This window comes from Gymnoscopelus microlampas (genome assembly GCF_963454915.1).
Source record: "Gymnoscopelus microlampas genome assembly, chromosome: 17".
Classification (NCBI taxonomy): domain Eukaryota; kingdom Metazoa; phylum Chordata; class Actinopteri; order Myctophiformes; family Myctophidae; genus Gymnoscopelus; species Gymnoscopelus microlampas.
Genome location: NC_139954.1, coordinates 5919327 through 5991415, shown reverse-complemented (window position 1 = coordinate 5991415; position 72089 = coordinate 5919327). Strand labels below are relative to the sequence as shown.

Below are 72089 nucleotides of genomic sequence, written 5' to 3'. Positions count from 1 at the left end.
ATGCTACTGGAGCAGACCTATAATGCCGATGCCAAGGAAGCAAGCAGTCTGGATGGCATTACACTCAGCCCTGCTGCCAGGACAAAATGGGTCTACACAAAACCACTCACTGCAGCTGTCTCTGCAGAGCTCAAGTCTATGCTCCACCTCCACTCCTCCAACCCACACCATGAGTCTGGTCAGAGTCGTGTAATCCGGGATGCAGAGATGGTAGTCAAGGTCATGGCAGCAGTGGAGACTAACCCATTTACAGTGAGCACATCATCCACGATCAACATATCTACAGGACAGTGTGCTGATTCCACAGTCAAGGACCACTTGATGAGTGTGAAAGAACTGGGTCTGAAGGCACTGTGTGAGTCATTGTCCAGTGAACAGAAGAAGACAAGCATAATGAAGCTTAACACTTCCCACACTCAAAACACAAAATCTAAAAAGTCTAAGGGGAAAACCTCAGCACCTGGCAAGAGCAATGAAATTACTGCCCTCCTGCGCATGACCCAAATCATAGCCAGTGGTGGAGAACTCAACCTTGTTGACTTTATAGGCAACCACGAGTGCAGTGGCTTCCCCCCTTCCCTCTTCCAGGAAGATGGCAGGATGAGAACAGGTACCAAGGCAAGCCTTGTGAAGGTCCTGAAAGAGGAGACCAAAGTTGCATTTATCCCTGACCTGCCTACAGAAGACAGAAAAACAGCAGTAGTTATTGATGCCATGTATGCCATACGCCATTGGTCGTTCCTGAAAGGTGAAGCATTTGGAACAATCGCTGAACGATACCAACGTCTGCTGTTGAATGATGTGCCTGCTGGCACAGAGATCATTCACTTCTGTTGTGACCGGTACAGTGGACCTAGTCTTAAGACAGCTGAGCAAGAAGTTTAAGTGGCAGAGATACCACCAGCTATCCCTTTTTCACTGGGAAGAAGGCATGGTTCAAGGCCAGCATGCGTCTGGATCTCCCTGCACTTGAGGAGTTTGGTGAAAACTCTTCTGATTCCCTCTCATATGACGTCATCAATCAGGCACGAGACCTCACAATTGCTGTATATACATCCAAAGCGGACCACCCGGAGGATTTTGACCTGAGTAAGCTTAGAGTGTACAAGTTCCTCAATAATAGATCAACCCTCTTAAAGCTGCTGCCCCCGACAGAGAATGCCTTTGACCTGCACCTGAGAAGAGCTGCTCTAGCAACCATAATAGATAAATGTGCACATATCGCCAAGCCGGATATTCCTTCTTTCACAGAGTATGGATGGTCTCTCAGTGCTAGCAATGCAGTCCCTCTTGCATCTACCGAGCCAGCCTTGCCTTTGTCAATGAACAAGGCAATATCATGCCTCTGTTCCTGTGCAAAGAAGGCAATTCCATGCTACTTAGGATGCCGTTGCCAGGTACTGGAGACACGATGCAGCAGGATCAGTGCAACACATGACAACAGTGACAGTGAATAGCATTGTACCATAGTATCATTGGCTTTAGAAGCAGGCAAGACAGCACCATAGAGGTCAAAATGAACCTTTTGTAGGCAACCTCAACTCCGCCTTTATTCTATTTGTCACTAAGTAGTCTATATTTTGTTATGTTACTTGAATGCATACCACTATGTTAATTTGTATAGCCCTAAAGTTGAAGTTTTTGGCAAGTCTTGGAGTGTGCATGTGTATGTTTATATTGTATTTAGTTTATTAAAATGATACATAAGATACATTGTGGGCTTTTTCTCCGATTTTTCTCTGCAATCATCCCCACAACTATAGATCTATAAATCAATAAATCTGGGGGAAAATGTAATACCATACATTATTTATGACTGCAGCCATATTGACAAAATAGAAATGAAAGCTCAAACTGACCAAATGTGTTCATATTGCTTAAAAAGCAGACTTTTTGCCATAACAGTAAGCTGTCACTGTAAAAGTCATAGTAAAACTCATTTTCGCGTGGCATCCATCTTGGAAATATGCAAATTAAAGGGCCAGACACACCCAATCATAAAGATAAGTATTCCATTGAGTTTCTCATGCTCTGAAACCATGAAATAGACACCAAGTTTTTATTTCAAGCCCATCTGGTTCAAAAGTTATTGCCAAAGCTATTTTTTGATAGGGGCCAATATTGAGGCGGCCATATTGGATTTCCAGCAGCAAGTTGACCGGGTTGTCCATATAGGTTGTGATCCTACTGGGTCATAGATATTATTTCTGGTGGCCAACCTTTTATGGCAGGGCAAATGCAGCATACCCCCCTTTGCCCCTGGGTACTGATAGGGGCCAATATTGAGGCGGCCATATTGGATTTCCAGCAAAAAATTGACCGGGTTGTCCATATAGGTTGTGATCCTACGGGGTCATAGATATTATTTCTGGTGGCCAACCTTTTATAGCAGAGCAAATGCAGCATACCCCCCTTTGCCCCCTGGGTAACAGTAAATGGAACAGAGCCTTAATTAGTATTATTGGTGACACCTGTGAAGGAAGGAAGGAAGGGGCCCAATTCATTCGCAATATACTGTAGCTGCTTTGCATAGAGCCTATAGCTCAGGGAGTAAAGCTGCCCGGTCCGCTGCGTGTTAGAACCAATCAGCGGCTGCTAGGGGCGGGATCATCCAATCACCTGCCAAGTAGCTTGAAAAAATGAAAACGAGGTCTGTCATCGATTCTGCTACCGGAGTCTCAGATGGAAATAGGCTGTGAAACAAAATGTGTGTCGCAAGCTTCTTCCATTTGACGGAGTCAGGTTACATAATCGTCTCCATGTTGAAAAATGTTCACACATTTTCAAATATAAAAAAAAAACAGAAATAGCAGATCTACAAGCTTATAACGTGTCACTTCGTGTTTTTTTTACATGTATAAGATTATTAAATGTCAAGACAATAATTTCTTTGTATATTTAATTTATTTGTCATGTCTGCCCTGTGCAATTTTTGATTACGAAGCCTGAAAGGCAAACAGATATTGTATTTGTATTCACATGTCCCAATGTTCAATGGCCAAACACACAATTAAATCGCATTAATTGCAATTATTTGAGTGACAATTAATCGTCAACTTAAAATAGGCTCTATTCACAGCAGCCATATCACTTCCTTCACAGGTGTTACCAATGATACTAATGAAGGCTCTGTTCCATTTAGTCTAGCACAGTGGTTTCCACGACCCCCATAACTCTGAGAGTGTACAAATGGAACCAAATGGACCCTTACAAGTCCATTTGGTTCCATTTGTAGACTCTCAGAGTTACACACCTGTAAGGGGCCATTTGGAAGCCCATGAGGGTCCCTGGACCCCAACTGTAGACCCACTGGTGTAGCAGAGTGTTTCCAGTGAGCCAACATGCACAATACCAGCACCCTGACTCTGTTTGACCAGAATGGAACAGAGCCTTCATTAGTATCATTGGTAATACCTGTGAATGTCTTCATAATATGGCTGCTGTGAATAGAGCCTATTGTAATGGTGAGAGCCCTAGCTGCTGACTTATTTAGGCGTCCTCTTTAGGAGCCTGTCTGGGGCGTAGCCCCAGTATAAAAAATATATTTAATCAGGTAAGCTGATGCGTTTACGCTAAACTTGAAATACAATACAAGCGAAAGAAACCACCTGTACCGATTAGAGAAGTGAAGACCTAGGGCTACACCTAGGGCTACACCCAAGCATGTGCGACTGGATACAGGACTTCTTGTCCAACCGACATCAGGTGGTGAGAATGGGCAGCATCACATCTGACCCCCTGACCCTCAACATCGGAGCACCCCAGGGATGCGTGCTGAGCCCTCTCCTCTACTCCCGGTACACGTATGACTGCATAGCCACACGTCTCCAACACCATCATAAAGTACGCGGATGACACAACAGTGAAAGGCCGAATCGTCAACAACGACGAGTCTGACTATAGAGAGGAGATCAACTCACTGGCACTCTGGTGCCGGGAGAACAACCTCGCTCTTAACGTCGACAAGACCAAAGAACTGATCGTGGACTTCAGGAGGCCGCGGAGAGACCATGCGCCCATCCTCATCGACGGTGCTGCAGTGGAAAGGGTCAGCGAGTTCAAGTTCCTCGGAGTACACATCGAGGAGGACCTCAAATGGGAGACGCACACCACACGCGTGAAGAAAAAGGCTCAGCAGCGACTGTACTGGCTCCGCCGCCTGAAGAAGCTCGGAGTAGGACAGCGCATCCTCAGGCTGTATTACAACAGCTCGGTTGAAGGCGTCCTAAGAGGCTGTATCACGGCCTGGTATGGAAACTGCACTGCCCGAGAAAAGATCAGCCTACAGCGAGTAGTGCGATCGGCAGAGCGAATAATGGGAGACGAGCTACCAGAGCTCCAGGATCTGTACAAAAAGCGGTGCGTGGTCAAAGCCAAGCGCATCATCAAGGACAAGTACCACCCAAGTCACAGACTGTTCAAAACCCTACAACGACCGCGGCCGGGCAAGGGGTCCTACCGCAGTATCAATAGTTCCACTACCAGGTTCTGGTGCAGTTTTAATCCGGCTGCTGTCAGAATGCTGAATGAGGCATGAGCCTTGTTCAGCAGCCTGACAACAGGCGGTACTGTCCAGCTGGTTGCAGACTTTTTCTGGCTCTTCCTGAACACACCTGTGGATTATAACAGGGACAAATGACTTGGACTTAGCCCCCCCTCGGACATACCTGTGGACTACACCAGGTACAAATGACTTTTTTTTGTTGCTCTCCCTCATGGAGCTACTTGCGGATTATACCAGGGTCAGTCCACCCTAGGTGGACACGCACTGACCTTTTGCACTTAATCCCATGTACTGTATAAAGCACTGACTTTTTTGTCTTTTTTTTTATTGTGCTCTTTTTTTCTCTAAGCACCTTAACGTCCATAAGTATATCATGCACAGTATACATACATTGCTGCTACGCTCAGGCACCTTAGTTTTTATTATCTCAGGTACTTTGTAAATCTGTAGATAACCTTGGCCTTCTGTTGTTCTCTTGTTTGATCTCCTTCCCACTTGCCCCCCACCCCCTCTTCTTTCTATGGAAATTAACGTTGCAATGGGAACGATGTACAAAAACAAATTTCACCCACTTTTTTACCTTGTAAACCTGTGATGTGACAATAAACCTGATTCTGAATGACCCCGAGTTTCTTAACTTAAAGGAGTAGTTCACCCAAAAAATTACTTATTTTCTATCAATTGCACACCACATGAAGCCTTGAATTGATGGATTTGTTTTTGTTTTTGTTGCATTCCTAAGCTAATAATTTGATTCCCGTCTCCTATCGACTAATGCATCCGGTAGGAGACACAAAGTAGATTATTTGTGTCTCCTACCGGAAATACACACGGTCATCAAATTGTTAGCTTAGGAATGCGACAAAAACAAAAATAAATCCATGAATTCAAGGCTTCAATTGATATAAAATAAGTCCTTTTTTTGGGTGGACTCCTCCTTTAATTAGAAAATTAGAAAAAAATGATAAAGTTGACACGCCAGATGAATGTAAAGTTCACTGTCCTCAAATGGAAACAAATATGTTCTAAAAAGAAGAATGGACATTTGAGACTAAATCAACTGTAGATTGAGTCTACTAAAATCGCATGATATTTAGTCAGAAGTATACAAAACAGTAGTAAAACATTTCAGAAGACTAAAATGTGACTAACACAAAGTCAAAATGAACACTAGAACAACTGCAAAAACTGTTACCAGTGGCAGACAGAGAGCACAACAGATAATGTAACAGTCAGTAATGCTTATCATTTATTCAGTATTGGGGTATTGAGGAAACATTTCATTTTGACTGTGCTGAGTACTCATTAATCTCCGTCCTGATGGGTACACCATGAATAATTGATGTCACCAACATCACAACATTCTACCACCACTTACTGGAAGTAATTAAAGAAATGCAATTTACATCCTTTTGTTAACCGAAGGACGTTTTCGCTGCGAATGTGCATTCAGCACTTTCACATTGAGTGTGTGTCTTCATAGTTAAGTTAACACACGGTGTGTGTGTGTGTGTGTGTGTGTGTGTGTGTGTGTGTGTGTGTGTGTGTGTGTGTGTGTGTGTGCGCGCGCGCGCGCGCGTGCGTGTGTGTCTCTCATATATATAGTATTGCTTCTGTGCACCTTTCAAAATAGGCAATCAATTAAGAGGTAGGGTAAGTCATTTCTTCGTTCAAATAAGTGTTAAATAACTACATTTTCGGGTAGTAATCATTGCCACAAAGTGTTTGTTCAGTAACAGTCTCTCCAGCTCTTTATTAAGGTCAGGATACCAATATTATCCAATCAGGAGAGATGACTCATACAGGATACAGCAGGGTTCCCCAATAGGCGCCCCGCGGGCCATTTGCGGCCCGCGAGGGGCAACTGTCCGGCCCGCACCAACCCCTGTCCATAATCACAGTCATCCTTAATCATATTCCATCATATTCAAGGGCTTTTGGAGAGAAATGACACAGACTCCAGTCACTTTTAGAGCACTGCAGAGGTGTGTGTGTGTGTGTGTGTGTGTGTGTGTGTGTGTGTGTGTGTGTGTGTGTGTGTGTGTGTGTGTGTGTGTGTGTGTGTCAAGCTGATGCTCGTTGACGCTCGTTAATTTCATACTGGAAGACAATTGAGGTTTGACCGGGCTGAAACTTTGTCTCAGTAAATGACATGGAACTCCATATTTGGGCATGGCTGACATCATAGTGACAGCATGAGCTTTGAATCAGCTCAGCTTAAAACCAGACTGCACAGTGTGAAGGACGCACATGGAGAGAGACATCGAGAGATACCTACAAGAGGAAATATTAGCGTATATCCATACGCTAATAGTCGCACTTGACATTGAGCTGGTAATTGCCCTGTAATCAATCCTGGATCATAAGGTCACACATCATTAATTACATTCTTGGACCATTGCAGCCCATGCATAGCAGCAGCTTTGACGATGAACCCACTGTTCCCGACAACGAGCCAGCAGCAAGGAAACTCAGAAGAAGAAAGACCTTACAGTAGTCAACAATCTACCAAGACTTTAACGCAATTGGAAGTAAAGAGACATCGTCTCACTGACACAGGAAAGAAAACTCACATCTGTAAACAGTGTGACAAGAGTTTCAGTTTGTTAGGTGACCTGAAGAGACACCAGCGTATTCACACTGGAGAAAAACCTTTCTACTGTAAACAGTGTGACAAGAGTTTCAGTTTGTTAGGTAACCTGAAGAGACACCAGCGTATTCACACTGGAGAAAAACCTTTCTACTGTAAACAGTGTGACAAGAGTTTCAGTTTGTTAGATGACCTGAAGAGACACCAGCGTATTCACACTGGAGAAAAACCTTTCTACTGTAAACAGTGTAACAAGAGTTTCAGTCGCAATTCTCACTTGAAGATACACCAGAGTGTCCACACGGGAGAAAAACCTTTCTATTGTAAACAGTGTGACAAGAGTTTCAGTTTGTTAGGTGACCTGAAGAGACACCAGCGTATTCACACTGGAGAAAAACCTTTCTACTGTAAACAGTGTGACAAGAGTTTCCGTTTGTTAGATGACCTGAAGAGACACCAGCGTATTCACACTGGAGAAAAACCTTTCTACTGTAAACAGTGTGACAAGAGTTTCAGTCGGTTAGATCAACTGAAAATACACAAGTGTGTCCACACAGTGGACTTGGGTGTTGGAAGTGCATCATTGCTCCATAAGTTTTACGGTTAACCATTAACCGTTAGTATTAACCGGTTACCAATTTCTTAACGATTACCGGTTAACGGTTGGCCATCACTAGCTGCTGAAGATGCATACTTTTCAAGCACACTGTAACAACCAAATAAATGGTTGGTTGTCAACTTATTTAGTTTCAACTTTCAGGAGTGCATTATTTCCTTGTGTGACCCTCAACACAGGATTTAAAGGTTTCATGACATGCTGGTTTTACGAAACGTTAAGTCTTTATCATGGTCCTTCAAACGTGTATTAAAAGGTTTTAACTGAAAAATCCCCTCCAGTGAGCCCATGGTAGTTTTTTTCTCTCAGTGTTCTGAAGCCTTTTCAGCTGCAATGAAAATAAAACCTATTTGCCTACGGTTGTCGGTTGTCGGTTGAGGGATTTTGCCTGTCAATCATCGCCTCTACTCTGCGGGAGGGGGCGGGATTAATGGACTTTGACATCAAAGTCCACGGGCCAATCACGGCACTTTTCTGAGCCTAATTATTCCGAAAACCCCAGAAAACAGAAAATCCACTAAATGTTCAAAGTTCAGTTTTTTGGGGTGTAACTGAGTCAACGAGAACAAACGAATCCCAGGGCTAAATTATGAGTACCACGACCAATAATACTTGTAATAATAATGGCGGTAAGAGCAGCAACAACACTAGTAACTGGAGTAGCGGGAACACCGCCCCCCCCCCCCCCCCCCCCCCCCCCCCTCAATTACCCTTCCTTTAAGTCACTTTGTCTATAACAGGGGTCTTCAACATGGGGTCCGGGACCCCTAGGGGGTCCTCATAGTTACTACAGGGGGTCCGCCAAATCTTTGTGTGATTTTTTATTTTTTAAAGAGGCATAGGTGTAGAGAGAAAAAAGAGCAGACCACGTGAACAAAAAATGTTGAATCTGAAACACAATTTTATACGATATAGAGGGGGCCCCTGCTTCATCTCTGTCTCAGCTAGGGGGTCCTTGGCCTGAAAACGTTGAAGACCCCGGCTCTATAACACAGTCGTGTAATTCAAAGTGCTTCACATGTCAAATTAAAATGTTATTATTTTAAACTAGAACATACAGTATGAGCAGATGTCACCCGGCACTAAAACCAGGTAAAATAAAATGCATAAAAAGAGGCAATTTGCCTGCTTTTAGTGACAGAAAAAGACACATAAATGCTGTTAATTATACTAATGACAATTCTATGATTCATAAGGTTTAATGTGGAAGTATCTATATGGGAAAGAATTCAGGCAGGAGGAGGACACAATGTCATAACTCATAAGTACATGAAGCTCTGTCTATGCTGTATTACACAGCACTGAGGGCGAGAGGACACACACACATACACACACACACACACACACACACACACACACACACACACACACACACACACACACACACACACACACACACACACACACACACACACACACACACACACACACACACACACACACACACACACACACACTTTTGTTTTACTATACTTGTGAGGACAAAATAGCAGAGAAATACCCGAGCTTTTAGATCTGCTAGTTTTTCGGTGTATGTCACCCCACTTTTAGAACCAAGGCAGTAAAAGACCTGTGTTCAAAAATGCAGTAATTTTGAGAAAAAGTACAAAGGTATTGGTATTTTATTGGTAAATACAACCCTAACCCATAAACCTAACCTCTAAATGACAAATCCTAACCGGGTCTTTTTTTCCTAAATCTAAACCGGCTGTGTCTAAAATGTGTTGTAACCATAAAAATCACACCGAGTGTGAAGTGGGTGGTGTTTTGCTAGCTAATCACAATACTGGGCTAATACTGGGCTCACAGTGATGGAAGTGATTCACTTAAAAAAAATCACACCCTGTGTGAAGAGAGTGGTGCCTTTGATGAGCCCCGTATTGTCATCACCCGTGTTGTCATCAATGTTTGTTTATTGGACATACATACATACATACGGACGGACACACGGACAAAGTCAGATATAGGAGTGGTTGGCACCACTCAAGAATCACACCATGTGTGAAGGAAGCGGTGCCTTTGATGAGCCCCGTATTGATGTTGTCATCAATATTTGTTTATAGCCCAGCCAATAAGAATGTCCGGGTGTCCGGGTGACACACACGGACAAAGTCAGATATAGAGCGGTTGGCACCGCTAAAAAACATAGATGTGTTTTTTTTAAGTGTGCGCACGTATTTATAGGGCTATGCACATGTGTCATGTGTTTCTAGCCAATCACAGTCCTGAATAGAGTCATGGTGGCCAATCACGGTGCAGGGTTAGGGGGGTACAGTGGTGGCCAATCACAGCGCGGGGTTGGGGGGGTGCAAATTCCAAACCTCACTTATAGGGGCGGTTGCACCGCCCAAAAAAATAATTTTCTTGTGAGGACCAGGAAAATTGTCCTCACAATGTCAAATTCTCAACCATAAGCCTAAAGCCAAAAAATAACAGATCTACAAGCCCACAACGTGTCACAGGAGCTTGTAAGGTCAGCTATTTTTGGGTGCACGACACCATGTACGCAAAAGTGTAAAGCGGGCATAACTATCTCTAATCCCTAAACCTAACCTTTTTTTTTAAATGTCTTATCCTAATCTTAAACCTATAACCTAAACTGTTTTTTTTTCCTAATAGTAAACGTGTCTCTAAAAATCTTTCTTTCAACCATAAACCAGGAAAAAGGTGCTCTCTCACTATGTCTATTGCTCATATTCTACAATACTTGTGGTCCTCAGAAATATAGTAGTACACACACACACAGTCACACACACTCAGTGTCTCTCTCTCTCTCTCCAGTGTTGTCAGTGTATGGCGTGCGAGTGGCTGTTTGTTTGCGGTTGTTTTGATGGCCGGTGCTTGTGTGTTTGGGCTGGGAGCGGGGCTGGTGTGAGCGTGCCCCCACAGTGCAGGGGCCGATCGCGTGCCAAGTGCTCCCCGAAGGGCCAGCTGTGCCTCCACTCTGCTCAGCCACCGTGAACGCAGAGCCGACAGAACACTCTCCGCTACTACCCACACACAGGCGCGCGGGCGCACACACACACACACACACACACACACACACACACACACACACACACACACACACACACACACACACACACACACACACACACACACACACACACACACACACACACACACACACACACTCCCTCTCTCTCACCCTCTCTCTTCCTACCCACAGTGGTGGAAGAAGTAGCTATATCAAATATTCTACTTGAGTAAAAGTAGCAATACAACCATAAAAAAATATACTCTGTTACCTGTAAAACAGTGGCTCTCAAACAAAGATTTGTAGTACACTTAATTGTAGGACTACAACTCCCTTGAGGTTTGTCACCGACATGTTTGGCACAGGTGTGATACATTGATCAATCAAGTGATGAGACTCTGAACCTCATAAATGCTGTCACATTCACTGATTGCTTTATGCCTGAAAGGTGACCTAAAGCTTGCTATAACACATTAATACAAATAAGATTTTTGCACAGTTCTGAGTGTACAGAGGCTGCCTGTTGGCGTACGTTTTTTTTTCTCCCTGAGTTTAGAATTTATAAAACCCAAACAAGCTTTTAAAGTTTTACATGTTGTGCTTTTACTTTGGTACTGTAGGTATGTATGGTATATTGCTACTTTTACTAAAGTAAAACATTCTGAGTACTTCTTCCATCTCACTCTCTGTCCCCCCCCCCCCCCCTCTCTCTCTCTCTCTCTCTTTTGGCAATGTGAACATACATTCACATTGCCAAAACAAATAATAGAAGATATAAGATAATAACTCAAATATATACCGTTAAATGGGATACAGAAATGTGCACTTGTAAGAGCTGTGCCACTTAAAAAAGCTAGCTTCAAAAAGCATTTGCTGCTAGAAATAATTATACAGTACATGTGGGCAAGGGTACCTTGGTATACATCTCTCTCTCTCTCTCTCTCTCTCTCTCTCTCTCTGTATACGTAACCTTCACTCTGCCTTTTATTCCTCTCCTCCCTTGTTTCCTCTTCACTTCCCCGTCCTTTTCTTTCCCTTCCCCCCACCCTTTCCCAGCCCCCACATACCCCCCCCCTCCCCCCAGTCTTTTTTATTCATGTCCTGTTTCATGGTGACTCATATCTAGATAAGAATTAGCATTACAAGGTGTGAGGTCAGGTCTTTCTTTGGTTAATTTAATATTTCTTCCTTAATAATGATAATAATACAGTTGTTGTTCAGAGTATTGGCCAAGTAGTCCTCTGCATTTAATCACTTGAGGGCTTTTTTTCTTTTTCTTTTTTTTAAAGAAGGTGAAATTAACATATCTACAAGCTCACAACGTGTTCCACTTTTATTTAAAAGCTTTTTGACGCTTGTACTGAACAAGTACAAGTACAGTACTGTACTTAAGTACAATGTTGAGGTATTTGTACTTTACTTGAGTATTTCCAATTTCCAAAACTTTTACTTCTACTCCACTACATCTCAGAGGCAAATATTGTACTTTTACTCCACTACAATTATTTGAAAACTTGAGTTACTAGTAGTAGAGTCAAAAATGGAGGTTCCGTGACCATCCTTTGGCAAGTAAGGTTTGACGATTGATTTGACCTCTATGGACCCTTTAGAAAAGATCTAGCCCCCAGGTCCCTCCCAAAAATCCTGGCATTTTTTGCTAGACAGCCAAATTCAAAATGGCGCCCGGCGCCATCTCTAAAAATTAACTTTTGATCTGAATGACCTAGAATCATGTATGAAGGCACTTTTCCATACAAGTCAACCATGAGGATTCCAAATCTGACACAATTTTAATTGTAAGACCTTGTTTTGACTCCGAAATTCAAGATGGCCGACATCCAGTAGAGTAAAAACTTATACCCAGGGGGCAAAGGGGGGTATGCTGCATTTGCCCTGCCATAAAAGGTTGGCCACCAGAAATAATATCTATGACCCAGTAGGATCACAACCTATATGGACAACCCGGTCACCTTGCTGCTGGAAATCCAATATGGCCGCCTCAATATTATCAGAAAGTAGCTTTGGCAATAACTTTTGAACCAGATGGGCTAGAAATAAAAACTTGGTGTCTATTTCATGGTTTCAGAGCATGAGAAACTCAATGGAATACTTATCTTTATGATTGGGTGTGTCTGGACCTTTCATTTGCATATTTCCAAGATGGACGCCACGCGAAAATGAGTTTTACTATGACTTTTACAGTGACAGCTGACTGTTATGGCAACAAGTCTGCTTTTTAAGCAATATGAACACATTTGGTCAGTTTGAGCTTTAATTTATATGTTGTCAATATGGCAGACCCACACCATGAGTCTGGTCAGAGTCGTGTAATCCGGGACACAGAGATGGTAGTCAAGGTCATGGCAGCAGTGGAGACTAACCCATGATCAACATATCTACAGGACAGTGTGCTGATTCCACAGTCAAGGACGACTTGATGAGTGTGAAAGAACTGGGAGGCACTGAAGGCACTGTGTGAGTCACTGTCCAGTGAACAGAAGAAGACAAGCATAATGAAGCTTAACACTTTCTACACTCAAAACACATCATCTAAAATATCTAAGGGGAAAACCTCAGCACCTGGCAAGAGCAATGAAATTACTGCCCTCCTGCGCATGACCCAAATCATAGCCAGTGGTGGAGAACTCAACCTTGTCTTTATAGGCAACCACGAGTGCAGTGACTTCCCCCCTTCCCTCTTCCAGGAAGATGGCAGGATGAGAACAGGTACCAAGGCAAGCCTTGTTAAGGTCCTGAAAGAGGAGACCAAAGTTGCATGCATCCCTGACCTGCCTACAGAAGACATAAAAACAGCAGTAGTTATTGATGCCATGTATGCCATGCGCCATTGGTCGTTCCTGAAAGGTGAAGCATTTGGAACAATCGCTGAACGATACCAACGTCTGCTGTTGAATGATGTGCCTGCTGGCACAGGGATCATTCACTTCTGTTTTGACCGGTACAGTGGACCTAGTCTTAAGACAGCTGAGCAAGAACACAGATATGCTTGACCAAAACCTGCCAAAGAATATGAAGTCAGTATGCATTACACAGCTCCAGATCCTCAGGAGTTTTTTGCTGTGTCAGCTAACAAGGCAAACCTATTGAGTTTCCTCTGTGACGAATGGTGTGAAAATGAGAAACTTAAGGCGGCCCTTGGTCCAACACATCTTTACCTGGGTGGGGGGGTTAAAGAAGAGACAAGGAGTGTGGTGATCAATGAGGGGTCTATTGAAGATGTCCCTGCACTAGAATCCACACAACAGGAGGCTGATACAAGAATAATACTCCACACCCTGTACAGCGTCCAGAATGACAAAGTTGACAGAGTTCTCATCCATGCCAATGACACAGACAACATCATCATGTGCCTTTACTATGCAGCAACCCATCTCAGATGCCTTCCAGAGCTGTGGGTGAGAACAGAGCAAAATTCATACCTTCCTCTCCATCAAATGGTATCAGCACTGGGGCTCGCACAGTGTCGTGCCCTGCCCTTTATCCATAGTTTAAGTGGCAGAGATACTGTACCACCAGCTATCCCTTCTTCACTGGGAAGAAGGCATGGTTCAAGGCCATCATGCGTCTGGATCTCTGCACTTGAGGAGTTTGGTGAAAACTCTTATGATTCCCTCTCAGATGACGTCCATAAATCCGGCACGAGACCTCACAATTGCTGTATATACATCCAAAGAGGACCACCAGGAGGATTTTGACCTGAGTAAGCTTAGAGTGTACAAGTTCCTCAATAATAGATCAACCCTCTTAAAGCTGCTGCCCCCGACAGAGAATGCCTTTGACCTGCACCTGAGAAGAGCTGTCTCTCAGTGCTAGCAATGCAGTCCCCCTTGCATCTACCGAGCCAGCCTGGCCTGTGTCAATGAACAAGGCAATATCATGCAGCTGTATCAAAGGCTGCCAAAAAAAACTGTTCCCGTGCAAAGAAGGCAATTCCATGCTACTTAGGATGCCGTTGCCAGGGACTGGAGACACGATGCAGCAGGATCAGTGCAACACATGACAACAGTGACAGTGAATAGCATTGTACCATAGTATCATTGGCTTTAGAAGCAGGCAAGACAGCACCATAGAGGTCAAAATGAACCTTTTGTAGGCAACCTCAATTCCGCCTTTACTCTATTTGTCACTAAGTAGTCTATCTTTTGTTATGTTACTTGAATGCATACCACTATGTTAATTTGTATAGCCCTAAAGTTGAAGTTTATGGCAAGTCTTGGAGTGTGCATGTGTCGGTTTATATTGTATTTAGTTTATTAAAATGATACATAAGATACGTTGTGGGCTTTTTCTCCGATTTTCTCTGCAATCATCCCCACAACTATAGATCTATAAATCAATAAATCTGAGGGGAAATGTAATACCATACATTATTTATGACTGCAGCCATATTGACAACATATAAATTAAAGCTCAAACTGACCAAATGTGTTCATATTGCTTAAAAAGCAGACTTTTTGCTGTAAAAGTCATAGTAAAACTAATTTTCGAGTGGCGTCCATCTTGGAAATATGCAAATGAAAGGTCCAGACACACCCAATCATAAAGATAAGTATTCCATTGAGTTTCTCATGCTCTGAAACCATGAAATAGACACCAAGTTTTTATTTCTAGCCCATCTGGTTCAAAAGTTATTGCCAAAGCTATTTTCTGATAATATTGAGGCGGCCATATTGGATTTCCAGCAGCAAGGTGACCGGGTTGTCCATATAGGTTGTGATCCTACTGGGTCATAGATATTATTTCTGGTGGCCAACCTTTTATGGCAGGACAAATGCAGCATACCCCCCTTTGCCCCCTGGGTATAAGTTTTTACTCTACTGGATGTCGGCCATCTTGAATTTCGGAGTCAAAACAAGGTCTTACAATTAAAATTGTGTCAGATTTGGAATCCTCATGGTTGACTTGTATGGAAAAGTGCCTTCATACATGATTCTAGGTCATTCAGATCAAAAGTTAATTTTTAGAGATGGCGCCGGGCGCCATTTTGAATTTGGCTGTCTAGCAAAAAATGCCAGGATTTTTGGGAGGGACCTGGGGGCTAAATCTTTTCTAAAGGGTCCATAGAGGTCAAATCAATCGTCAAACCTTACTTGCCAAAGGATGGTCACGGAACCTCCATTTTTGACTCTACTATAGTTACTTTGCATAAATTATGATATTATATGTCATACATAAACCACTTTAGCCCTATCTTATACCTAGGCCAGGGGTCTTCAACGTTTTCAGGCCAAGGACCCCCTAGCTGAGAGAGAGATGAAGCAGGGACCCCTCTATATATATTATATAAAATTGTGTTTCAGATACACTTTTGCTGCTCTTTTTTCCCTCTACACACCTATAACTCTTTGCCAAACTCTTCTACAAGCTCACAACGCCTCGCGCTGTAGATCTGCTATTTTTGGCCAAAGTTCTCCTCAGAAAAGGGATACTACTAGGGTTCAAGTGGTTAATGTAAAACAAAATAATCATATCACACAAAGATTTGGGGGACCCCCTGTGGTCACTCTGAGGACCCCCTAGGGGTCCCGGACCCCCTGTTGAAGACCCCTGACCTAGGCTATTTGAAAATAGCCGATCTACAAGCTCACAACGCGTCGCATCGCGACGCGTTGTGAGCTTGTAGATCTGCTATTTTCAAACATTTTAGTACTTTTACTTTGGTACTTTAAGTACATTTTTATACCAATACTTTTATACTTTTACTCAAGACAATTTTTAATTCCGGACGTTTACTTGTAACAGAGTACTACATTGCAGTATTGATACTTTTACTAAGTAAAACATTTGAGTACTTTTTCCACCACTGCTTGCTTGTTGAACATCAGACATAACGTCCACTAAATCACTGAAGACATGCTGTTATTCAGCATGACTGATTTTAACATCCATGTTGAGAAATGGGTCTCTGGTATCAAATCAAAGAAAGAGGTCCTGCACACTCTCTGGAACTTACAAGAAGGATGCTCTTTATTACATTGACGTTTCGGTCCTTAGACCTTCACCAGGACAAATATCCTTGTTGAGAATTACAACTAGCAATTTAGGTATTTAGTAGATGCTCTTATAAAGTCTATAAGATCAGGGTAAATCGCATGAAAAGCAGTGGTGAAAAAAGTAGGCCTACTCACATTTTTTACTTAGTAAAAGTATCAATACTGCAATATAGAAATACTCTGTTACAAGTAAAAGTCTGCCATTCAAAATGTACTTGAATACAAGTAGAAAAGTATTGGCATCAAAATGGACTTAAAGTACCAACAGTTAAAGTACTCATTATGCAGAATGTCCCATTTCAAGTTTTCAAATGTATACAAATCTTTTAAAAATAGACGATCTACAAGCTCACAATGCGTTGCGATGCGACACATTGTGAGCTTGTAGATCGACTATTTTCAAAATATACAAAGTAACTAGTAACTAAAGGTTTTCAAATAATTGTAGTGGAGTAAAAGTACAATATTTGGATCCGAGATGTAGTGGAGTAGAAGTAAAAGTATTCAAAATGTAAAATACTCCACTAAAGTAAAAAAAATAAACAACTCATAATTGCACAGTAGTTAAGTAAATGTACTTAGTTACTTTACACCACAGGCATTTAGTAGATAAAGTCTATAAGATCAGAGTGAATCACATGAAAAGTATAGGGTTAGCTTGGGAGCCAGGAGGGAAAAGAGTCTAGGATGCTGTGTAGGAGCGTTGGCCAGGGCGTCTTAGGGAAGAGAGGAGTCTCCGGAGACAGAAATAGGCTCATACAATTGCTTTGGCCAAAAGCCCCAGTCATTCTTGTGTCGTGCGCCCGAGAATAGCTTGTAGAACTTGTGGGTATACTCTTCTCGGCCACTCTCGGCGCACGGCACCGTTGGAAAGAAGACGCGTACATTACGGCTTGAATCAAATTAGTCTGAGCATATCTAGGTCACTGCTTAGCAGAGATGGACATTCTAGATTAAATTTGAAAGATATTTTAAAATCAATTTTGGCGTAGTTTGTGAACTACTGTATATGCAACAATGTTAACTTGCTGCTCTCAGGGCACTTTCTCAATGCTGGTCTCAGGGCAGTTTCTCAATGCTGGTCTCAGGGCAGCTTATAGCCTTCTACTGGTATATAAATGCAACAATGTTCATTTGCTGCTCTCAGGGCACTTTCTCAATGCTGCTCTCAGGGCAGAATAAATGATATACATACAACAACACAAATATTCTGCCCTCAGGGCACTTTCTCAATGTTGCTCTCAGTGTACAGTATGTGGTTGAACCTGACACTCTTTTTGCGTGCTCTTTATCTTATGTACAACGCGTTTAATACGCTTTCACAACTTCACGTCTAATCTCATGTGCATAGCTGCTGCTTTGAAGACCAACGGATTGTCTAACCTTATGCACCTTATGTCTAACCTCATGTCATGTACATTTTGTTCAGCTGGATTAGCGATGTGTGTATACAGTATATATGTATCACTTTACTTTTTGATGTATTTTCTCCTTGCTCTCCCTGCTCCCCCTCCCACTTTTTATCTTCCTGAAAACAACAAAAACGATGGAGCATGCCCACTTCTTTACACCTGTAAATCTGTGATGTGACAATGAAGTTGATTCTTATCTCATGAGTGCGCACTGAATCAACTTTTAAACTGTCTATGATTGAAAATGTTCACCTAGGATGAAATACCCCAAATAGTGATGCCAGGTTGAAGCCTGTCAGCGGGGAGTGTTGAGCGGGAGGAGTAGGACAAAGGCTCTCTACGTCCTCCCGGTGGGGGCTCCTCACTGGCAGGTGAGTCAGTAGCATACAATAGCAGTGACAGCACATGGAAATGTGTGTGGGTAGGAATACATTGGCATTACAAATACATTGAGGGGGAAAAGGGATAAAAAGCTAATTTTTCACAGTTCACAGTTGGGGGGAAATATGCATAAAATAAGTGAATTTGAGGTTAAATGTGAACACTAGGGGGCGGCCATTGTCATCGCCTGGGACCCCAAATGGCGCTCCCCCTGGCTGGGAAAGTAGCCCTGGCCTCCAGACCACTTGCTTGAATGCTGAGTCGCCATGTCTACTCCTCATTAACGTTAAGCCCTAATTACTGGGCTCATTAAAGGCTGGAATTAGCAGCAAACACTTTGAGGCCTCCTCTCCTCTCTGCACGCTTAATCGTTAGGCAAATGAAGCGTGGCGGGGCGGAGGCCATTACGATTGAGACGTAAGCACCGTGGAACCTCCAACTGTCTCCCGCTGTACCTTAAAGAAAGTGCTAGAGAGAGAAAGAATGTTGATGTTGTTGTTTTGTGTGTGTGTGTGTGTGTGTGTGTGTGTGTGTGTGTGTGTGTGTGTACATTAAAATCCTGTCTTAATGTAACTCATGACAATGTACTATGTACTACTAATGTAACCAAAGAGACCCAATTAACACTCAGGATTTTAGTGTACTGTATGTGTTTGCATGGAGGCAGTGGTGGAAACAGTACTACAATGTTCTACTTAAGTAAAAGTATCAATACTGCAATGTAGAAATACTCTGTTAAAAGTAAGTACAAGTATTGGCATAACATTTTACTTAAAGTAAGTATAAAGTAGTCATTATGCAGAATGTCCCATTTCACAAGTTTTCTAATGTATACAATGTATAAAAATCCTTTGAAAGTAGCAGATCTACAAGCTCACAATGCATTGCATCGCAATTGTGATCTTGTAGATCGGCTATTTTCATATGGCCCAAATGTATATAGGGCTGAAGTGGTTAATGTATGTCTTTTAATGATAAGCAGAATCTACAAAGTACTGTAGCTCAAGTTTTCAAATAATTGTAGTGGAGTAAAAGTAAAACATTTAGCTCTGAGATGTAGTGGTAGTGGAGTAAAAGTAAAAGTATTGAAAATTGGAAATACTCCAGTAAAGTAAAAGCAACTCAAAATTGTACATAAGTACAGTACTTAAGTAAATGTACTTAGTTACTTTCCACCACTGCATGGAGGTCAATGCCAGATGTTCTTTCGTGGCCTGAGTGTGTGTGTGTGTGTGTGTGTGTGTGTGTGTGTGTGTGTGTGTGTGTGTGTGTGTGTGTGTGTGTGTGTGTGTGTGTGTGTGTGTGTGTAGCAGTAACAGACGCTTGTCCATAAGGTCAGTTATATTCACAGCCTTCATGGACGGCTGATGAGTGAAGACAACACTTCAAATGCGCCAAAGAATGTCACCTCACATCATCTGTATTTGTACATCCCTTAAAGTGATGATTAGTGTTTAATAACTCTATATTCTGAGAGTAATCATTGCTATAGAGTGTTTGTTCAGTACCAGTGTTAAATATCTCTATATTGTGATAGTAATCATTGCAATAGAGTGTTTGTTCAGCAACAGCGTTCTCCCCGTCATTCCAGCTCTTTAGTAAACAGACGTTTTCATTTTCAGGTTGGGATACACATTTCATCCAATCAGGAGAGAGAACTCATACAGGTTACACGGTTACACTGGAATACTATACAATTTGAACTGCTAAATGGGGATATCTCAAAGCACAGGCTCATGCACAGCCGAGCACATCAGCAGATTTGAGCTTTCCTCCATCAAAGACATACAATGGACGTACCGCATATGGACGTACAATATATGTCACGTTTGCATCACAAATGTTTGCTTATTTCCGCCAAATGTTCGCCTATTGTGACATGCCTTGAAAGGCCATTGAAGTCTTAAACGGATTCAGGGATTCAGACTCACACCCTCTATCAGGAAAATGGTAAAACGGTAAATGGTGCCTTTCTATAGCACCTTTCTCCTAAAGCACTTTACAGTGTATTTCACAATTCACCCATTCACACACCGACGGCCGAGGAAACCATGCACGGCACTAACCTGCTCATCGGCAGTAGTCAGGGGTTCAGTGTCTTGCTCAAGGGCACTTCGACACGCACGCCAGGTAGATCGAAACGGAAACCTTCCGATTCCAAGGCAGCTGCTCCTCTCTCCTGAAAAGAAATGGAAGGAGCTGTGAAAAGGAGCACAAAACACACACACACACGCACGCGCGCACACACGCACGCACGCACGCACGCACGCACGCACGCACGCACGCACGCACACACTCAGGAGGTCAAAATCAAACAGCTCTTTCATTGGTAGATGTTCCAATGTCACAACCTTCAATACGTAATGTGGGATTGATTGGTTGGATGACTCTTCTAAAGGAATAAACAGGGGAATTAACCTGGAATAGAGTGTGCTAGCTGACACACAATTCACTCGCTCTCTCTCTCTCTCTCTCTCTCTCTCACACTCACACTCACACTCACACTCACACTTGGGGCTTGCATTGACATACAGAAGCCTACTTTCATTCCATATCCCCTAAAACGTGCGTTGTGAGCTTGTATATTGCCAATTTGTGTTGCTTAACTAAGTATAAATCAGGCCTAACTCCAACCTCTAATACTAAACCCAAGTCTAAGAATATTTTTAAACCATAAAATAACCTCTTGTGAGGAAGAGGAACAGGACATTTTCCTCACAATGTCCTTTTCTCAAATGTTGTATAATACACAGGCACACACACACACACACACACACACACACACACACACACACACACACACACACACACACACACAGAGTTTGTTTACCTAACTACAAAATGAAGACGTGTGTTGTGTCATAGTGTTATGAATAATATGGCAGTCCGTTATGTGAGATGCAGATAGATGCAGCGTTGCTCTGAGAACATATTAAACAATGCCAAGGCTCGTTAGCTCCGCTAATAGCTCTTAGTTTTGCCATAATTGCTACAACAAGGTCTGTTTAGGGAGGAATATTTGTCAATAGTGGCTTATGGCGTATTACAACACACTGTCTGGATGTGTTTGTCCACAGCACTGACTGTCCATATTCATCATCAAATGTAATAGATAAACAAACATTTTTGAGTAGAATAAGACTTGCTCATTTCTACCATGAGTACCATTTAGGAGCTCAGAAGCGGATCATGCCAGACATTGAGATAAGACTCCACACAAACTCACACATGCTACTGCCATTTGCATTCACCCATGCCACTACCATTTTGTTTAGTTATTTTCTTTTCCAGCCATTTAAAGATGCATAAAACACAACCAGTTTGTTTGGTTTGCATTGTCTATTAAGAATGTGCACACGTTGTTTGTGTAAGTTGTATACAGTAAGTTGTACTAATGCATTCTCTGTGTTTGAGTTACCTGGCTGCTTCCTGGAATGGCAAATGCTGAGTCTGAGGGCGGAGCCAGCATTTATACAGAGGGCCTAGGCCAAGGACCATACCAAGAGAGAAGGGGGGATTTATTTGGTTGATTTTTTGTTAGTTATGTGTGCTGTCCCAGTCCTCCCCTGTGTGTGTGTGTGTGTGTGTGTGTGTGTGTGTGTGTGTGTGTGTGTGTGTGTGTGTGTGTGTGTGTGTGTGTGTGTGTGTGTGTGTGTGTGTGTGTGTGTGTGTGTGTGTGTGTGTGTGTGTGTGTGTGTGTGTGTGTGTGTGTGTGTGTGTGTGTGTGTGTGTGTGTGTGTGTGTGTGTGTGTGTGTGTGTATTTATTGGTTTGGTCCACCAGTAAATAAGTCTCCCACTGTGTCAGGTGTGTTAGTTGAGTTCACTTCCTGTTTTGTTAAACATTATTTTCAGTAGAATTATTTATAGTTAGTGTTATTAAGGTCCCTGTAATTTGTTTCGTTGGACATTTTGTTAATCATTTGTCACTTTTTGGGGGAAATTAACCTTTGAGTCTGAAAACCTGTTTGGCCCTTATGCTTTGACTGCTTGGTCCCTCATCACCATATTACACACTAAAACCATCACTATTTATTGAACCACTTCAGCACCTAACCTAGCTTCTATACTATGTGTTTATTTCATGATAGGCAAAGATAAGAAATAAACAATACAAAATAAATGAATAAATCCAACGGGTCCATTTGGTTCCATTTGTACAGCACAATCTTACAGTACAGATCTATATGTCGTCTATACCAGGGGTCTTCAACAGGGGGTCCGGGACCCCTAGGGGGTCCTCAGAGCTACTATAGGGGGTCCGCCAAATCTTTGAGTGATAGAATTTCGTTTTTTTTACATTAACCGCTTGAACCCTAGAATTCCTATTCTGAGGGTAACATTAGCCAAAAATAGCAGATCTACAAGCTCTCAACGCCTCGCGCTGCGAGGCGTTGAGAGCTTGTAGATCGTCTATTTTCGGCAAAGAGGCTAGAGGTGTAGAAGGAAAAAAGAGCAAGTAAAAAAAATACTTTTTTATACAATATAGAGTAGGGGGTCCCTGCTTCATCTCTCTCTCAGCTAGGGGGTCCTTGGCCTGAAAACGTTGAAGACCCCTGGTCTATACACTATCTCTCGTCGGCAGTTTTCATCATCAAACATTCTACCGTAGATTCAAACAGAACAAAACAGCGACTAGAAATATAATACATTGTATCATCGAGTATGATTTCACACAACCCTTATATTTGATTTCAAGAATGTGTATGTACATTATATTATCCCTCCAGGTTGCACCTGTGTGCATGCGTGTGCACGACTTTATATGCTCATGTCTTTGCCTCTGTGGAGCTGTAACTCAGTGTGACTGCGTGCATGCATGTGTTTCATACAGAGACACACGTGCATGTGTTTATGCACAGACACACACATGAATGTGTTTATGCACAGACACGTGCCAAGCATGCAGGTGTGTTTGTTGGCCAGGTTCTCACTCACTATTAAATTCCTCAACACCGTAGGGTCTCTCTCTCTCTCTGTATGTAAGTACTCAGTAAAAGTACTCAGTAAAAGTACTTCAAATACAGTACTTAGTAGTAAATGTAATGAGTTACTCCAAAACACCCAGCTGGTTCTACCGCCTGCGAGAACCCTGTGCACCAGGGGAGGAACACCATGCAGAGAGATACCTCCCATCACGCACTTCCATCGCTGACGTGCGCTAATGACGTGCGGTCGGAGGAACAGCTCGCCATGCGCCTTACGGGAGGTACGAGCTGCGGCGGCGTGAACAGATGCCGTCTGGACTCCAATCCCGGCTAACACGCTCTCACACTCCCCCGTCTGGAGACCTGTCTCGTCCACCATTAAAAACAGCCCGTCTGAACCAAGTCAGGTCGAAAAACAAACCGAGCCGAACACGGCAGAGGGCGAGGCACCATGCCACAGGTTCCACTTCAAAGTGCTGTGGCTTTGCCATGTTCAATTATGTTTGCTTGTGACTGCGGTCCATCTCCTGTTTCCTTAGCGTGAGGCAGCTTGATGTACACGCGTACTCCCCCTGGACATGACGATAGTATGTCACAGAGACTTACCCCCAATACAACCTTTGATGCTGAGTGCCGTGCAGGGAGGCATTGGGTCCCATTATTAAAGTCTTTATTATGACCACGTCCAGGGATCGAACCCCCGGACCTCCCATAGTCTCGGGGTGGACACTCTTAACCACAAGGCCACTGAGCTGATGAAGGCCACTGAGCTGCTTGTGAGCTACTATTATTATCATTATATCAGCTATTTCTGGCGAAGAGATTCGGCGTGGAGAAACCGACATACAGTGGTAACTGAGGTCCATCTCACTAAGAACAGAGGGTTTAAGTGGTTATGAGTTTAATACCGCAGGCTGGCTGTGTGTTTCCAGAGCCTCGAGGTGTGAGTTCTAGACACACAGAATATATCATCGCCACAGCTTTCCTCACAGCTGAACGACGATGAGATTCAAGTTGGAAGAAATTGGCCTTTTAAAGCAAAGTCAATGGGAACAGAGGATTCATGATTTTGTAGTTTTTTTTCCATTGGAATGTATTGGTGAGCCTGGCCCTCCCTATACTATCTCAGTAAAGTGACACCATTCTTTCCCGTCTTTCTCTCTGCGTGTCTCTCCTATTACTCTCACATCTAATTCACTCCTCTTCCTCCTCCCTCTCTCTTTTTCACACCCTATTTTCTTCCTCTCTCTCTTCCGAAGTCACCTTCACTCCCCTCCTCTCCTCTCTTCTCCTCTCTTTTCCTCCCCCGGTTGCTCCTCTCCTCTCCTCTGCTGGTGTTTTATGGCTGAAAGCTGTTATTCCGCATGGCTGCGATCCGAGAGTCCTCTCTCTCCCCCCCGTAATATTTCATTCATCAGCGCAATTAAAGCGGAACATTGGGTTTCCTGGGTGATAATTAGAGTTTGATGAGTGAACCCGAACGCCACCAGGACAAGACAGCTTGATTACTCTCATTTGCCTCACCCCCCCCTCCCCCCCACACCCCCCCAACTCCCCCCACCCACCCGACCCCCAATGCTATTCCAGGAAGGCTTATTATCCATTGTCTTGTCAAGCAAATAGAGGGAGAAAACAGCCGTGAAATGGAGAGAGTTGAACTGCGGAGGAAAAAAGAGGGAGAGAGAGAGAGAGAGAGAGAGAGAGGAAAAACAGACAGTGAGAGAGTAATGTGGAAGTATGGGAGCGTGCTGGCTGGTGGTGGTTGATAGAGTTTGCTGGAGATGAGTGCTTGGTAATGGGAGAAGGCCTTTTGGATTGCGATACAGCACATTAACTCGCTATCCCGCTGCGTTTCAGAGAAGAGGGAACCAGAAAGAAAAAAAAAACGCCCGCGGCCCAGTGGTGGAAGAAGTACTCCCATGTATTTTCTTTTTTTTACTTAAGTAAAAGTAGAAATACCACAAAGCATAGACATGTTCTGCTTAAAGTGTCCTGGCTGTGTTCAAAATCGTACAAAAAGTACTGGCACCAAAATATACAAGTACAAAATCATTTTCAAAATGTGTCAGTTTTGTGTGAAACGAGCTGATCTACAAAGCTGTAGATCAGCTCCGACGCGTCCAAGCTTGTAGATCGGCTATTTTCAAATAATATAATTCAAATGTTTTATATAAATAATCTAAATCTGCAAAGTAACTAAAGCTGTCAGATAATTGTAGTGGAGTAAAAAAAACACAATATTTAGATGTAAGTGAAGTAGAGGTCAAAAGTATTGGTGGAAAAAGTAAATACTCAAGTAAAATAAATGTACCTAAAAATACTTACTTGAGTAAATGTACTTAGTTACCAAAAGACAAATGCCAGTGTCCTGTGTTGGGGAATAGCCTCTCTGACTTTCAGCTCAGTGTCCCCCCCCCCCCCCCATTATGGTAATTCTGTGCGAGAAGTGGTTTATTTTTAGGTCAGCTAGGAATATCCTGCGAAGGTCTAAGATGATTTATGGAACAGGTGCCTTCTGACTTCACCTTCTAATTCTTCTAAAGCGCTCTGGATTGCCTTGTTGTGGAGATGTGCTATGCAAATAAACTCGCCTCGCCTAATTGGTAATAAGACGGTATTTCATGATGACCCACAGCTGTCATGTATACACGATGCAGCTCTCCATACTATCAGCATCTAGGCCTACTGAGTACAATAATAGTCAATGTTATTTAGACAGATGCTAGAGGTTCATTTGGACACCTGGCATCCTATAGTTTCAATGTATAGATTATAATTCAACAGGGGGTCCGGGACCCCTAGAGGTCATCGGAGTTACTACAGGGGTTCCGCCAAATCTTGTGTGTAAGTGAGCGGGAACATTAACCGAAAATAGCCGATCTACAAGCTCACAACGCCTCGCAGCGCGAGGCGTTGTGAGCTTGTAGATCGGCTATTTTTGAAAAGTTGGTGTAGAAGGAAAAAGAGTAGACTAAATATTGAGTGTTTAAGGTCTGAAAATACACGTTAGCATGAATCTAACATTATGAATAGAAAAAAAGAATAGAAAACGGCTTCATCAATCTCTCAGCTAAGGGGTCCTTGGCCTGAAAAAACGTTGAAGACCCCTGGGTTACTGGTTTACCTGAGATCCTAGTTTACTGAGAAACTCCACTGTCTCTCTGCATTGATGCGTTTACCTTCGCGTCACAATGGGACATATATGGGCAAGGTTTCAGTCTGATCACTGCCCCATCCACTTCCATTTTAAAATTAAAGTATAGAATAATTATGTGGGAAAATAATGAGTGTACAGTGTAGGTATAAATGAGTCTACTTTGTGGAGAGGAGAAATGTGGCACTCATCGGTCCAGTGGTTTGTGAGATTACTGGCCTTTGCAGACAGGGTGAGATTAGTCAATCAGTTTTTACCGCATGCAGAAAGACGCACGAAACGAACTGGGTTCGATTGGGGAAAAAACGAATAGCCGCATCGCATCGCCGCACGGTAAATTCGGAGCCGGTGTGCATGAGGTCATTGAGAACCATGTGTTCATTTAAAAAATTATATTGTCCGTTTTTTTCCGTGCGAAAAATCGCACCCTGTCTGCAAAGGCCTTACCTCTGGAGACACAGGCCGACAAACTTACAGTATGCTGCGTGCGTGCGTGCGTGCGTGCGTGCGTGCGTGCGTGCGTGCGTGCGTGCGTGCGTGCGTGCGTGCGTGCGTGCGTGCGTGCGTGCGTGCACTAGGGTTGGCATCCGCCAACCTATAGAATGCATCCTTTAGGATGCCAACCTTTACGATGCATCCTTTAGGATGCCAACCTTTACGATGCATCCTTTAGGATGCCAACCTTTACGATGCATCCTTTAGGATGCCAACCTTTAGGATGCATCCTTTAGGTGCCAACCTTTAGGATGCATCCTTTAGGTGCCAACCTTTAGGATGCGTCCTTTAGGATGCCAACCTTTAGGATGCATCCTTTAGGTGCCAACCTTTAGGATGCATCCTCCCCCACGCATGCACGCACGCACAATAGTTAATGTATGATGGGTCACATACAGTATACAGTACAGAGGACACATTACAGGGATGTGTAAATCACATGGTTCTCTCAAACATTGTAATTACAAAGACCCCCCCCCCCAAATAACTCTCACACACACACACACACACACACACACACACACACACACACACACACACACACACACACACACACACACACACACACACCAGGAAAACCTCGCTGAGATTTAAAATCTCTTTTGTCAGAGTGACCTGGCCGAGATAGACAGCAGAGCCAGTCGATCCATAAAAGTGTCCGATGGACAAACAGCAAAGTGTTTACCCATCATTTAACAGGGGAGACAGGGGATAATGCTAATCAGGACAGACACTTTACCTCTAAAATCTTCATCAAATATTTAAAAGCATGGAAGTGAGACGAGTTCAGCAAGTTTTAACTCATTTTGTAACGCACAGGTTTTCAACAGGGGGTCCGGGTGACCTATAGGGGTCTTCAAGATTTACTAGAGGGGGGCCGCTAAATCTTTGCATGATAGGATGTTTCTTTTTTTTTTTTTTTTCACCATGCACTTGAACATTAGCAACTTAAAAACGTACAATGCGATCAGCTATTCTCGGCAAAGAGGTTTTGTGTAGAGCGGGGAAAAAAACAGATCAAGTACAGAGCCGCTTGTAGATCGGGTTTGGCAAGCGACTTGTCATATGACAAGTAATAATGAGGAATAATAATAATAACTAGAAAAAGTGCTCCTCGGAGCACAGGTCTCCGCCAGGTCAGGTAGGTTATTGTGGGCCAGCAATGTTCCGTCTTGATCACTTTTTTTCACTATTTAACTTTAACTTTAGATTCTAGTTACTTTGCAGATATAAATGATTACATTATAAAACATACATTAACCACTGTGGCCCTATTTTATACCTAGGCTATTTGATAATAGCCGATCTACAAGCTCACAACGTGTCGCAGCGCGACACATTGTGAGCTTGTAGATCTGCTATTTTCAAACAATTTAGTACTTTTACTTTAGTTACTTAAGTACATTTTGATACCAATGCTTTTGTACTTTTACTCAAGTATATTTTTAATTCCAGACTTTCACTTGTAACAGAGTAGGGTACTTCTACATTGCAGTATTGATACTTTTACTTAAGTAACATATTTGAGTACTTTTTCCACCACTGGTTAAGGCATATTTTCTGTGAGGTTATAGGGCTAGGTTTAGGACACCAAAGAAAGAGTGAGTCCCGTCTGAGCAAAGCCATGATGTTACGGGAGCTATAATAACTTTTGTCCAATGAATGGTCGATGTTCAAAACCGAACTCACGGATCGCTCATGGCGTGACTGCCCTCCCCAAACACCGCCCTCCACCCACCGTGAATTATGGAGGAGATGTAACTAGTCCTGTAAAATTAGTCTATACGGTGCATTATTCATCGCTCTTGAATACATAATGGATGCAGTCATACACAAAATATACAGTGCATGCACAGACAGTACAAGTGCTTACGTTCTGTACAAACACTGTAGACATCTCGTTGCTGTCGGGCAGAAACCTCTTATCTCCATATTTTAAATGTTAGTGTTTGAGTCGCTATATTGATCATACTACAGCGTCACACAAAAGTATACAAAATAGCAGATCTGCAAGCTCGAAACGCGTCGCTTCGCGCCGCGTTTTGAGCTTGCAGATCTGCTATTTTTGATACTTTGGAATTTGAACCCTGAAAAGTCACAGTTTTGGACATGCTGTATGAGGTTTCCACTTGACAGAGACGATGTGTGCGTCCACACACCCAAAACACATTTTTGTAGACCATTGTTATGTTTGAATTTAAGTATTTTATACCGTAGTAACCGACAAAGTATTCATTGATAAACCTGGGAGAAGGGATACATTGGGAGATAAGATGCTGAAGACAGAGCTGCCATTTAATTTAATTTCAAACCTTTATTTATACTCGAAGGACATTGAGGTTGCCCTCATTTTCAGTGTCGTCGAGATACACCACAGTACAGTTTCATTTTCACATCAATATTCATATCAATGATAAACCAAAACAAAACAAAAACAGATATTTTCCCCTATCGTGTGATATAACTCTAATTTAAAAGCAGTTGCAGACACTTGTGGGTAGGTCTGCAATCAATGATTTAAATTGACCATATGTTATGGGAGAACAGCTGTAGGTCATTCCAAGTGGTTGGGGCACTAAAACAAAAAGGTTGTTTCCCTCAGTTCAGTCTTTACTTTGGGGACCTTTAGTGTGAGGCGGTCACTGGCTATGGGCGAGAGGAGACGAGGAAGGCCAAAGAGGAGGTTTATGGATACCGTGAAAGAGGACATACAGGTGGCTGGAGTGATAGAGGAAGACTCGAAGAACAGGATACAGATGATCCACTCTGGCGACCGCCGATGGGAATCAGCCGAAAGAAGATAAACGTGACGTCAGGGGCCACTCATACGATGGCAGGTCACAGAAATTAAGTGAACAATTAAAGGGATAGTTCACCCCCAAAATGACTTTTTTTTAATATGGATTAGTCACCCCATGGAGACTTGAATTCATGGATATGTTTTTAGTTTTTGTCTCATTCCTAAGCCAATAATTTGATGACCGGCAGCGGTTCCGGTAGGAGACACAAAGAGTCTCCTTTGTGTCTCCTACCGGAACCGCTGCCTACCGGTCTGCTGGTCATCCAATTATTGGCTTAGGAATGCAACAAAATCGAAAAAAATGTCCATGAATTCAAGTCTCCATGGGGCGACTAATTGATAGATTTTTTTTTTCTTTTCGGTGAATTATCCCTTTAAGACTCATAATGCAAAGTAGTAACCTGTTTACATTTCCATAATGATGCACACTTATGGTGTAAAGACATCGCCGATTGCATTGTATTTGTTTTGTCAAAGAACAGCAGAAATACAACGTGAGGTGTATTGTTTATCAATGCTAGGAAACCGTTTTCAAGGCTCAAGATTCCAGATGGTTGTATTTGTCACTCACTCACACAGGTACACGCATGCAGTGACATGCCGGTGTGACATGTGTCACAATTCTCAGTTGAATTGACATGTAATGCACCCGCCTCTTGCAATTTGCTGCGCACTGGCAGGGAGTAATATTACTTGTTACTCTTTCAAAAAGTAATAAATGAGCGTTGCGCCTGTCACAGACATGCGCAGAGCAAGTTCTGTCAGGGAACTCAATGCAGTTGTTGGCAGCTACCCCTACGGTTAGCTGTGTTTATCATTCTACAAATGCACAATCCTTACCAGTTGAAACTCGTTGTAAAGGTGACCAATTGGGATTTCCAACAATATAAAAAACTATACCAAATGGTATTATTGAAGGGGAGAAATAATCGACCGAAATAACATTTACAAACTTTTTTCTTTTAGGAGTTTAAAAGGTCAGTCTTGTGTTGCCTGACATGTTTTTACCTTGCTGTAGTTTTCAATCTGAGCTGGAAAACAAACCACACCAAAAAAACGTAGGATTCCATCCCCCTTTAAGTGTTAATCAAATGCTGTTTACTCCATGTCATCACCGCGGATAAATAAGGCTGCAAACAAATTAGCACCTGTCATTAATCATCTACCTCGTTATCCAACCTTGTAAGGGGGATAGAGCATATGAACGTTGGCAGAGACATTACACTAGCATATTGTTAGTGGTGTATTATTACTGGCACTGCCCTTCACCAAGGATGTGGGGCCGGTACGGTCCCCCGGCACTGTGCTTAGTGCAGGCTGTTAATAGTTACTGTATGATGGGTCACATACAGTATACAGTACAGAGGACACATTACAGGGATGTGTAAATCACATAGTTCTCTCAAACATTGTAATTACAAGGACCCCCCCCCAAATAACTCTTAAGAGTGTACAAATGGAACAAATGGTGTGGGGTGTAATACCCCCCCCCCCCCCGCACACACACACGCACACGCACACGCACACGCACACACACACACACACACACACACACACACACACACACACACACACACACACACACCCCTCACATCTCTCAAGCTCTGTTGTATTACCGCAGTCCATTGTGTTGTCATTGTAAATGTCTGGCACTGCATTTCATTTGTCACAGATCAGTGATATACATTAGGCCACGGTCCCACATGATTCATTTGTTTCTGGGACCCCAAAGTATACTACACTGTACATTCCTCAGTGTACATTTAACTCTGAGAGCGTACAAATGGATTTGTGTATAGTTGTGATGTGAACTCTGTCATCCACTTGAACCATTTAAAAAAAAAACTAGTCACATTGCATGGTATGAAAAGCTGTTAAGATATACTGTATAAAGTCCCCGTGAAATGTTTCTTATTGTGTTTGTACTGCTGTGTTTAAGCTGGGAAGCTCTCTAGGGATTTGATAAAGACAGATAAATCACTGAGCGTGTGGGCAGAGAGTCCTGGAACAGCTGCTGATATTAAATGCATCAAATACTGGATGTCAGAACGTGTTCAATGCATCGTGACAATCTCCTCAAGACTTCAGCATCTCAAGGTTTTTCATTGTAACATCCTGTTGTACACGTATAAAAGATTACAATTCTTTTGTTTAGGCTCCTCGACGTTGCAGCTACAAAAGAAACGGACACAATGACACAGAGTGCTTTTCCCCACATGAAAATGTTATTTTTATCCCTTTCTTTTTTTTAATTTATGACCTCTGCTTTTTGTAGTTTTGCTGTAATTTTGTTGAAATCTTGAGGTTCGTAAATGCACTCGGCACGGCCACTGCTGAGCAATTGTCTGCACATTAACTAGCACAATAACTCTGGCAAGTTCACAGCACATTTTCTGATTTTACTCTTTCTTTCTTTCGCCGGGTAGTCAGGTACCCATAAAAAAATCAAGGAATCCAAATTGGAATCAATGAAATCGTAATAATTTAAGGGTCCAGTATTTTTCCTGTGCATAAAGAGTACAAAAAGCTTGAAATGCTACTGCTTTCAATTGTGTTGACATGGAACAAACGCATGAGTTGGTTGCTATTCACTACATTTATTTAAGGTGTCAATTATTTATGATGAGAAACCTTGAACAGCTACCTCTGAGTGTGTGTGTGTGTGTGTGTGTGTGTGTGTGTGTGTGTGTGTGTGTGTGTGTGTGTGTGTGTGTGTGTGTGTGTGTGTGTGTGTGTGTGTGTGTGTGTGTGTGTGTGTGTGTGTGTGTGTGTGTGTGTGTGTGTGTGTGTGTGTGTGTGTGTGCGCGCGCGCGCGCGCGCGCGTGTGTGTGTGTGTGTGCGCGCACGCGCAAGCGTTTAACAGACAGACAGCCTGGTTGTGTAACCAGAATTTTGTATTTATTCATTTATTGTCTCCGCCAGGCCGAAGGCATGGCGAGAGAGTATGTTTTACCCTCCGTCCGTCCGTCCGTGTGTCCGTCCGTGTGTGTGTGTGTGTGTCCCTCCTGTCTGTGTGTTACCAGCTAATCTCCGGCACCGTTGGCCCGTTCGCTCCGAAACTTTGCACACACACTCCCTGGATGCCAATTCAGAACCTCTGCCCCAATGTTTTCACATGGGCCTGTTATAGCGCCACCAGGAGGCCAATTTGTGCATTTTTACATTACTCCTACAGATTTTATACAAACGTCATGCAAATCGGTACACAGTGTCTCTATAGTCATGTGATCAACACGGATCTGTCCGATTTCCCATATTCCATCCTCATTGCCTATGGTTGGCTTCCAAAGTTTGCAGGATTGGTCCGTTTTGAACAAAAAGCCTCAAACTATGCACGCAGCTTGCGATTTCCGTGAAATTTCACACGCACATTCCCACTAGGCCGAGGAAGAAATGCCACCCTTTTCACATTGGCCTGTTATAGCGCCACCAGCAGGTCTAATTTAGCAAAACACATTTTTGGAACAAAATGCCTCAAATCATGAATGCAGTGTCTGATTGCCGTGAAAGACCTAAGAATAAATGGCACCCTTTTCACATTGGCCTATTATAGCGCCACCAGGAGGCCAGAATAACGTACCTGACCTGGCGGAGACCTGTGCTCCGAGGAGCACTTTTTCTAGTATTTACATTTTTCTTATAAATCGTCGCCTTGCTAAACTAATGGCATAAGTCATTTTTTTAAGTTTTTCAGGAAAAATAAAAAACTGATCCAAAACAAAACTATATGATATTTCTTAATCATTTCACCCAAAATGTTTATAACAAATTATGGGTTAGGGTTAGGGTTTATTTAAATAGAAATAACACTGTCTGTCAGTGACGTAACATAAGAGATTTAAATAGGTTTAAATAGGATTAAATCTGACTTAGGCCAACAAAAAAAAGCAAAAGAAAACACAAAATGGCCTAAATCAGTAAATAATTTGGCTTAAGTCACAAAACCATGTGACTTAAGCCAAAAAAAGGCCTATTTTATTTAGTCACAAAAAGGGGAGTGAACAGCATGATCATTTTCAATTAGGATATGGGCGATTTTACCAGAGGTGGCCAGTGTCATGAGGAGCTGACTTAGGCAAAAAATATAATTTTCCTCAAAAAATGACTTAGGCCATTAGTTTAGCAAGGTGACGAAATGAGGGTCAAATACTGTACATATAATATTTATTTTATTACATTTAAGGCCCAATACTTCTACAATTTCTACAGTCATTTCGGGGTTAAACATTGAAAATTGAAGGGTACTTATGGGTATCATAATGATATACAGTACCGTGCATGTTCCAGACCATTATATACTTTACATTATGTCGTCTCTGTCGGATGGAAACCTCATAATGTCCAAAACCGTTTCCAGGATTCAAATGAAAAATATAGCTGCAAGCAGCAATTAGCGGTTTCGAGAATAATGGCAGACTGGCAGACTGTGACAAGAGTGGCAGACTGGCAGACTTTGACAGACTGGCAGACTGGCAGACTGGCAGACTTTGACAGAGTGGCAGACTGGCAGACTGGCAGACTGTGACAGAGTGGCAGACTGGCAGACTGGCAGACTGTGACAGACTGTGGCAGACTGGCAGACTGGCAGACAGACAGACTGTGGCAGACTGGCAGACTGGCAGACAGACAGACAGACAGTGACAGAGTGGCAGACTGGCAGACTGTGACAGACTGGCAGACTGGCAGACTGTGACAGAGTGGCAGACAGACAAACAGACAGACTGTGACAGAGTGGCAGAGTGGCAGACTGGCAGACAGACAGACAGTGACAGAGTGGCAGACTGGCAGACTGGCAGACAGACAGACTGTGGCAGACTGGCAGACTGGCAGACAGACAGACAGACAGTGACAGAGTGGCAGACTGGCAGACAGACTGTGACAGAGTGGCAGACTGGCAGACAGACAGACAGACAGACAGTGACAGAGTGGCAGACTGGCAGACAGACAGACAGTGACAGAGTGGCAGACAGACAGACTGTGACAGAGTGGCAGACTGGCAGACAGACAGTGACAGAGTGGCAGACTGGCAGACAGTGACAGAGTGGCAGACAGGCAGACAGACAGACTGTGACAGAGAGAGAGAGAGAGAGAGAGAGAGAGAGAGAGAGAGAGAGAGAGAGAGAGAGAGAGAGAGAGAGAGAGAGAGAGAGAGAGAGAGAGAGCAAAGTGCACATGTCTGAATTAACAGGGTCATGTTTTGTATAATGCAATTTAAATGTAAACTGTGACGAGTGGGGTTTGAACCGTGGGCCTTTGGCACATGAGACTAACACTGTATTGATCAAGCTATTCAATCCACAGCCTTGGTCAGTGAGAAGGGAGAATCCAACAAAACAAAACAAAACAAAAGAGGGAATGAAGTACATCATACATTGAAAACGACTACTCTCAATAAGCGTTTCATTTAACAATTGCATGTTTATTCATTGATACAGTCATGTTGTGTGCAATGCAATTGAGTTGAGGTCTGCATGAGGTGAGATTTGAACCGGCGACCCTCTGGTATCAAGGCAGATGATTAAGCGATCAAGCTATTGAACCAACACACCTGAACCTGTGAAAAAGGGCCTCAAACATGTATTTGACACAGTTTCATGCAAATTGCTCAGAAATCCTGGATTTAAATGTTTTTCAAACTGCTCAAAATTGCAGACAATCTAAGGGCAGAGCTTACTGGTCAAAGTGATACATGTGTTCCTCATGAGTCAAGGCACATGTGTAAGCAGGTTTAACGGCTGTCGGCCAAACGAGGCATGACTTTTGCCTGTTTAAAGTTTGCATTTAAAAAAAATTGCTATAGCGCCCCCCTTTGACCAATTGGAGTAAGATTGGTTTCAGTGATACTTGGAAGGACCCTCTACAATATTGCAAAGTGTCAAACAAATGTGAGTCTGCATGTATGTGTTAGGGGCAGATGAAAAATTAAAATAAAGCTGCAATTTTCATTGGCTTATAAAAGCTTAACGTTTTCACTTATGGAAAATCCGCTTGGTTACGTCTGTCGGCATTGGTCCAAAGTTCATGTGTATACAGTTTCGTACAGATTGCTCATAAATCCCAGGAGGAGTAGGATTTTTACTGCTTTTTACTGCTTTTCATAGAATTCGAAATGGTGGGAGATCTAAAGGTCAGAGGTCAAAAGTCAAACAGTGAAAGTTGTTAGGCATGAGGAGACGCATGTGTGTATCGAAGTTTCATGGCTGTAGGTCGAACAGGGCATGAGCTGTACCTGTTCAAAGTTGGCATTTTCAATTGAGTGCTACAGCGCCACCCTTTGGCCAATGGTTGTGAGTTTCGGGTTTTCGCCGTTTGGCATAGCCCTCTACCATATTGCCGAATTTCATAAGAAGTGACCAGGCGGTTAGGCCAGAACTGGCAAAAACGGCGGAAGAATAATAATGAAAGTGTAGAGATGTAATAGGGTTCGAAGCCTGATAGGCTCTCGAAACCTAACAAGCAAAAGCAGCAGATCTACAAGCTCAAAACGCGTCGCTTGTAGATCTGCTACTTTTGATGACTTTTGTGTGACACTGTAGTATGTAGTATGAAGTAGGACAGTCATTTATGAAAAAACTCACACAAGTTTAAATATGGAGATAAGAGGTTTCTGCCCGACAACAACGGTATATCCAACCATTTTCCAAAAGCATACAATTATTCTTTCCTGGTTGTCCTTCATTCCACTCAAGCTCCAGACATTCCAATACTCTTTTTTTCTAGTATAGCATAAAGAACAGAAGTCGATGCCTTTTCCTATTATTCTATTTCCATTGAATAATTCACACGGCTGCCGAGGACAAGGTCTCCGCAAGAGCTCCGCCGTTCCTCTTTCATGAACGAACGGGGGGAAGAAAAAAGAAATTAATAAACCAAAAAGGTCTGAGTGCAAACGGCGAAGGGGGGCTTTTCTTCTGTCGGCTGGTAATAAATCATTGGCAAATTGCATATCTAAACTATGAGGCTACGAGGCGTTGGCCCGGCCCGGGTTAACTTCACAAAGACAGAGGAGGAGGGGGCGCGTTGAGCCAGAAGAATGCTAAATGCACTGGTGGGAGAAGTACTCCGATGTTTTTTAGTAATTAAAAGTAGCAATGGCACAATATAGAAATATTCTGTTAAAAGTAAAAGGCCTGTGTACAAAATATCACTTGAGTACACATACAAAAGTATTATGATGATGATTATGCACCTCCGCTCCACGTCGATGGATAATCACCCTGTCGGGATTTATTTTTCAATAATGACCACCTGACCATACATTATCCCTTGCTTAGTGTATTATGACGATATAAGGTTGAAAACAGGTGAAGTCCTTTAATGTATAGTGGTCAATCAAGCTAGACAGAAAGCAAACACAACTAGAGAAAACTGTATCAGCTCTCGTAAAACGTTACAATTCTCAGTCCCTTCGCATAAAATAAAACCAATATTCCGATCTACGAATCGTTAAAATTGCACTAAAGTTGACCACAAAAGGTCAAAGTCAAGCCTTTTTTGTACTATAAAGTAGTAACGGGAGAACAGAGCCGTTACACTGCAAGCGGCACAGAGTGCCGCGCTATGAGCTTGTAGATCTGCTATTTTCTTTTAAATCGTGAAAATGTGTGCACAACTTTAAATATATATTTTTAAAGCAAACATTTGTAAAATATTTTTGTTCCAGGGACCCCCCAGAAGCAAATATTTGAGTTACAAATGTTCAATTTAAAATATATACATTCAAACATTTGCAAAAAAAAAAACATTTTTTTTCAAATATGGCAGATCTACAGTGCGGCACTCGGTGCCGCGCTATGAGCTTGTATATCTGCTATTTTTGAATAGCCAAAGAAATCTCCGAATCCCCGGATTGAACGGGTTAATGGGAAAAAGAGAAAAAAAGAAAGCAAGAAAAAAGCTTCAAGTCTCTGTGGCGATCGAGGGCAACAAGTCCTTGTTTCTTATCAGCGGGAAGAGGCTGTGGTCGTGGTGCTGCAGCCCGTTATCAGCGCTGGCCTGCTGAACCACATGGAGCTCGGTGGTCTAACCTGCCTTTCTTATCAGTGTCTGTCCTCCCAGAAAGATCCATGGCCTCCAGGCCCCCCTCCAATGAAACCTGGCCTTGACCTCCAACTGTCTGTCTGTCTGTCCCTCTCTCTCTCCTCTGGTGTCTCCCTCCCACACTCCCTCTGTTTTACAGCAGACATGTCCAAAAGATCAGTGGTGGGAAAAAGTACTCAAATGTTTTACTTAAGTAAAAGTATCAATACTGCAATGTAGAAATGCTCTGTTACAAGTATAAGTCCGGAATTCAAAACTTTGAGTAAAAGTATAAAATCATTTGCATCAAAACGTACTTAAAGTACCAACATTAAAAGTACTAAATATCCCATTTCAAGTTTTTCATATGTATGCAAATCTTTTGAAAAGAGAAGATCTACAAGCTCACAATTGCGTCGCGACGCATTGTGAGCTTGTAGATTGGCTATGTTCAAATGGCGGAAATGTATATAGCACTGAAGTGATTAATGTATGTTTCGTAATAATAATCTAAATGAGATGTAGTGGTCAGTGGCGCAGCCAGAACGCTATTAAAGGCTGGGCCTAGGCAGGAGCGGGTGCGAGCGGGTGCATGCGTCCCCGACCTGTGCGTGTGAAAATTTGCGCGCAAAATTTGCAGCTATAGGCGGATTTGGGGCGAAAATGTTCGTTTTTAGGCGCATTTTGGGCGTTTTTGGGCGTTTTATTATTTATTTATTTCGTCAAGTGCGAAGCAAGCTCTTTCTATCTGGCGGAGTCAGGCTAGAACAATATCAGCACCCTGACTCTGTTTGACCAGAATGGAACTGCGCCTTAATTAGTAACAGGTAGGACCTGTGAAAGAAGTAAGGAAGAGGCCCAGTTTCTTTCCGATATGGCTGCTGTGGACACAGCCCTATTTGTAACGATTCCTAACTGCTTGTTTCTTGTGGTGTCTCATTCTCAAGATGTCAAAGAAAGGCACATTTTTATTTGTATCCTTTGAAGAGACCTTTTCACACCTGGGTACATTCGGCTACACTGACTGGCATTTGAAAAAAAGACAATTTATTTCCATCACAGGCATGGTGAGCTTGTAGTTTTTTTGTTTTTTTTTACCATGCACTTAAAACCTATAATATCCTTCTTTTACTGAGGTGGCGTGTGGCTCTATATTTGGTCCCCTCCTTTTTTTCCCTCTACAACAAATGTCTTTGTCGAAAATATCCGATCTAGAAGCTGCTGCCACTTTTTTAGATCCTCTAGAAAATATATAGTAGATCCACAAGCTCGAAACGTGGCGCGAAGCGATGCGTTTCGAGCTTGTAGATCTGCTACTTTTGATGTTTTTTTATTTGAATCCTGAAAATTAAGAGAAAATTAAGAGTTTTGGACATAATGAGGACATAATGACATAATGAGGTTTTGGGGCCGGCCATAGCTGAGTGGTTTGTGAGCCCGCCTAGGGAGCCAGAGGCCCTGGTTGCCCCAGGTTCGATTCCAGGCCAGGCCAGCATACGTGTCGATGAAATGAAATTTGTCCCTGAGCAAGACTCTTAACCCCTAATTGCTCGAAGGTTCTCATTGGAAACAAGACCGCAAGGACTTTCATGAACGACCTGTTAAAAGGAATTATCCTTATAATAATAATGAATTGCATTTTTATGGCGCTTTTCTAAGTACTCAAACTTACTCAAAGCGCTCTTACAATGGTTCATTCATTCAGGGAGGGGACAGCAACGATATTAACTCAACTCAACTCACCTGCTGGGAGAGTGGGGGCCTTTTACAAGTTTGTGCCATTTTTTTTTTTACATAATCCGCCTATAAGCTGGAGACCTCCGCCCGGGAACCCCCTCAAGGACCCCAGTATCTGAGGGTTACGTAGGTAACCTGGTTCTTTTAGTTTAGGAGTGAGACACTCCCTATGGGAAACAGCGCCATCTGGCGATGTAACAGAGCTACACAATACGCTCCCGGGGCCCATCTATTGGGCTAGAGGGTATGTCACGTGACCGGCCATCCCCTCCCCTCAGCGGGAGGGCATAAAAGGCCCCGGTCGTGACGTCAACTTCCTCTTTCACACAGGTCCTCTGTTCGCAGTAGCGAAACAAAGGGGTGTTTGGGGAGTGTCTCACTCCTAAACTAAAAGAACCAGGTTACCTACGTAACCCTCAGTTCTTTGTCGTTTTGTCGTGAGACACTCCCTATGGGATCTATAAACCCCCCGGAAGCGTTCAAACCATTGTATCCCCAGGAAAAACCGCACGTGCCCCTCTTGGCTCAGGGACCCGCACACGGCGGGCCCCCGCCTCAGGGACGCCCAGGTCCACCGGACCCGGGCGCGGCACAAGGGATGAGATAAAAGAGACCCTGACAGACCGAAGTCTGCCTTATTCAGCTAATAGAAGACAAGGTCCGTCACCTACCAACCCATTCATAAGGGAACAGGGCCCCCCTGTTCCCAGAGACCCAACAGATCGTTAGCCCCACGGGATCACATCAGGAGGAGAAAGGCACCTCAAGTAGATGAGGCTGCCACGCCCAGGACTGCGTGCGCCACTGAGGAGGCCGCCACGTCCAGGCTGTAGAAAGCTGCAAAAGTCGAAGGAGACGACCAATCAGCAGCCGTGCAAATCTCCTGGACCGAAGCCCCTCTAGAGAGGGCCCAGGACTCCCCTAGTCGAGTGTGCCCTCAGTCCAACAGGTACTGGGGCCCCACTACTAGTATAGGCGAGCTTTATGGCCTCCACAATCCATCTGGAAAGCGTTGGCTTGGCAACCGCCTTCCGTTGGTTACCCCGGCCGTAGGAGACAAACAACTGTGTTGACAACCTACTAGACGCCGTCCTCTGACAGTAGAGCTTCAGCGCCCTTACTGGACAGAGACAGTGCAACCGCTCCTCTTCCGCCGAAGCGAAAGGAGGTGGGTGAAAAGCAACCAACTCGACCGGAGCCGGTGCAACCACCCCGGTCTTGGTAACAAACGCCAAGTTTGGTTTCAGCAGAACCCGTCTGCCATCCCCAGAGAACCTTAAGCACTCCGAACTCACCGAGAGTGCTTGCAGGTCACTGACCCTCTTGGCCGTAGCCAGGGCCACCAAGAGGATAGTTTTCAAACTCAACACCTCGAGACTCACCGTCTCGAGGGGTTCAAAGGGAGGAAGGCAGAGAGCATTAAGCACTACTGCAAGATCCCAGGTTGGAAACAGAGGCCTGTTAGACGGCCTGGCCCGTCTGGCCCCGCCCATGAACCGTCGCACCAGGTGATGCTTGCCAACCGTTCCGACCTCGAAACCGTCGTGGCAAGCTGAGATGGCACCTAAGTAGACCTTGACCGTCGAATAGGTCAAGCCCTGATTCAACCTGCTCTGCAGGAAAATCAGAATGCTACGAACTGGCGCCCGAAAAGCCACCACCGCCGGTGACTGTTCCTGGCACCATGACACAAAAATATTCCATTTTATGTCATAAGCAGCCTGAGTGGAGCCGGCCCTAGCCCCCTGAATAGTAGCTATCACATCAGGGGGCAGGCCACAAGCATCTAGATTGGCCCTCTCACGGGCCAGACCCACAGGTCTAGGTCCCGGGGGCTGGGGTGGTTGATCTCGGTCCCCGCCTGCGTCAGCAGGTCCGTTATCGGAGGGAGGGACCAGGGTTTGGCGTAGAGCAGAGGAGTTATCTCCGACCTCCACACGCCCCAACCCGGAGCAACCAGCAGTACGGTCAGGCCCTGGAGCCTGACTCTCTCCAACGTTGGGCGGATCAGCTCCAGCGGCGGGAATGCATATAGCAGTTCCCTCGGCCACCTGTGAGCCATCGCGTCCAGCCCCAACGAGAGATCCGTTGCCTTCATCGAGAAAAAGCGAGAGCACTTCGCGTTCCCTGCTGAGGCAAACAAGTCGACCTGGGGTCGACCGAACCTGGACCAGATCTCGCGCACTGTTTTCGGGTTGAGTGACCAATCCGAGTAATAAAGCTTGCCCCTGGACAATAGGTCCGCTCCGCCGTTCAGGAGGCCCGGGACGTGGACCGCCCGGACCGAAAGTAGGCGGGAGTCGCACCACATCGTCAGTTCTCGGGCCAGGTTGTCCAACACACGGGAGCCTAAACCTCCCTGTTTGTTGACGTAGCACATGGTCGTGGTATTGTCCGTCCTCACCAGGACATGGCAACCGCTGAGGTGCGCCTCGAACTGTTTCAGTGCGAGAAACACCGCCATCATCTCCAGGTAGTTTATGTGGGCCAGCCGTAGATCGGGGCCCCACACTCCCCTGGCCGCGCGACCTTCGTAGACGGCGCCCCAGCCGGACAAGCTCGCGTCCGTCGTGACACATCTCCTCGAGAGCACCGCCCCCAGTCTGACACCTTCTGACAGAAAAGGTGCTCGTGACCAGGGTTCGAGTGCCTCCATGCAACGTGGAGACACTAGAACTTGTCGAGATCCCATGGTAGGTGGAATGCGGAGATCTCGCACCCACCGCTGAAAAGGTCTCATGAACAATCTGCCCAGGCGGATTAGGTGTATGGCTGAGGCCATGAGCCCCGCCGCCTGCAAGCACAGTCTGTACGTGATTTTCTTTCCTACTTGAAAAGACCTCACACAGGCTAGGAAACTGTCTATCCTGTCCCTGGATAGGCGTGCCACCATCGTGTTCGAGTCCAAAGCAATCCCTATGAAAGAGGTTTGTTGGCATGGGACCAACACGCTTTTCTGAAAATTCACGTTGAAACCCAGTGACGTCAGATGTGAGATGGTCATCTCCGTATGACGTGCTACCTCCTGGCTGGAGTCTCCCGCCAGGAGCCAATCGTCGATATACGTCGACATGCGTATTCCCTGTCTCCTCAGGGGGGCTATAGCCGCCTGGGTGCACTTCACGAAAACACGGGGGCTCAGGGACATCCCGAACGGGAGAACCGTGTACTCGTACACCCGCCCCTCGAACCCGAAGCGCAGAAATTTTCTGTGTGGTGGGTAGATGGGAATGTGAAAATACGCATCCTTCAAGTCTATACTGGTCCACCAGTCGCCCTGACGCACCGTGCGTAACAGCGTCTCGTTCGTCAGCATGCGAAACTTGAATTTCGTTAGGAATCTGTTTAGACCTCTCAGGTCCAGAATGGGACGTACACCCCCCCCCTTTTTCTTGACCAGAAAATATTTCGAGTAAAAACCCAGGCGTTTCTGATCTGGGGACAACTCTCTTATGGCGCCTTTGTTTAGGAGAGAGAGAACCTCCTCTCTTAACGTGATCGCCGCAGCGCCTGTCGCGCTGGAGAAAATCACTTTGTCTGACATCGGGGGTTTCATGCAAAACTGTAGTTTGTAACCCTTCTGTATGGTGCGGAGTACCCAATGAGACGGGTCGCAAGCTTTCCATTGCGCTAGACAGCGAGCTAGGGGGTTTGAGCGGATTAAAACAGCTGCTCTCTCCCCCCGCTGTCTGTCCGTTGTCATGGCGACCAGTGACGAGCTCGCAAGCTCTGACGTAGCCGAGCGTGTGACGCTCGCTAGAGGCAGTACGGGTGTTACCTGACTGACAGAAGGATTCGGGAAAGTCACGTGATCCCGCACGCGGTGCCTCCCCAAAGTAGGTATCCGGTCGGAGAAGCTCCTCGTCCGTCTCCGGCTGGAAACGGAAATAGTCGGATTCGTCACGTGAGACTGTACGCGGTACCTCCCCGACGTCAACATCCGGTGGGGGACGCTCGACGTCCGTCTCCGGTCGGAAACGGAAGTGTTTAGCTTGTTTACCTTCCGTTCGGCCATCTTGGGAGGGCCCTGTGATGCAAAAGCGTTTTGGCGCCCTCTCCAAGATGGCGGAATCGGTTGTAAAAACGGGCGTGACCCCTGTGCCAAGGAGCAAAGGCGCCCTCTGGCGGACAGGGGTGATACTGTTTTTACAACTGATTTTATTATTACCTTCATTGGAGACAATACATTCAGTATTTCTGTCCCACACGCATTTGGAAAACCGCGAACCGGGTTTTCCAAATGCTGTGGGCTCATAGGAAGACCTCCGAGAACGGGGGGCCGCCACGTGGACGGTCCTCGTTCTCCTTGGTACACAGGCAGAGGTGGAATAAGACAAGGTTTTGTACATTTCAGCGCATTTATTGCCACAATCACAGGGTATTTCTTTTTTACAGACCTGACAGAAATGTGCGACATTTTGCTCTGTTTGGCTGTGGAGGAATGGTCCTTGACTCTGTCCTCTAGAAATAAACAAGGTCCCTGTCTCTTCCCCAACAGTAAAGGGGGGGTCCGCGAAAGTCCAGGCTGACCGAGCAGCCCTGGGTGGAGCGGTTGGCAGTGCTGCGTGTCCTCTAGTGTCTGCCTCGCCACGGGAGGAACAGAGGGGCAAATGTCAAAAATCCTTCCCGCGACGAGGGCGGGAGGAACTTCCACGACGAGGAGCCCGAGTGGTGGAAGTGGTGCGAGAGGGACGGGGCCGAGGACCGGCCGTGTCGTGGACCCTCTCCCTGGAGCTGCTCGATGCGGGCGCATCGTGTGTGTGTCTCGGTCTGGACTGGCGAGAGGAGGAGCGCCCTCCCCTGTTAGCAGGTCGTCCTCCTCGGCTCCTGGAGCTGGAGCTGGAGGAGGTGGAGGCGAGCGGCTCGAAGACGTCACATGCTGCCTCCTGAGTCGCCTTCCTCTCGTCCGTGGAGGACTTGAGATACTTGGTCCCTTCTTTGAAGAGATTCTCAGGGACCAGGGTGAGAGCCAGCAGTTGTTTTCTGGCCTCCTGTCCCTGCTCACCTGGGAAATGGACGAGGTCCAGCCATCTGGTCCGCTCCTGCAGAGCGCCGAGGTCCATGGCCCGTCCGGTCCAGTTGGTGGCGAACTGGTTTAGCTGAATGATGAGCTGTATCAGCAGCTCCATTTCCTCAGCGTCCTCGCCCAGCGCCGGCAGCATGCCTTTGATCAACACGCTGAGGGAGCCCTGCAGGAACGTGCTGGCGTTGAGTGACTTGGCTACCTGGGCGTTAGCATGATAGACCTTCCCCGTGGACGTGGACGCATCTTTGTCCCTTTTCTGGACGAAGTGGGACTTGGATGCGACGATGGAGACCCGGTCCTTGCTCATATTTGACAGACTGGTAGCTAGGATCGAGTCCATGGGGGGAAGTTCGAGGCCCAGTCCCTCCGCTCCTGCCACGCCGATGTCGAAGGGCAGCTTCGAAGGACTGGAGTGGGCCTCCCAGGAAGAGTGGAGAGCCTCTCTGAAACCGCTAGCCACTGGAAGCTTCCTGAAGCGGGGGCGGCGAGGCTCCTGGGCAGCCATGCCTGGGAATGGTGCTGGAGCAGAGGAGGAGGCTTGTGGCTCCTCCGCCTGGAGCGTTTGGCCACATCTGCCCACTGCTTTCTCGAATGTAGTAGACACAGAGAGCTTAGGGCGCGGTGGGGCTCCATCAGGCAGGTCTGCAGAGCTCGCTGGAACAGGGGGCTGAGGGGTGGAAGTGCCGGAGGACGCGGCCCGTCCCTCGTGTGCCCTCACCGGGCTCATCATGACGACGTCGGAGGACAGCTGAGCAGATGGAAGGTCCTCCTCGTCGAATCCGTTCCCTTCCTCATCCTCGAGGTCGTCACCGTAGTACTCCTCGTCGACGACGGAGAAGTCCTCGTCCATGGACTGCTCCCCGTCTTCCAGCTGGAGAAGGCCGCTGGGTCGCGGCGGTGTAACGGCAGGGGAGAGGAGGGGAAGAGGGGGGCTAGCCTGATTCTGAGTAAGCTGAGGGCCAGCTACGAGGACAGTGGCAGCCGCTTTATAATCAACATGGCCCTGTGCTAGGCTAGAACTGCCCGCTAAAGGGCCTGGTGTGGTCGGGGCCATGGTCCCCGCCGAGCGCTGCGAGCGGGGAGCTCCACCGCTAGCCGCAGCAGAGAACGGTTTAGGGATGCGGGTGGGTTTCGGGGGAACCGAGCGAGAACCGTCGGTGTCTCCTAAACTAGTAGCACAGGCAGTAGCCTGGCCATATCTGTGTCGAAGCAGTCTCGCCGAGAACCGGGCGCATGCTTCGCAGAAAGACTCGGGGTCGGAGAGCGCATAAAAAGCGTGTGCGACGCCGAGACATGCCACGCAGATGGCGTGTGTATCGTCTCCGTCGATACTGGCAGAGCAGTCGGGTAGGCCACACTGTCTAGCCGGCAGAGGGCCCAGGTGGTACGGGGTGGCTCTGGGGATCTTAAACGGAGCCGTCATCGTGGAAAAGGGAGCGACAAAGCTAGGCTAACCGCTCTATTCGGGGAGTTAGCTTAGGCGGGAAAAGGGAGTTAGCGCTATGGGGGTAGCCAAGGGCTGAGCTAGAACAGCTAGCGGCTAGGCTAGGCTAAGGGCTAACGCCGGCTCGCACAAGGGGCTATGCTAACGGCCCTACACGGTGAGTTAGCTCAGCGGGAAAAAGGGGGGGGTTAGCGCTGTGGGGGTAGCCTAGAGAGCTAAGCTAAAGAGCTAGCGGCTAGGCTAAGCAAAAACAGCTAAGGGCTAACGCCGGTAACCACGGAGTAGAGAAAAGATCGTAGAAAGAGTTTTTAGATAGTCGAGAAGACCCGTGGGGAACTTAACCTAGTCTCCGCTTTGGGCTAAAGCTGGCTTCTCAAGTTTGAGGTCCTGAAGCGTAGAGTTTGTGGATAAAGGATGAGTTCAGTTTGTTTGATAAGCGTGTAGCCGTTAACATCTGCGAACAGAGGAACTGAAAGAGGAAGTTGACGTCACGACCGGGGCCTTTTATGCCCTCCCGCTGAGGGGAGGGGATGGCCGGTCACGTGACATACCCTCTAGCCCAATAGATGGGCCCCGGGAGCGTATTGTGTAGCTCTGTTACATCGCCAGATGGCGCTGTTTCCCATAGGGAGTGTCTCACGACAAAACGACAAAGAACTATTGTTCTACAATTTAGGCGTTTAGCAGACACTCTTATCTAGAGCCTCTTACAAGTGCCAGTTGTTTCTCACTTGCCGTTTCACTCCTCCCTCCCTTAAATGTCATGGGGGCAATTCGCGCTGATCCCCCCCCCCCCCTCCTCTCTTTCTGTCTCACTCTGTCAGTTTTTTAAATGTCATCAAGGTGTGTGTATAATCGTCCCAGCGTCGGTCACACTGCGATCTGTGTGGCTCCAGGTGCACATTCAGTGGTGGACGGTGGACGGTAGGACACAAAGTACCTTTACTTGAGTACTAACGTACTTACGTACTCAAGTCCAAATTTGACTGTGCAACATAGACCTGAAGCAGGGGCGGACTGGCCATTTGGCATACCGATGGGCCGCTTTTTAAAATATTTTTGCTCCTGTTTTAGGATCATTATGGTAATTTCCGGGTTGCGCGGCCCAATTATTAGTTACGGTAATGTTTGGGCTGGGTGGCCTCTAAGTGGAGAGGGCCAATCCTTCAGTAGCACCGGCTCACAGAGCTGAGAAAGACATCACATGATTGGCCCCATAGGCGGCGGGTGAGCCTGACAATTGGGAAGGCTAGGAGGGCGCCGGCGCGTGCGCGGAAAATTGCGGTAGAGTGTCTGCTATCTGTGCGCCGGTCTGGGCCAAAATGCTAGGGCCGAATTTTGGTCCCAGTCCGGCCCTGACCTGAAGTTGAGTATTAATTGACCAGGAGTATCTATAGCCTACTTTGACTCAAGTACTGGGGTCCAGAACTCTCCCCTCTCTCTCTCTCTCCCTGTCAGTTTTTCAAATGTCATCAGGTTGTGTGTATAATCATGCCAGCGTCACACTGCCGCTGCGATCTGCGTGGGTCCGCTAGCTCCAGGTATTATTGTCACGTTGCGACCAAGGATATGCTTCCTGGTGCATAATAAAAGACGTTTATGTCCCTTCACAGGTGACTGCAACTCAGCAGGGAGCCCAGATTTGGCTTTGTACACAGTGGTATAGGAAGCAACTAAAGTGCATTTACTCAAGTACTGTACTCACGTATGATTGTTAGGTCCTTTTTAGTTTATTTGAGTATATTCCATTGTATTTCCACTTTATGCTTCTATTGCATTACATCTCAGAGGCAACTATTTGAAAACATTGAGTTACATATTTGGAAAACATACAAGAACCGCATAATTTTAATGCAAATATTTCATACTTTGGGATTAGAAAATAGCCAAACTAAACAACGCTTTTACTCAAGTATAAAGTACTTCCACCTCTGGGACACAGTCAGGAGTGGAGTTTTTTTTTTTTTACGACTGTGGAGCATATGCTAGCCTGTCTGTTCACGCGGGGAACATCCACATTGGTATTCACACGGCGTTCAAATAAGATTGCAAATGAGAGCGCACACAGCACATCTAATATCACAGGCAAGTAATTATTCTGAAAACAATGTAGAACATGCATATTAGAACATGACAAATTGCTAACGTGTACATTTACCTGTGCCGCTCCGTGGACGCCTCGCGATGTTGAGCGGCTATACGCTGGGATAAACGCAACCACTGGTGGATGAAATACTGCACTGCTTTTATTTTATACCACACAAACATACTGTGATACAAATAAAATACCTGTATTTAAATTAAAAATATCGGCATCACAACATACTTAACTCATTCACTGCCAGAATGAATACATAAATGAATCATCCACTGCCATCATTGTTGAATAGTATACAAAAGAACTACTGCTGGCGCAGCTACTATACGTCATGTAGACACGTCAATATGATTGGTTGGGGTTAGCACGCCCAGAAGGTGATAGACAGATGGTCCCATCCAATCACCTGCCAAGTAGCTTGAAAAAAAAGGGACCGCCCTCTTCAGCGGTTGGGCTACCGAGATACCAGATGAAAGTCAATCTAGGAACCCATCGCCAAATGAAAAGGAAAAACAGCGCCCTCTGCTGTTTTTAGCGGCGCTGGCGCTCTATACCTGGCTTTTCCGTCAACGTTCTGATTGGTCAGGTCTGTGAACGTTCTGATTGGTCAGGCCCGCCAAGGTTCTGATTGGTCAGGTCCGTCAACGTTCTGATTGGTCAGGCCCGTCGAGGTTCTGATTGGTCAGGTCCGTCAACGTTCTGATTGGTCAGGCCCGTCGAAGTTCTGATTGGTCAGGTCCGTCAACGTTCTGATTGGTCAGGCCCGTCAAGGTTCTGATTGGTCAGGCCGTCAAGGTTCTGATTGGTCAGGCCCGTCAAGGTTCTGATTTGTCAGGCAAGGGGACTATTCATGACATCACTATGATGTCATGAATATAGAATTAGATGTCTATATAAACAATGACTAAATAAACAATGAGTAATATCTAGAAATATTTAGTAATTTCATTTTATTATTCATTTGGCTAAAGTCTCCTTCTAGGTAAGCTCTATACCTTTAGGTATAGAGCGGATCCTGCTCTATACCTGACTTTGTCCGTGTTCACCGTCAACGCTCTGATTGGTCAGACCCGTCAACGCTCTGATTGGTCAGACCCGTCAACGCTCTGATTGGTCAGACCCGTCAACGCTCTGATTGGTCAGACCCGTCAACGCTCTGATTGGTCAGACCCGTCAACGCTCTGATTGGTCAGACCCGTCAACGCTCTGATTGGTCAGGTGCGTCAACAAAGTGATTGGTCAAGCTTCACGTGACACATGGCTATAAACACATTATAAAAACATATCGATGACAAAATGTATCAAAGGCGCCGCTACCTTCACACAGGGTGTGATTTTTTACTCTCTCACTTGGCTCTGGGAGAGGGTATATGGTGAACCTGTACGCAAGGAAACCGGAGTTTTGGTCTGCCTTCAGCCTTTCACTTCCAGTGGTGCAACTATGTTTTCATTCCCACTAACAATATTTCTACACGGAACACTAACACCACTTCTCCCAGAGAACATGGATCGTTTTGGTTATAAGCCCACTTGTTTCTATGATGAAAGAGCAAGTTAAAATGTGAATATCTTTCCGTGGTTGTCTGCTCCGAGGACGCTATTGTTAAATGAGTTTCGGTTTTGTTTTTAGTGGGAAGCAGAGCACAGACAGTAAATCCCGCCCACTACATTTGATTGGGTAAAGCGCGGCCTGCTTCCTGATCTGAAGGCACGCCCACTTGTAGGTCAGTGCGTACACGTTATGACGAACCCCCCCGACAGATTCAAGCGGAGAGCAGAATCTGTTCTTGAGAGATTAGATGAAAGTAGGTTGTGAAACTAATGTGAAGCAAGCTTCTTCCATCTGGCGGAGTCAGGTTATAGCCAATCAGGATGGGATATGAAAAATCGGAAACACCCGATAGAGATGCTGTGTACCGATTTGTGTGATGTTTGGACAAAATCTGTATAGTACTGTTGTTTTGCAAAAATCAGCCTCCTGGTGGCTCTAAAACAGGCCCATGTGAAAAATGTGGAGCAGAGGTTCTGCTCTGGCATCCAGGGAGTGTGTATGTGCACTGCAGTTTCGCTGCGATCAAGCCAACGGTGCCGGAAATTAGCTGTTCACAGACAGAAGGACGGATGGATGGACACACGGACGGACGGACGGACGACGGACAGGGTGCAAAACATAGTCTCGGCCATGCCTTTCGGCCTGGTGGAGACCAAAAAAAAAAACCTTCCACTCTCTTTTTTTATTCATCATATTTTATGTGGCGAGTCCATAAAACGCTCTGTGAGGATGGCGAGAGAGAAATCAATTGTTCAGAAAGCTAGCTAATAGGAGTTATGTGGAACAGTAATGAAATCTCATCACTTTGTGACTTGGACCTTTTTTCAGTCTCTATACACACATTAAAAGGCAGAAATTAATATAGTTAAAAAAAAAAGAATGGAAAGGGGTTACTCTTGAATGATTCTCGCTCCACACTTTCTCCTGATTAAAATTCGGCTAGTCTTTATATAGCCACGGCTCCGCCATCACAATTACAGTCTTATTATTAAAAAGCAGGGAGCATGAAACTTGAACAAATATGGAAAATTCATAACAATTATGGAGAGAATGACAGTGACTCCCCAAGCATGGATTAGAGGTTATTAATGGGCCGCAATTACCAGGACTCACACGTGTTTTCCCACATTGTTATGCTTACAAAATAGGGCCTCTTAATCAATAGAAGGGCTCAGCCGTGTGCTCGGCGTGTGTAGGACAACAATCCCATTATGTTTGTCCACTTATTGCACCAAAACTAAATCTCACCAAATAAGATCTATGCTGTACACCGCGTTTAAGGCGCTTGCCCATTCTGTTCTACCAGTCAAATGCTGTCTTTTGGTTTTAACCACTTAAACCCTGTTATACTTTGTTGACCGGGATACGGATATGGTCCATACTTGAGTCCCCTCCTTTTGTTCCCTCTACACCAAACCTCTTAGCTGAAAATAGGCGCTGTATATGTTCGTCTATTGACCTTCCAAGAACAGGGTTGCTATAAACTCATAAACTTAAATCCGGGAAAGTATGTGTCATTTTAGATGTTGATATATACAGTATATAGCAATATGATTTTTGTGTTTTTAATAAAACACTGTATTGTATACTATACAAGCCCTAAAATAGGCCAGGGGTGCAATTATATTATTTTTATATACTGTTATACAACAGCTACAGCTATATATTGGAACATCAGACTCTAACTGGGTCTCATTATTGATCACAAACAGTAATCAAAAGGTGCCATTTTGGTAGCTTTGGGTCTGGCACCGCTCCATTGTGAATCCATTTCCTGCTCCCGAAGTCTGGGGTGACCAATCAGGGCCCAGTATTTAAATATGGATGACTGTAATTGGTAAGTTGGTTGTAGGTCTAACCAATTGCGTCCAGAGCTTCTTTTGATCCCGCCGCTTGGAAATAAATACTTCCTCACAGAAGCACCAGACTCATATCCACGCAGTGACATAGTCTGGCCACACGAGGCTACTATCTTGGTGCAGGTACCCAACAAGAGGCATCCTTACGGTTCCACTATAAAATACTTAAAGGAAGACTTCAGCCCTTTTCAAACTATCTTCGTATAATTGGTCCTCACTAATGCTCATTATAATATGGTACCATTTATTTCTACTCACTCTGTGTCTGTGGACGGTTTAGAGACCCGCCTACCAGTGAGATCATAGATGGGGAATCCAAGCTAATAGAAACTGCAGGCTTTCTATTCCTGGAAAGTCAGCATGCTTTAATGGAAGCCATATAGTTATTGTATTGATAATAAAAAAAAGAAATGTATATATTTCTTGAAGATAAAAAAGAAACCGCCTAACGATAATTTTTTCAAGGGTCCACAGTCCTCATACGAGACATAGAAATAGTAAAACAAAAATGGTATCATTTTTATCATGACCATTAGTGAGGACCAATTATATGAAGATAGGTTGAAAATGTGTGAAGTCGTCCTTTAAGAGCATTATGGAATATGCTCAAGTGATCTGTGGTTCATGAAGATATGCCAGCGAGTCGTTTTATTTTAGTGGACTGATATTATTATTATTCTATTCTGTTGCTCTTGGTAGTCTCGGCAGCCATCTCCCTCCTGATGTTGTGTGGGAGTTCAGACTGCTCCAGACCATACTGAGTAACGGCAAGCTTACATAACGTCTTAAGACTAGGACTTAAGTCTAAAATGTACAAGCTATAGGGTGCATAATCATGAAAGAGGATGATACGATCTCCCACCATGCAACAGCACATGGCAGACATTGGACCAGGTCTTTTCCCCTTGGGCTGAACCTTCGTCCAGGAGAAGGTCGCTGGATTGAATTTCCACAGATAATTGGAGGTCTGGTCAATATTGCGACCACCATATACAGCTATGTACAGCTCTCCACTGTAGTCAAAGGCTTTATGCCACCAGGGTCCTTCTGGAAGAGGCTGTACAGAAGGCGCACTCAGCCAGCAGTTAGTCTCCGTGTCAAACACACTGACGTCGTTGTCGCGGCCCCCGAACACAAACATCTTTGTCCCTATCAAGGTGGCAGAGTGATATTCTGAAGGAGGCAGCAGAATGCCTCTGGTGTTAATTGAAGACCAGACCATTGGGGTGGTGTCCAATGTGTACATGCCATTACACCATCCAGCCAGCCCATATCCTCCATATACATACATGACCTTCCCCAAGGCACAGGCCGAATGGTGGCCCCTGATCTTTGGAACAGTGCCAGAAACACTGGGGTTGAACCATCTGCGGGTGTCGACATCAAATGCATAAAGCACAGTGTAGTCCTCACGTGTATCATAGTGTGGATCACCTCCCCAGAAGTAGATGATATTTTCAATGGGAACGGCGGTGTGGCCTAAGGAAGCCTCAAGGTGACGTTCTCTCGCTGTTGTCGCCAGGGCCAACTTACTCCAGCGCAAAGACACAGTGTTGAAAACATTAATCTGAGAATGTTTGCCATCATAGCACCCTACAAAGGCGTACACCTTGTGCTCCACGGCGACAGCAGCAAAACAGCATGGTCCTGGTTCTCCTTTCAGATGCACCGACCAGCAGAACATTTCTCACACTGTAAATAACCTCGGATTAGTAAAGTCCTGCTCTGAGAAACAATGGAGTCCTAATGTGCGCCCTATTGCTTAAATTGGGTCAGTGGCATAAATATACCAATCCATGCAGCCGACCAGTTGGGTTGGCCAATCAAGGAAGCCGATCACTGTTGATCTCCTAATATGGAGAATTGAACCCCCTGTGCCACACAGCAGAACACTGAATGCGCACTGTTCTATATTTGTTGGTAAATGTTGTTTATTTGACGATCAACAGAACGTCACCACATCATTAAACACATTAACTCTGACGTCCGTATTTTGGACATGTCATTATAGGCAGACATGAAAAAAAGGTGTTCCATTGTCAAACATTTTCAAAGCTAAGCGGATGACGAGGTAAAAAAAAAGAAAAAAAAAGATTGTAGGCAATTTTTACAAAACTTCATGAAGTTTGCTGCAGAGAAATGCGAAATTAAAGGAAAACTAGAAAATGTGCTCCTCGGAGCACAGGTCTCCGCCAGTACTGTTCCTGATTAATCCGGTCTTACCTCACTTCAAAAGATTTAAATGATCTTTTGAAAAGATTTAAATGATCTTTTGAAGTGACATACCTATTTATAGGTCTCTATTTCATCATGCGTCTCGCTAGCCAATCAAAGCACACCCTTTCAACATATTGTCACGTGTCACGTGAAGCGAAAACATAGTCTCCTGGCGGAGACAAATAAGACATATAAAGGGGCTGGTCAAAAAATGTGGTTATAATGGAAGTCTATGGTACAAATCTCGTAGTCAACATGCCCAACGTAACTTTTTTGTTCAATCTCTCATGTGCTGGAGAGAGTACTGTACTACACACAATTAGGAGTGCACAGCTCGGGGAGGTATGTGTGGTTATGAAAATGACAGGGGACTTTAAAAATGAGAAGTATTTCAGTCCTCGAGGAGGCAGAGCATTTGGCCGTCCTCTGGAGAAGAAGGACAAAAAAAGAGCAGAGATGTTGAAGAGTGTATTTGCAAAGGCTCACAGCTCAGCTCATTTTGGGGAGGAAATTGACTTTAGTCTACAGGGTAAACCTGGAAGGATATGAAAGGGACACTCTACACAGGTAGTGTCAGAGCCACCGTGGGAATTTGCATGGAAATTAAGGACCTGGGTAGAGGACGTGGCCTTGGAGGACTGAGAAGTTTGGCCCAGTGACATTAACCCTTTAAGACCCGAAGCCGATTCTACATGTCTCCTAAATCTCAACAGTTTTCTGAAAAACGCATGTTTCTATATCAGTGGTATATTTCATGTCAAAGACCCCCAAAATTATATGTATTTGGCCGTGGACCCCCATCAAAATATTTTGTTCCAGGGACCCCCAGAAGCAAAGATTTGAGTTAAACATGTTCGGTTTAAAAATATATGTATTCAAAGATTTGCACACATTTTCACGATTTTTCAAAAATAGCAGATCTACAAGCTCGTAGCGCGGCACTGTAAAATAACGCTTTTTAGCTCAAATCTAAAAATGACACAGTTCCAGGTCTTAATGGGTTCAAGCTACTCCCACACACAGTAGTGGGTATTTAGAACAGTAGAGTTATCAAACTTTTTGTGCTAAGGACCCCCAAATTGATATATTGATATTTGGCCGGGGACCCCCCATCTGAAAAGGGTTTGTGCCAGGGACACGTGAGAAGAGAATAGATGTGTTACTTAAAAAAAACAAAATCTTCCAGACATTTTCGAGATTTTTTCAAAACTTTTCACAAATAGCAGATGTAAAAGCTCGCCATTCCAAATACAGCAGATCTACAAGCTCACAGCGCGTCACTTTGCGCAAGCTTGCACATCTGCTATTTTTGAGAGTGTTTCAAACATTTGGAATCATTTGGAATTTTTCAACCCCCATCTTCTCTTATGGGGGTTCCCTGGTACAAAACATTTTCCACGGCCATATCAATTTGGGGCGCGTTTGGCTCGAAGAAGTTTGAGAACTACCGATTTAGAAGAAGAAGCAGAATCAGCCTCAGGTCTTCATGGGTAAAAAAAAAAAGAATCCAGTATAGCACAAATATACACTGTGGAGAGTCCAATATGCCTGCAATACAATCGCTTTGAACCTGGCTGTGTTGGGCACATCATTATAGGCAGAAATGTTCCAATCATTTCCTCTGGCTGCAGGGCTGCTGGGATAGAGAGGATGAAGGGACGTACTGATGGAACTGATGAGACTTTTTTTGGGGGGGGGGGGGGGCTTTAGAAAAAAAAGAGAATCTCTCAAAAAACCTGTAGCAATCGCTACAGCGGGCATTTTATTTTGAGGAGGGTTTAAATTTGATGTCATACTTTGTTGTTGGTGTCGCGCACAAAAATAGCCGATCTGCAAGCTCATGACACATCACAACGTGATGCGTTGTGAGCTTGTAGATCATTTTTCTTTTGAACATTTTTTTTCCAAACGTGTCAAAAATAGGGACCGGGTTGATAATGGTTAAAGGCGATGCGACGCGTTGTGAGCTTGTAGATCGGCTATTTTCAAATGGCCAAAATATATATAGGGCTGAAGTGGTTAATGCATGTTTTGTAATGATAATCAAAATCTACTAAGTAACTAGTAACTAAAGTTTTCAAATAAGTGTAGTGGAGTAAAATTACAAAAAGAAAAGTACTGAAAAACTGGAAATACTCCAGTAAAGTAAAACAAATACCTCAAAATTGTGCTTAGGTACAGTACTTGAGTACATGTACTTAGTTACTTTACACCACCGTGTATACCATACATGTTTATGTGCTCTGTCACTAGCAATGCACTTGGACCCCATGTGTGCAAATCAGCACGATGGCAGTAATGAGTCCTCGTGCGTTCTTGGACACAAACAAGTCTGTCGTGTTGTGAAGCTTACAGTATACCACAGAAATAACTAGACGCGTCGCAATTCCGGGGAAATTGCAGAGTGTGGTTGCGCCGACGCCGGTCGCGGGTCGCGGCCGCCGGGACTCGAGGAATAGGCCGGGAGGAATAACGTCGGAGGCTGCGCCAATTACATTGTCACGTCTCTCATGAGATCGCTTGCGTTTCATTTTGAAAGGATCGATCCACCCCGAAATAATGTTTTTGCATCAAACGGTTACATTTTGCGCATTTGTGGCGCCCCCTATGGGTCAAAGTGGAAATGCTTTTGGGAATTTGTTGAGTCAACCACCCTCGACATGTGATTTGAATTTGGGATTGACCGGACGTTTCGTTCGTGATTTCTGGCATTTTTGGTAAAACGGGCCCCTCCCGCTAACTTTGGAAGCCATTTACGGACGAACGGTAAGGTCTATGAAAATGCCGTTTGGATATGTTTACCGCATGGGCTCAGAGATCATGTGTACCGATTTGTGTGAGATTTGGAAAAAAATTGTAGGAAAAGGAGCAAAAAGTGTGTTTTGAAGAAAATTCAAAATGGCGGAAAATCTATCCTGACGCAAATGGGCGTGGCCTATATGGGGAGATGCGTAATGACCCAAGGAATCCAGGGAAAAAGAAATTTTGATTTTACGACCTACGGTTCAAGAGTTATAGGCCAAAAGGTAAAGTGGGCTGTTATAGCGCCACCATGTGGCCGACTGGTGTGATTATTTTCATAATAATTTCGCAAAAAACTATTAACCTCCCCTCCAAATCTTGTAACTGTAGCCCTTACGGTTTCCGAGAAAAAAATACTTGAATGGGAGTTTTTGCAATTCCCATTAAAGTGGATGGGGAAATTTAATGCAGAAATAAATCAATATCAAAAAATCTATCCTGACGCAAATGGGCGTGGCCTATATGGGGAGATGCGTAGTGACCCAAGGAATCCAGGTGAAAAGAAATTTTGATTTTCGGACCTACGGTTCAAGAGTTACAGGCCAAAACGTAAAGGGGGCTGTTATAGCGCCACCATGAGGCCGAATGGTGTGATATTTTTTTCAATAATTTCGGACAATATTATGAATTATCCCTCCAAATCTGATAACTCTAGCTCTTACGGTTTCTAAGAAAAAAATACTTGAATGTGAATTTTTTCACTTTTCCATTAAAGTGGATGGGGACATTTAATGGCACTAATAAATTAATATCAATTAAACTATTCAACCAATCTCTTAGCCCTATACAAGCGCACGATTCCCGATTTAGACGGTCATTTTGATATATGGCACAACATTGGGGGATAAAAACTGTGGGAGGAGATGCGTCTGAAAAAAAGTTTATCTATAAATAAATAAAGAAATAAAGAGTATAGAGTACTATAGTCTGGTTGCCCTGTTGGGCAACCACACTAATTAAGGCTGCTTTTTTATCTCGAGGGGTTATTTTTGATCACCTCTCGGCTGGACCGCTGTAATTCCCTCTATTTTTGGTCTGACCCCGTCCACCCACTGCAGATGGTTCAAAATGCAACCGCTAGAATTTTAATTGGAACAAAAATACATACGGCACTTAATTGGCACTTTTTTCCTGGCTCCCGTGGTTTTGCGCTTTTTTAAAGATATAATGACATGATGGACATGATGATTGATCTAACAGACAAGAGGCACCACGTGTTTAAATCAGTCAATCATTATAGTCAATTTAATTGATTTGAAATCTAATCGTGCAGTGGGGGAAAAAAGTACTCAAATGTTTTACTTAAGTACAAGTATCAATACTGCAATGTAAAAGTACTCTGTTGCAAATAAAAGTCCAGAATTCAAAATTGACTTGAGTAAAAGTACAAAAGTATTGGTATCAAAACATACTTAAAGCACCAAAAGTTAAAGTACTAAAATGTTTGAAAAAAGCAGATCTACAAGCTGACGACGCGTCGCGATGCGACGCGTCGTGAGCTTGTAGATCGGCTATTTTCAAATAGCCTAGGTTGAAAATAGGGCTAAAGTGGTTAATGCATGTTTTATAATGTAATAATTTATATCTGCAAAGTAACAAGTAACTAAAGTTTTCAAATAATTGTAGTGGAGTAAAAGTACAATATTCGCCTCTGAGATGGAGTAGTGGAGTAGAAGTAAAAGTATAGACAATTAGAAATACTCCAGTAAAGTTAAAGTACCTCAAAATTGCACTTAAGTCCAGCACTGGAGTAAATGTACTTAGTTACTTTACACCACTGATCATATGTATAGTATGCCATATGCTCTAGCTATTCTTATAACATGCTATGGACACGTGCAGTTACTTTTGAACTGCATCTATATGAAGCTTTGCCAAAAAAATGGAAAAAAAACAAACAAACAAAGACACTTTCAAATATGCAACAACGTTCCGCTATACTTGGACATTTGCATATGCATGAGCAGCAGACTCATTGGAGCTGACAGCTAAATGAGCATGTGTCGCTAAAGCCTGTTGACGACCCCCCTACGAGTGGCACGCTCTCCAAAACGCACCGACATAAATAGAAAAAAAAGGAAAAAAAACAGTACATTCACAATTTGTTGCAGTTCGGCAGAGACCTTGTATCTCCAACAGTTTTTTTTTGTGTTACCCCTTAAATGGATGTCCTACTGTGTCAAACTACCGTACAGTGTCACACACAAAAAAAGTAGCAAACCCATCTACAAGCTTAGATGTCGAACATGTCGAACATGTTAGATGATGAACACGTTCATATGATGTTCTGCATGGTAGTGTTTATCTGTCTGTCATTTAATGTCTCCATGAATTGAGTACGCGAGGACCCCATTTGAAACGAGCCATTACGGCTTTTCTGGGCTTTCTCAATCCTATTTAGTTGACCTTGTATTGTGAACTGTACTTCCATGTGCTTTTTCTCTGCACACTTCTAAATAAAGTATTCAATCAATAAAAAAATTAATAAAAAAAAAAGATCTATTTTTTTTTCTTTCTTGAAAACGTTTTAAGGTGTAAGGTCTAAGTCTGTGGAGTACTGAACCGATGACAAGTATTAACAAGCGCTATAGACAACAAGAAGCTGAAGGACAAGTACGTACGCCGTAAGTATTGTTTGTGGACTCTATCGGTTGCATTAAGTACATTGTCCCAGCAAGACCCATACAAAGCTCAGAGACCTAGAGCTACTACAGCCAAGCAAGAGGCTCTATTCACAGCAGCCATATTGTGAAGACATTCACAGGTGTTACCAATGATACTAATGAAGGCTCTGTTCCATGCTGGTCAAACAGAGTCAGGGTGCTGATATTGTGCATGTTGGCTCACTGGAAACACTCTGTTACACCAGTGGGTCTACAGTTGGGGTCCAGGGACCCTCATGGGCTTCCAAATGGCCCCTTACGGGTGTGTACACTCTCAGAGTTGTGGGGGTCGTGGAAACCACTGTGCTAGACTAAATGGAACAGAGCCTTCATTAGTATCATTGGTAACACCTGTGAAGGAAGTGATACCATGGCTGCTGTGCATAGAGCCTAGTGCGACTGGACACTAGACTTCCTGTTGGGCAGCAGCATCACATCTGACTCCCGAAACCCTCAGCACTGAGCCCTCTCCTCTTAAACTCCATGCACACGCACGACTTCACGGCCACAGCTCATCATCAAGTATGCTGAATACGCGCCAGGCCGGATCGTCAGCGGTGATGAGTCTGCCTACAGAGATGAGATCAGCTCACTGGCGCTCTGTCTGGTGCCATGAGAACAGCCTCGTCCCCTCAACGTCAACAACACACAGTACTCACATGTGTTACTTAAGTAAAAGTATCAATACTGCAATGTAGAAATACTCTGTTACAAGTAAAAGTCCGGAATTCAAAATGTCCTTGAGCAAAAGTGCAAAAGTATCGGTATCAAAAAAAGTAAGAGTATTCATTATGCAGAATGTCCTATTTTCAAGTTTTCAAATGTATACAAATCATTTGAAAATGGCAGATCTACAAGCTCACAATGCGTTGCATCGCGACGCATTGTGAGCTTGTACATTGGCTATTTTCAAATGTATATTGGGCTGAAGTGGTTAATGTGTGTTTTATAATAATCAGAATCTACAAAGTAACTAGTAACTAAAGTTTTCAAATAATTGTAATGGAGTAAAAGTACAATATTTGCCTCTGAGATGTAATGGAGTAAAAGGTAAAAGTATTTAAAATTGGAAATAGTCACAGTAAAGTAAAAACACCTCAACATTGTACTTAAGTACCGTACTTGAGTACATGTACTTAGTTACTTTCCACCACTGCGACAACAACACATAACATACAAGGTTTCCACCCGACATAGCGCCGGAGACGACCCGCAAGCCTGATCTGTTGTGACTGTCACTAATTGATGTGGCGGCGAGTGTCTTCACAGTGGTGGCACGATGCTATCGCAGGTAGCGCTCTGATGAGCGGCGGCCGCCGCGCCGCTGTGACAGTGGCAGGGCTTATAGCTGGCAGTAATTATTATTGGACCCGGGGACGGTGACAGCGGCGCTAATGACTGTTGACAGGCACACCCTCACGCCTGTACACACTGCACACACGCACGCACGCACGCACACACACACACACACACGCGCGCGCGCGTGTAAAACTAACAAGCATGTTTGCATGTCTACTGCGTGTATATTCTTTAGCATGCTGTGGTGCATTAACATGTGCTAGCGCCAACATGACTACGGCTGTCAACGGAGCTCAGAAATGACATTCTAAGCTATTGCTGGCTCTCGTGCATTGAAGGAGGCACGAGCTCGGCTCTAGGCTCTCCCTAGGCTGGCAGAGGGAGTGTAGCGCCCAGGGTTACTTAGACAACTGGCGCTGGGTGAAAAAAAATTGGTTACAAAAATCGTGGGATAAAAAATATTTTTAAAAAAGAGAAAAGAAATGACATACTACAGGGCTGCACGGTATTAAAATAACGTGCAATGTCGTTAAATAATGCTATGACAGGCAATACGTAAACACAAATTCAAGTATACCGGTATACAGTTTTGATGTCTTTCTGCCTTATGTTTGTCTTTCTGCCAACAGAGAACCCAGACAACGAGAAGCCCACTGTATATGCACACACTGAAAAAAAAGAAGAAAGAAAGAAATGGAGTATATTTCCATTCCAACAAAACATGGTTTCACTGAAAACATCTCTGACTTTACAGCTACTATTGACACAGGATATATATATACCACCGGCTTAGAAATACAGTTGTTCACTGCTCCGCTTGCAACATTATTCTCTTCTAATCTAAACAAAAGATATCCTTTATACCTGCATTGTTGAAATGAATACAAACCTGAAAACACGTACAAGTCTTTTGAGATGGGTATATTGCGCATGTTGATATTGCGATGACAATAATGAAGAGAATTGCATTTTTATAGCGCTTTTCTAAGTACTCACTTACTCAAAGCGCTTTACAATGGTTCATTCCTTAGGAGGTGAAGCGGCGAACAGTCGAACACCTCCCACATTCACATACAATCACCATTCACACACACATTCACACACCGATGGCGGAGGAAACCATGCAAGGCACCAACCTGCTCATCGGGAGCAATAGGCTCTATGCACAGCAGCCATATTGGGAATGAATTGGGCCCCTTCCTTACTTCCTTCACAGGTGTCACCAATAATACTAATTAAGGCTCTGTTCCATTTAGTGTGGTATAGTGGTTGTCTTATTTTCAAGGACCCCCATAACTCTGAGAGTGTACAAATGGAACCAAATGGACCCTTACGGGTCCTTCCTTCACAGGTGTCACCAATAATACTAATTAAGGCTCTGTTCCATTTAGTGTGGTATAGTGGTTGTCTTATTTTCAAGGACCCCCATAACTCTGAGAGTGTACAAATGGAACCAAATGGACCCGTAAGGTCCATTTGGTTCCATTTGTACACTCTCAGAGTTACACACCCACCATAAGGGGCCATTTGGGAACCACAATGGAGTGTTTCTAGTGAGCCAACATGCATGATATCAGCACCCTGACCAGAATGGAACAGAGCCTTCATTAGCATCATTGGTAACACCTGTGAAGGAAGTAAGGAAGGGGCCCAATTCATTCCCAATATGCCTACTACCCACTAAGTTACGGCCTCCCCCACATCGATTATTGATTGATTTTTTATTTTACAGCCCTATCATGTATAGATGGGGCTGTAATGGACAGACATACACACACACACAGGCGCACACGCACACAGACACGCATGCGCTTGTGCATGCACGCACACGCGCACACAAATTATTCCATGCACAACGCCACTGGAAGCCCGGGCACAAAACAAGGCATCTTAGGTTTGTCTGATCAGTATATTGTGACAACTTATCTGACTTTAATTTGGAAATAATGAATTATATTAGCGACAAATCCTGTTCCCGTCTAATTAGTGGCTTTTGGGAGCAGGTTTGTCGTTTATGAGACGTGCGAGAGCAGAGTAATTAGGTTGTATAAATCAATTAGGCCGCGCTAATTGTGTAGACTGTGTTTTCCAAAGCAAATTAAACGGAGCTGGGCTGTAAAGACGGGGCCTGACGAGGAATTTTAAAGAGCACAGAGAAAGGGTGGGTTAGTGGCCAAAGAAGTACTCATTTTTCTTTACTTAAGTAAATGTAGAAATGGCACTATATAAAAATACTCTACTGTATTCAAAAGGTACACAAGTATTGGCATCAATATATACTCACCATACCAAATTGTGAAAATACTAAATCTTTCTTATACACTACATATACAAAAGTGTGAGACACATAGCCCAAGTCTAAAAAAGGACCAAGTGGTTAATGCATGTTTTCTATAATAATCTAAATCTGCACAACTAACTAAAGCTGTCAAATATTTGTATACAGGTGCACTACTCCAATGAAGTAAGTACTTAAGCACAGTACTTGAGTAATTGTACTTAGTTACTTTGCACCACTGGAAAGGGCAAGGGAGCGTGTGTGTGTTGGGGAGGGGGGGAGGGGAGGGGTTTAGCAAGGGGGAGGGGGGGTTCAGAGGAACATGACATCAAGGATTGGGGCAAGGACACACTGAGGTCTCAATCTCTCACACACGCAGGCAGGCAAAGAAAGACATGTTCAGAACGGCAGAGAAATGGAAGACAGACAGACAGACAGACAGACAGACAGACAGACAGACAGACAGACAGACAGACAGACAGACAGACAGACTAATTGGATAGATCCTGCATGGTCAAATATCAACTTTAACTGCGATGGAAAGATGGTCTGTCAAATTCATACTTCAGTTAAAATGCCGGAGTACTCGCTTTTTATCCAAAAAACACACCTTACATTTTCCTTTTGGTTGATTCGGAACGCTGCTCCTCGAGTCATTACAATTACCAAGAAAGTGGAGCATATCGCTGCAGTTCTTAAATCCTTACACTGGCTCCCTGTGAGTCAAATCATTGATTTCAAAATACTAGGTGGTTTGGTTTAGGGCTGAAATACATTATAGATATTTTCATTAAAAAAAACATTCAACGATTTCAGAAAGTTTACCTTGAACCCCAGCATCCATATTGTGGGGGGGGGCATTAGTCAAACATAACAGATGTACATCGGCTATGTTTGATGACATGTGGTGAGGGGATAACTCAGGTCTGGTTTAGTAAGAATAGAGGGTTTTAAGTGGTTAAACAACGTGATTTATTTGAACAAACTGTGGCAAGGTGTCAGAAGGCAAAGGCTAGATGAGTGGAAACATGAAGTTTAAAGAGCAGCAACATTATGTGAATTTACTCATTATCTGGCTATACCAGTCCTATTCATTATTTTGACGTCTTCATACTATATCGTCAGAAACCTGTAGGTTGCCTCATGCTGTAGTCACAGCCCTATGTATAGATTGAATCATAAATTCCGCCCGTGACGCTGACAATGTCGCGCATGTTGCTCTGATGCAACAACAGAGCCATGTGTAGAGCACCGGTTAGTCATGTTCTCATAGGGGTTTTCAATTTATGCAAAATATAAAGGTATGCGCTTTAACATAAGCCTGACAGTTTCTCACTTTCGGTTCTGTGACATAAATCACACCCGTTACTATGACAAATGTCAATTCTGAAGCCGTATGTGCTTGTTTTCATAGCATAATAAGACATAACATTGTGTGATGATTTCTGAACATGGTGTGAATATAATAAGCCTTTGTCGGGTTCTATCTATCTATCTATCTATCTATCTATCTATCTATCTATCTATCTATCTATCTATCAACCCACAGAGTGACCAGACTAGCAACTATACCCACCAGTGTTGATTTCGTCGACTACCTTTTTTCACTGACGAAAACGAAATAGAAACGAAGCTACGACGGCTAAAACTAAGACTACATTTATTGACAATTTCGTCAACAAATAAAGACTAGACTAAAATGTTACTAAAAGATACGTCATTTTATGTTTGGTTTGCGCTCGGGTGTTGCGCTCTGAAAATAACAGATCTACAAGCTCACAACGCGTCGCGCTGTAACACGTTGTGAGCTTGTAGATCTGCTATTTTCAGCATGCAACCAAGTGTAGAATCAGCCATTACGACGCCATCAAGGCACCGCCAGAATACATTATAGTCGACTAAATCAACTGTAGATTTAGTCGACTATAATCTTATGATATTTAGTCTACTAAAACTAGACACATTTCAGATGACTAAAATATGACTAAAACTAAATGGACTTTCATTCAAAAGACTATGACTAAAACTAAATCAAAATATGCTGTCAAAATCAACACTGCTACCCACACTGATTTCACTTGGGGTCTTCAAAAAGCACGGTAAAGCAATTGCTTACTAATAACTGCTCCTGCTCTTAGTCTAGTTTTGAAGTAAATTGATTTGTGCCTCCGTGGTCTGTTGCATTTATTGAAGTGTACAGTGCAATGTTGTATACCGGTACATTTCCTTTTTTTAATCCATTTTGATTTCAATTGTTAGGGATGTCAGTTGGACAGGTTGCTGTGGTCAGTTCTGTCCGTGGAACTTGTGGAATATCCTGCATCTTGTTCAGTGCATACTTGTAAGAGACTCTGTCTCAATGTATTTTTACTTTTTGAAATAAAGGTTATATTACGTGCGTGTGGCCCCCACGTATATACCCATGTATGCTCTATAACAAGGGTTCCCAAACTTTTCAGGCCGCGACCCCCAAAATAATCGTATTTTAACTGGGGACCCCCCACCCTGACAAGCACTTGGAATTGTCGGCATTACATTCAGTTTGACTCGGTTCCACCGATAAATATTGTGACAATATACCCAAACTACAAGCTCACAACACGTTGTGAGCTTGCAGATCGGCTATGTTTGCGTCTTGCTCACGTAATATTTGACAATTTGGCCAATTTGGTATTAAAAAGTTCTTAAAAGTCCTTAGATTCGTTCAGATACCCTGTATACACTTAAAGGACGACTTCACCGATTTTCAACCTATCTTCATATAATTGGTCCTCACTAATACTCATGATAAAATGGTACCATTTTTTTCTACTTAGTCTGTGTCTCAGAGGAGGGCTGTGGACAGTCCAGAAACCCGTCTACCAGTGACATCATCGTTAGGCATGATTTTCTTTTCCAACAAGATTTCACATTTCTTATTTAGATTTTGATTAACACGAGAACAATGGCTTCTTTTATTGCATTGCAACTTTCCAGGAATAGAAAGCCTGCAGTTTCTATTAGCTTGGATTCCCCATTGATGATGTCACTGGTAGACGGGACTCTAAACTGTCCACAGCCCTCCTCTGAGACACAGACAGAGTAGATTTTTTTTTTACCATTTTATCATGAGTATTAGTGAGGACCAATTATATGAAGATTATGTTTGTTCGTTCACTGTTGAGTCAGAGTCAAACAATGTTGCACATTAAGTTCATCATCTGGGGACCTCCCAAAAATAATTTGAGGACCCCCCTGGGGGTCCCGACCCCCAGTTTGGGAACCGGTGCTCTATTCAGTCTGCCAGGACACAGATATGTAAGTAAGCTAAGTGGGAGGGGAAACGGTCTGGGCCAGAGGAAAACAGACTGTGTGAGGTGCCCTCACCGCTCTGCACCGCTCTGCTTGTTCAACTAGCGGCTAGTTGAACAAGCAGAGCGGTGAGGGCAGATGCGTTCCCGGTCTTAATGGGCTAGTTACTAGCCCATTAAGACCGGGAACGCATCTGTGTCAATTTAAGATTTCTTCGGCTATTCAAAAATAGCAGATCTACAAGCTCATGCCACGCTATGAGCTTGTAGATCTGTTATTATTGAAAAATCTTGAACATTTGTGCAAATCTTTGAATATACATATATTTTTGTAACTCAAATCTTTGCTTCTGGGGATTCTATAAAATGTATTTTTTGAAGAAAAAAAAATGATGTTGCTAGAATCAGTGGTTTCATGTCAAGGACCCCCAAAATAATGTGTATTTGGCCACGGACCCCCATCTCAAAATATGTTGTTCCAGGGACCTCCTAGAAGCAAAGATTTGAGTAAAAAATGTATATATTCAAAGATTTGCACACATTTTCACGGTTAACAATAAATAAATAGCAGATCTACAAACTCGTAGCGCGGCACTTGGAGCTATATCTGCTATTTTTGAATAGCCAAAGACATCTAAAATGGCACGGCCTTACCAGGTGGGACAGCACACAGCAACACTGTGGACAAAGATAGACACATCCAGACACACGTACACATGTTGCCTTGTATATATGCTTGCTTTCCTTCTCATTCCCTGCCAGACAGCCTAAACAAGCATTGAAACGTTGTAGGTTTGTGATAAACATAGATTACCACCCGGGCACAAGCTGCATGAAGTGCTACAGCCCGCCTGCGGCTCCAGCTGACAAATAGAACCTCGGTTGGATAAACTTTATAAGTAATTTATGTAACACATGCCCATAGCCGAGAAATAGCATTTGATAAACATTATTGCATTTGAATAAATATGTATCAACATCACTGACAATGAGGAAATGCCTCGCCAACAAAAAAATGTGTAGGTAGTCCCCCTGCGATGCTACGAATGGCATGGTTTGGCTGTTAGCTGGATATCTGCAAAAGTTATGGTCAGATTTGTATGGAACTTGGTGGAAAGTTTGGTGATGGAGCAAGGAAGTGATTCACTTTTCACACTGGCAAAAGGGGTGCTGGTGGCCGTGGCCTCTGATACAACCACTACATAGGTAGCCGTAAGCTCTGCTCCGATCTGCACCAAACTTGGCACAAACGCTGTTCAGGGGACTACCATGAAAGTAGTCACACCAGAGCCCCCCCCCCCCCCCCCCCCCCACGGGGCACAGGCCCCCTGGACAGCAGCGGCTACAGTTACTTCAGAACCATGGACAGCAGCTACAGTTACTTCAGAACCATGGACAGCAGCTACAGTTACTTCAGAACCATGGACAGCAGCTACAGTGACAGTTACTTCAGAACCATGGACAGCAGCTACAGTGACAGTTACTTCAGAACCATGGACAGCAGCTACAGTTACTTCAGAACCATGGACAGCAGCTACAGTGACAGTTACTTCAGAACCATGGACAGCGGAGGACAACTAAATTGAAACACATGCTGCAGCAGTGTTACAGCGTTTAACACATTGTGTGCCAAAAACGGTCCGGACCGTTTTTGAGAATCCAAACGAGGAATGCCGAAAACGGTCCGGACCGTTTTTGACCCAATTTCATTTTTATACGTGGGGCCCACGTGGGGCGTTAAAACGAAACTTTGGGATCATCCAAGGAGTTTCTGAGAAGGAGAGGCCGGATGTGGATCCATGTCAAAAAACCCTTCCGGTCGGCCTTTCCAATGTTAACTCCTTGACTAAAAGCTTAATATCTCCATTTCTTTTTAACGTGGTGGAAGCGAGCCGTTTTCGATCGGCGATCACTCTGCAATGGAGGATCGCGTTAGAAATATTATTGTTCCAGGCGTTAGTCGGGACCCTCCGCCGTCTCGCACGCACGCTATGTTTACATGCACTTCCGCGTCGGGGCTTCTACAGCACGAAACGTATCAACGTAAGTGGATGGAAGAAATGCAGGCACTGAACGTATAATATTTTAATAAACCTCTGGCACCCGATGTGTTAACACTGCTGTGGCCATTTTTCTTGTAACTAAAGCATGTTTTTCTCTGAGCTGTTGGTATAAGTATTATAATTAACATATATTCAAGTAAATTAAGTACCTTAAAATTATACTTAAGTTACATTACTTGCATCAATGTACTTGCGACTATTGATTTCTGGCCCCTGAACCAATATAATGGTGAACTATGAGACATGGTGTATTTTGAAACTTGCATATAGCAATGGCTGAGATATGCTCTAGTCTGTACTGAGAGCAGTATGTCTCATTATACAATACTTACTGGACCAGAACCTGAAGCTGATATTCACCATAACAGGACTGGGACATTTGACTATGGTACTGTATGTACCGCCAAAGATGGTGGAGAAAGACACAAATATCAATTGCTGTCAACGGGAAAATGTGGTCTGTAGTTATGTAAAGTACAGGGGTGGAATGTACATTTACTCTAGTATTGCACTTAACTACAATTTTGAGGTACTTCCACCTTACTTGTGTATTTCTGTTCTTACAGAACTTTACTCCATTACATTTATACAGAGTTTCTGTACTCCATTACATTTACATCTCAGGGACAATGCCATGTCTGCTTATTATAAGCAACCTTGGGCTTTTTTAGTTTTTTTGTTATGTAAAGTCGGTTGTTAAATATTGGTAGTGTGGGTTGCTTTTTCTGGGGTCTTGTTTTTAAAGTTTAGTTGCTTATTTGAGCTTGTTAAATTAATGTGTATTTGTCTGGGGAACCCCCCCCCCCGCCCCCCACATCTGAAAATATTTGGTGCCAGGGACCCTCATACAAAATGTGTGTCGTTAAAATACAAAAGAGCAAAATATTTGGAAAATAGCTGATTAATTTGCAGTGTGTGTCCGATCATGTGGCCAATAGTTGCTTAAATTGGGCTTGTTTTTGTAGACCTGGCCGCTTGTTTTTTTCTTGCAAAACCTGGCAACACTGATTAACCCTTTAAGACCTGAGGCGATTCTTTAAAAAAAATCTAAATCCTAACAGTTTTTTGAAAAAAAATCTAAAACATTTTTTTTAACATCTTTCAAAAATAGCAGATATCTCTGCTGTCCAGCCAGAAACTGCTAACTCCAAAACGCGCATTGTTCAGGAAACGAAAAAACAAAATATACGTTTTTCAGGAAATGAAGAAAACCTTATATTTTTAAAACAAAGCAATACTGCCTCATCAAAGTTGGTATAGTGACTTTATATATTGTCAGATACTTGCATGTGTCATTATATTATCAACACTTTAACCAAATCGCGGGTAAATCAACACTTTACCCAGCGCAAGTGGAGTTGGTAGTTTCAGACGAGCAGAAATCAAGCTGAAGTGGAGTTAGGTGTCCAAAACAACAATAGCTCCACTCGCTGCTGAGGGAGGTTTCAAAAGGGTACAAATCCTCAAAAGCTAAAAATGGATCTCCAAGCTCACAATGCATCACAACAACGTGTGAATTAATGCCCTGATGCTTCATGACACTTATTATAATAGTCCTACAATAATAAACAGGACTTTAAATATTACAATAACTTCTGCAATGAGGGAGTAGAACTAGCGCGACAGAAATGCTATGAACGCCTTTCTTCTTGTCACATTGCTCTCCTCATTAAACACTTCATAGATTTTAGAAATATAATTACTTGTTTTCATAACATTAGCGTCAGTGCTAAGTTTGATAAACAGGTACACTGCATAGTTTTAAAAGACTACGGGGAGTTTGTTTACGTGTTCCTCCTCGTTCACTGCGCAATGCGCTCTACTCATGCTGTTTAAAAGCAGCGCTGTAGAGGAGAGGGGGGAGTTGTTTGTTTTTGACGGACAGTTTGAGGATCCAATGGAGTTAGGAGTTTTCGTCAGAGGCGCTTTTTAATACTTTTCATTGTTTGTTTGTTTTTTTCCTTTTACACAGACGTAAAGGGGGTTCAATAGCGTTGATTTATGAAAATGGAGTTAGCTGGTCCTGGCTGGACACCGACGATATACAAGGTCATAGCACGGCACCAATGAAATCTAAAGTGACACAGCTGCATTCCAGGTATCAATGGGTTAATACCTGAGTCAGCTAGCCCTGGGGCTGACATGTTACTTGAAATTGCTAAATAAACTGTAATCGCAAACGCAAGCACCACAGAATTTTGAAACGTATATCTTATATCAAAGGCTTTTAACCCTAATGTATTAAAGCCGAAAATTAGGTAATGATTTTTTTGCCAATAGATGTAATCAGCAAAAAAATCCTGAACAATGGTGATTAATGACCGTGTCTGGTCTGCTTACAGTTTTTCCCGCCACTCTGACCACCAACCAGGAAGTACAGGGCGTTATGCATCGTCTTGCTTTCTGCACTCTTTGGCATCACTCCACTCTACAAGTGTACTGATTTAATCAGTGTTCAGGGCATGGGTCTACAATAATGTGCTTGGAACCCTGTAGTGCAGTGGTTCTCAAACAGTTTTGTGTCAAGGACCCCCAAATTGATATTTATTTGGGGTTGCAAGGGAACCCCAGAAGAGAAGATTGGCGTATTCTTTTTTTTTTTTTTACTTTTCAAATATTTCTGAGATTTTTCCACATTTGTTCAAAAATAGCAGATGTACAAGCTGGCGGAACAAATTGACGCACTGTGAGCTTGTACATCTGCTATTTGCGCTTGTAGATCAACTATTTCTGTTAAGAGATTTGGTGTAGAGGGGGTACAAAAAAAACTGACCAGGTACAGAGCAAAAAAGGTCATGCGCGCATGCACACACACACACACACACACACACACACACACACACACACACACACACACACACACACACACGCACGCGCGCGCGCACGGCAAACACAAACAGACACGTGTGCAAACAGAGACAGTGGATTGGCATTGACCTCTGAGCCTCCCTCAATCTATCAACCATTCCACTGTTCCCCAGCACACACCCCCCCCCCCCACACGGAAGCTGGAGGCTGCACCATGCCGCCCCCCGCCCTCAGAGCGGGCCCCATGTCCCCATACAGTAAACAATGTTAATTAAGGGTCACTCGGCAGACAGATCGGGCCATGCCCCCCCCTGCCCGGGGTTGGGATCACGCCCCCACAGGCATGATATGCGCCAAACGGATGGAAAGAAACTGAAGTGCCGTACTTGAGCTATACTGTTACTTTACTTGAGCAATCCTACATCTCAAAGGCACATATTGTACTTTTTTTTTTACAACTTTGTTACAAACCACTTTGTAGATTTAGATTATTAATAATACAAAGCATAAATTAACCGCTTAAGACCTATTGCATACTTTGGCTATTCAAAAATAGCTGTTATTTAGTCAAAATTCATGTTGCTAGGTCCATTTGTTTACTTGGCATCCTATAGTTAGTTTCAATGAGCAGGTTATTTTTTTGGTTGACATAACCATTTTCATGCCAAGGACCCCTACATTGATATTCATTTGGCCACGGACCCACATCTGAAGATGTTTTGTGCCAGGGACCCACAGAAGCAAAGATTTGAGTAAAACATGTTTGAAATGAAAGATTAAAAAAAAATAGCAGATCTGCAAGCTCAGCCAAAGCTAAGTAGTTAAAATGAGTGTGACGCTATATTAACTAATTTAGGGACCCCCTGGTACCCCCCCCCCCCCCCCCCCCAAGGACCACTGGTTGAAAACCACTGCCCTAGATTACTGAGGCACTACACTGTCTCTCATGCATTTCACGTATGTATTTACGTATGTGTTTTCCTTGCTTACTGTAAGTCGCTCTGGATAAAGAGCGTCTGCTAAATGCCTACATTGTAAATATAAACCGTTTACTCAAGTAACATT

General features: G+C 44.0%; 1 protein-coding gene across 1 annotated transcript; it reads right to left on the bottom strand.

Annotated features, from left to right (window-relative positions):
• Positions 1-52277: 52277 nt before the first annotated feature.
• LOC311065199 (kelch domain-containing protein 3-like) lies at positions 52278-53288 on the bottom strand (the record flags this gene model as incomplete). The annotated part of the gene is made up of 1 exon (XM_084085415.1): positions 52278-53288. The coding sequence occupies one exon, from the start codon at positions 53286-53288 to the stop codon at positions 52278-52280; it is 1011 nt and encodes a 336-aa protein (XP_083941541.1).
• Positions 53289-72089: the final 18801 nt, after the last annotated feature.